This window comes from Pan paniscus, chromosome 10, assembly GCF_029289425.2.
Source record: "Pan paniscus chromosome 10, NHGRI_mPanPan1-v2.0_pri, whole genome shotgun sequence".
Lineage (NCBI taxonomy): Eukaryota > Metazoa > Chordata > Mammalia > Primates > Hominidae > Pan > Pan paniscus.
In genome coordinates, this window is record NC_073259.2 from 12,848,606 (window position 1) to 12,915,164 (window position 66,559).

General features: G+C 39.2%; 1 protein-coding gene across 1 annotated transcript; it reads left to right on the plus strand.

The window, feature by feature from the left end:
* Positions 1–34,457: 34,457 nt before the first annotated feature.
* Positions 34,458–60,720, plus strand: ACSM4 (acyl-CoA synthetase medium chain family member 4). Its single transcript, XM_003811804.3, has 13 exons — positions 34,458–36,507; positions 38,508–38,718; positions 42,501–42,708; positions 49,090–49,233; positions 49,978–50,134; positions 52,662–52,741; positions 54,354–54,477; positions 55,170–55,250; positions 55,395–55,496; positions 56,214–56,341; positions 56,440–56,539; positions 58,937–59,056; positions 60,248–60,720. The coding sequence occupies exons 1-13, from the start codon at positions 36,307–36,309 to the stop codon at positions 60,383–60,385; spliced, it is 1,794 nt and encodes a 597-aa protein (XP_003811852.3). The 5' UTR covers positions 34,458–36,306; the 3' UTR covers positions 60,386–60,720.
* The last annotated feature ends 5,839 nt before the right edge of the window (positions 60,721–66,559 follow it).

Below are 66,559 nucleotides of genomic sequence, written 5' to 3' on the forward strand. Positions count from 1 at the left end.
AAGAGAGTTGGGGCCAAAATTCAACATTCTTAAACAGAAGAATTTTCAACCCAGAATTTCATATCCAGCCAAACTAAGCATCATAAATGAAGGAGAAAAAAAATCCTTTACAGACAAGCAAATGCTGAGAGATTTTGTCACCACCAGGCCTGCCTTACAAGAACTCCTGAAGGAAGCACTAAACATGGAAAGAAACAGCCAGTACTAGCAACTGCAACAACATGCCAAATTGTAAAGACCATTGACACTATGAAGAAACTGCATCAACTAACGTGCATAATAACCAGCTAGCATCATAATGACAGGATCAAATTCACACATAACAATATTAACCTTAAATGTAAATGGGCTAAATGCCCCAATTAAAAGACACAGACTGGCAAATTGGATAGAGAGTCAAGACTCATCAGTGTGCTGTATTCAGGAGACCCATCTCATGTGCAAAGACACGCATAGGCTCAAAATAAAGGGATAGAGGAATATTTACCAAGCAAATGGAAAGCAAAACAAACAAATAGCAAAAAACAGGGTTTGTGATCCTAATCTCTGATAAAACAGACTTTAAGCCAACAAAAATCAAAAAGACAAAGAAGGGCATAACATAATGCTAAAGGGATCAATGCAACAAGAAGAGCTAACTATCCTAAATATAAATGCACCCAATACAGGAGCACCCAGATTCATAAAGCAAGTTCTTAAGACCAAAAAAGAGACCTAGATGCCAACATAATAATAGTGGGAGACTTTAACACCCCACTGTCAATATTAGACAGACCAACGAGACAGAAAATTAACAAGGATATTCAGGACTTGAACTCAGCTCTGGACCAAGTGGACCTAATAGACATCTACAGAACTCTCCACCCCAAATGAACAGAATATACATTCTTCTCAGCACCAAATAGCACTTATTCTAATATCAACCACATAATTGGAAGTCTAACATCCCTCAGCAAACACAAAACAACAGAAATAATAACAAACTGTCTCTCACACCACAGTGCAATCAAATTAGAAATTAGGATTAAGAAACTCACTCAAAACCACACAACTACAAGGAAACTGAACAACCTGCTCCTGAATGACTACTGGGTAAATAACAAAATTAAGGCAGAAATAAACTAGTTCTTTGAAACCAAAGAGAACAAAGACACAACGTACCAGAATCTCTGGGACACAGCTAAAGCAGTGTTTACAGGTAAATTAATAGCACAAAATCCCCACAAGAGAAAGCAGGAAAGATCCAAAAATGATTCCCTAACATCACAATTAAAAGAAGTACAGAAGCAAAAGCAAATAAATTCAAAAGCTAGCAGAAGGCAAGAAATAACTAAGATCAGAGAAGAACTGAAGGAGATAAAGACACGAAAATCCCTTTAAAAAAATCAATGAATCCAGGGGCTGGTTTTCTGAAAAGATCAACCCAATAGATAGACCACTAGCCAGACTAATATAGAAGAAAAGAGAGGAGAATCAAATAGATGCAATAAAAAATGATAAAGGCAGTATCGCCACTGATATCACAGAAATACAAACTGCCATCAGAGAATAGTATAAACACCTCTGTGCAAATAAACTAGAAAATCTATAAGAAATGGGTAAATTCCTGGACATACATCCTCCCAGGTGTAAACCAGGAAGAATTGGAATCCCTGAATAGAGCAATAACAAGTTTTAAAATTGAGACAGAAATTAATAGCCTACCAACCAAAAAAAAGCCCAGGACCAGACAGATTCACAGTCAAATTCTATCAGAGGTATAAATAGGAGCTTGTACCATTCCTTCTGAAACTATTCCAAAAAATAGAAAAAGAGGGAATCCTCCCTAACTCATTTTATGAGGCCAGCATTATCCTGATACCAAAACCTGGCAGAGACACAACAAAAAAGGAAAATTTCAGGCCAATATCCCTGATGAATAAAATAATACAATAATAACAAAATATATAATAATACAATAAAATACTGGCAAATCAAATCCAGCAGCGTATCAAAAAGCTTATCCACCATGATCATGTTGACTTTGTCCCTGGAATGCAAGGCTGTTTCAACATATGCAAATCAATAAACGTAATCCATCATGTAAACAGAACCAATGACAAAAACCACATGATTGTCTCAATAGATGCAGAAAATGCCTTCAATAAAATTCATGCTAAAAACCTAATAAACTAGGTATTGATGGAACATATTTCAAAATAAGAGTTATTTATGACAAACTCACAGCCAATATCATACTGAATGGGCAAAAGCTGGAAGCATTCCCTTTGAGAATGGCACAAGACAAAGATGCCCTCTCTCACCACTGCTGACATAGTATTGGAAAAAATACAACCCCATCAAAAAGTGGGCGAAGTATATGAACAAACACTCCTCAAAAGAAGACATTTTTGCAGCCAACAAACATATGAAAAAAAGCTCATCATCACTGGTCATTAGAGAAATGCAAATCAAAACCACAATGAGATACCATCTCATGCCAGTTAGAATGGTGTTCATTAAAAAGTCAGGAAACAGCACCTGCTGGAAGGATGTGGAGAACTAAAAATGCTTTTACACTGTTGGTGGGAGGGTAAATTAGTTCAACCATTGTGGAAGACAGTGTGGCAATTCCTCAAGGATCTAGAACCAGAAATACCATTTGACCCAGCAATCCCATTACTGGGTATATACCCAAAGGAGCATAAATCATTCTACTATAGACACATGCACACGTATGTTTATTATGGCACTGTTCAGAATAGCAAAGACTTGGAACCAACCCAAATGCCCATCAATGATAGACTGGGTAAAGAAAATGTGGCACATATACACCATAAAATACTATGCAGCCATAAAAAATGATGAGTTCATGTCCTTTGCAGGGACATGGATGAAGCTGGAAACCATCATTCTCAGCAAACTAACACAAGAACAGAAAACCAAACACCACATGTTCTCACTCATAAGTGGGAGTCAAACAATGAGAACACATGGACACAGGGAGGTGAATATCACACACCAGGGCCTGTTGGAAGGTAGAGGGCCAGGGGAGAGATAGTATTAGGAGAAATACCTAATATAGCTGATGGTTTGATGGGTGCAGCAAACCACCATGGCATGTGTAGACCTTTGTAACAAACCTGCGTATTCTGCACATGTATCCCAGAACTTAAAGTATAATACAAAAAATTTTTTAAAAAACCAAAAAATAAAAATAAATAAATAAATAAAATTAAAAAAAAGATAAGGAGAATAACCCTTTTTCAAGCACCCTGTGGTTTCATGCCACCTCTACTTGCAAGCATTTGTGTAGAATGGAAAAGTTTGAAGACATGCCAGCTTTTCTTGTATTCCAGCTGGTTCCATATTATGGCCTGTTGTGCACATTTTAAACTGATGGGCAAATTACATCAAGCAAAAATTCAGAGCCCAAAGGTTAACCTGCAACCATTTAGTTCCTAAATTCTGTATTTCTCTATTTGGTTTTCTGCCTGCTTTAAATTTGCTGTTATTTTTCTACTGAGATAAATACTACTGTTTGGATACATGCATGTTTTTTGTGTGCTGTGCTTTATTTTTGTAAACCATAAGATTGTATTAATATGTCATGGCTAAAGTTCTAATGTAAAAGCTATAGGATCTTTGTATGAGTGTGTATACAGGTGTTTATGCCTATGGACACATATTTTGTTATATATTTTGGTTAAAAGGTACCAAATTGGCTTACAGTTAAGGCATACTCATAAATTAATAATAAGCCCAAATGCTTTTCAAGTTTACTTTAAGTAAAATCTTTGATAAATAAGCTGGCTTTAAAATTATTGGTAAAGTAATATTAGAGATTTCTTAAGAATTTTCAGCATTTTGTTTGCATTTATTGATCAAGTGATTTCACACTTATCCTGCCAAAAACTATAAGGTGTCAAAATGTGGCACAAGGGCTATAAAACTATAAACTCAGCCCCAAAGAGAATGATCTTTGGTAGTTTAATTTTTGATAAATAAGACATTTAATATTGTTAGTTTAATAAAAACAGCTAAATCCTGAGTTATTGGTAATATCCAAAGAGTTAACATTGTTTCTTAAACACCTGAAATTCATAGGCTATAAAAGTGGCTAACAGAAAAAATAATTTTAAATGATGACTATCACAGTTTTTATGAATACTAGGTAAATTATTAAAAATTAAATAATTGGGCAAATGTAATAAATGCTTGTAAACAAACTTGTCATATAATTTAGAATCTAAAGTTATATCAAATTTAATAATAGATATTCATTAAATGTCTAATTTCCAATTTAAAAAATTATACTGCAGAAAAACATTTTTTCTAAAAAATGTATTCTTATTAAAGGGTAAATTTTTGTGTTTAATTCAAAGTCTATTTAAAGATTATATATAAAGCAAGGTAAATAAACCAGGAAATAAGAGACATAAAGAGGTGCTTTTTGGTAAATAACAGATAAAAGAAAAATGACTTTATATGAGAGAGGATCTTATATGGTAAATTTCTGTCCTAAAATAAAATGATTGTTCAAAAAAGAGATGTATATTAAGGACAAAAGAGAAAGTCTAAGTGTGTTGTGAATGGTCTGTGTAAGTTGTAAGAAGCTTAGCAAAAGAGTATTTTAAAAGTTATATGATCAAATTGGCTATCCTTAAAAGGAAATTATAATAGTCTTTTTAGAAATTGGTCTTTGATATTAAAAATACACTAAGACAAAACTAAATAACTGGTTAGGACAAAATTTTATTAAAATTGACTTACTCTTAATGCAAGAAATTTATTTTTAAATTATATAATCTTTGTTTTTTCAATTCTTAGATTGATATCTCAGAAGTTCAATTTCTGCTGTACCCTGCTGCTTCAGCTCTTTTCCGTTTGAGAAGGCCTGGGATGGTAACTCTCTCTTTCAATGTTTATTGGCTCCTATAAATTTTTTTATTAATGGTCTAAATTAAGGGAGAGAACTTTTAAAAACAGGGAAATAAAAAAGCATTTTGCACCTGCCTTTGTCTGTATGTCTATATGTTTACGTGTGTCATGTGGAAACAATATGTCACGACTATATGAAGAGCTGTAATCAATTGGCTTAAAGAAAAGTGCTTACCAGGCTAATAAAAGCCAGCTCTCTGATGCCTTTTAGCTCACATGACTTTAGTAATACTTGGTAAGACTAATTTGGTAAATGTAATCAAAATTCTCTCCAATAGTTAAAAATCTTAAAGTCATGTTGTTAAATTAATTGGGAATTTGGGTTACTAAGCGTATTAGTTCATTTTCATGCTGCCTATAAAGACATACTTGAGACTGGGCAATTTACAAAAGAAAGAGGTTTAATTAGACTCACTTTTCCACATGGCTGGGGAGGCCTCACAATCATGGCAGAAGGCAAGGAGGAGCAAGTCACATCTTATGTGGATGGCAGCAGGCAAAGGGAGAGCTTGCGCAGAGAAACTCTGGTGTTTTCTGTTTTTGTTTTAGTTTTTGAGTCATAGTCTCACTCTGTTGCCAAGGCTGGAGTGCAGTGGCACCATCTGGGCTCACTGCAAACTCTGCCTCCTGGCTTCAAGTGATTCTCCTGCCTCAGCCTCCTCAGTAGCTGGGATTACAGATGCCCACCACCATGCCCCACTAATTTTTGTAGTTTTAGTAGAGACTGGGTTTCACCATGTTGGCCAGGCTGGTCTCGAACTCCTGACCGAAGGTCATCCATCTGCCTAAGCCTCCCAAAGTGCTGAGATTACAGGCATGAGCCACTGTGCCCGGCCAAAACTCCCATTTTTAAAACCATCAGATCTCATGAGACTCATTCCCTATCAGAAGAACAGTACAGGAAAGACCTGCCCCCATAATTCAATCGCCTCCTACTGGATTCCTCCATGATGTGTGGGAATTGTGGGAGTTATAATTCAAGATGAGATTTGGGTGGGGACATAGCCAAACCATATCACTAAGAGTTAAAATAGTAGGAGAGTCAAAGGTGGTTTTGGTGAAGTTTATAAAAACACAAGCATGTGGTTTTTGCCAAAAAAAAAATGTGAATTTTTCTAGTTTACACACTATTTAAGAGTTGCTTTATAATACATAAAAACTAATAAAACTGAATGTAGAAAGAGAAAATAAAAAGGTGGGGAATGAGAAACCTTGACTCTTGGGCAGCCACATGGTCACCCATCTTAAGAAGCTGTAGCTGGGCTGCATTCAATTACTAAAGGTAAAAATTATCAGTGGAATTTAGAGTTGGATCATACTCATTCTCACAGGGAGTTCACTGAATGCATAAGAAAATGCAAACTAATAAGGAAAAGATAAAGTATTCAATACATTAGTTATTGTTATATGTAATAGCTAAAATGAAAGTAAAAAGGAATGCTAGGTTGGGCATTAAGGCTGGGCCAAGCTCAAATATGGGTCTGTCTCAGCTCAGGCCACTAGCCTCAAAGGTACCACAAAAGGAAAAATTAAACCAGCAAAAACAAAAGTTACCTCTGAGTCCTGTGGTTACCAACAAGATAGTTGTGTAGGAGAAGGGCAAAACCAAGTAACTATTAAAACCAGAGGGTATAATGTAAAGGAAATGTTCCATTTTGTAGATTCCATCAGCTTCTTGAGAAACCTTTACTATAACGGATCATAACTACTTTAAGGACAGAATCTTTCATTTGAAATGCTGCAGAATGAAAAGGCATGTTTGGGTTGATGCAGGACCCACAGCTCACTATTAAACAATCACTGATGAGTATATGTGATTCAGATGCACAGGAGGTTATTCCTGAGAGAATAGCCAGCCTAGTGGACTGGATAAATGCCACTGTAAGGTCTGTTTACCCTGAAAAGGTGTATTAGTCCATTATTGCATTGCTATGAAGAACCACCTGAGACTAGGTTATTTATAAAAAAAAAAGAGGTTTAATTGGTTCTGCAGGTTGTATAGGAAGCACAGCTGTGGAGGCCTCAGGAAACTTACAATCATGGTAGATGTCAGAGAGGAAAACGGGCACGTCTTACATGACCAGAGTAGGAGAAGGAGTGAGAAGGAGGAAGTGCAACACACTTTTAAACAACCAGGTATTTTGAGAACTCACTATCATGAGAAAAACAAGTGGCAAGTCCGTCCCCATGATCCAATCACCTCCCACCAGGCCCCTCTTCCAAACTGAGGATTATAATTCGACAAACCATATCAGAAGGAGACTTCCCAGCTCTCCCTATAAATTGCCAAGTGAAGCACCCCAGATGAAGCAGCTGATATGCTTCATATGCAAGCCATGTGGGACTGGCTTTAGGAAGACCAAGATACTCTCCCATTGACAATGCTTATGACCCAGATTATAGTAAATGCTGTGGTTAAGAGGGCCCTTCTACATGGGCACCCCAGGTGACATGACTCCCACAGAATCAAAGAATTGTTTGAGAACACTCATCAAATTTTCTGTCCTCATAGGTCTTATAGATGCTAGTAAAACTTTAGAGTAATTAACAAAATAAAACAAAAATGGGAAAGGCAAAAGAAAGTGAAAGGACTCATCCCAGAAGGGTGGTGTAAATCTTTAGATGGTTATTAAGAAATGAAATAAATAAAATGAAAATGGATGGAATTAAAACAAAGGTCTTTACAACACTGTCAAATGTTGAGTGGACCAAGGGAATGTCTGCTGGTCCCCAGCTTTAAAGGGTCACAAACCAGTGTTCTGCATTTGCCTCAGACTGGAGAAATTTAAGAAAAATCAAAAGGCAAAGGTTATAATGAGAAAGCTGACATTGCCTTGGGTAACGCTGAGGCAAATTAAGATAAAGATTTACAAAAGGGTCTGAGTAACTTCGCTCAACTCCCTGCTGGAAACCTAAATCCTTTTTCACCGGGAAAGGTAAAATGGTCTAGGGGTAAAGGAGACAAGTTCCTGCGACCAGAACATAAAAATGTAAAGGTTGATAGGATTATGAAATTTGAGATGTTTAAACAGACTTTATGTAAGGTAGCTGTGATTTCTTTATGCAAATGTCTTATGAAAACGGGTATTGTATGTAACTGGGGGATGTTTCCCCTACGTAGTACTATAAAACTGAAGGCATGTAAATCGACCCTTTAAGAAATATTAATTGGACACACTAAATGGGAACTATTAATAGTAAGATTGCCTGAGTCCACAGAATATAGGGTAGAAGCTGGAGCACTAGTCAGGACTAGCACCTTATAATAAGCAGAAAACCTCCACTTGATAGCTCTTTGTGGAGCATTTATTAGGGCTTATAGCAAAAAACGTATGAGCACATAGGACTTTGGACTGGAGAATTTCCACTTGAGGGGCATTTACTGCCTTGCTATGGAATGTTAACTAAAGCTACTCGTATGCTAATGGAAATAATGATGCCCAAAACAGTTCTATGATAAAATAAAAGTGGTTTATATAGAATCCTGCTATGTGGTGATGCAAGGAGGAGGTACTTATGAGCAGGGAGCCTCTTTTTTTTTTTTTTTCCCTAGGACTAACTCTATTTGAGGAGCTGCCAGATCCTCCAGTGCCTGATAGACAGCTCTTATCTGACAAGAGCGGCTTGGCTTGAGAATGGCAGTTCCAAAGTGAACAAACAACATCTTCTTTGGAAGGCTACTGTTCTGGTTAAAGAAGAGTCAAGGAAATCTTTTACTTCTGAGTTCTTTATTGTTTAGCACCATTGGAGAAAGTATGTTTTTGTCAGCAAATTTACCTTTCTCTCTGAGTTCTCCAAAATTTAAAAACTATTTGTGATTTCATGAAAATATAGTTATCTGCATAAATTTAGTAAGAATCTTTTTTTAAAACAGGAAGATTGGAGACATTGGTTATTTTACCAAGGCTTGGACTAATATAACATATTTTTAGGTAAAGTTCCAACAAAGCCAACTTGAAAATAGCCTATATGGCCAATATATTATTGCTGCACTTTATGTGAATAATCAGGCCAAGTATAATAAGCATAAAACTTATTTTAAACACAAGTTGGTCTTACTTGTTTCTTTAGTAGAAAGAAGGGCTAGAGAGAGAGAGAAATTGTTTCAAAGGAAAACTGTAACACCTGTTACTAGTTTCTAGCCTTGACTTTGCTTTTGAGTGCAGGTTGAATCATGAATTATTCCTTAGCTACAATAATCCCCTAAAGACAAAAGCTTATAATTTTTCTTCATGTTTTTAGTTAGCATTCTTATGGAATAGATTTCTTTGTTCTGACACACATATTCTCTTTTAATTTTCAAATTATTAATATTATTTATCTCTTGTTTTATTACTTCTTCTGAGAAAACCAGAATTGTGGTATTCTGAAGACTAGAGATTATCTGACAAAGCCTGCGAATCTCCGTCATTTGGAATTCCACTGGGCCCGATGTGTTTTTCACTGCCAATTCCCTGCTGCTAAAGCTTTACAAGCATCCTCCCTCAAAGCCCAGTGACTATCACAGAAGAGGTGGGCATGTGAGATTGTAAGGAACAGTGTTGAGGGACAGAATTAGTTCAGACCCTCCGAATCAAGGATGGGTACACAGATGTCTAAACAGCTGGTAAAACAAGGGACTTTGCCTTCAGTACTATTATGTAGCAGCTTCTCACGCATCCCAACCATAAAAAATTTACTGCTTCCTATAGAATTAAAAGAAAATTATTACTCAGAGGATATAAAGATACCTTGTGACAAAGCCTCCTGGGTATAATACTCCCAGTTATGAGATTTATGTAGATAGATGTATTTTAAAAAAATTGTCAGCCACCTTAAAACAAATTACTAAAAGACCACAAAAAGCATTATGACAAAATCTCCAAATTTCTTAGCTTAAAAGGATTTAACCATGCTTATGTTTTATATAGCTAATCGCTATAAGTCTGTTACTAAAACCAAAATTGCAGTAGCTCAGAACATAGAAGTTAAAGATAAGTTAATTTTGAACCTCACCCTTGGCTTTTTGTTTGTTGGTTTTTATATTACATAAAAAATGTTTAAAGGTTAATGAATGCCTGCTCATATCCACTGGCATCTAGCTTACAACATTTAAATTGGCCGTAAGTCTTTTGGCTCTAAGGCTCTTGGCTGTAGGGGTTCTACCGAGGGACAGGATGGATCCAGGGCAGGCAGCCATGCCACCCAGCAATGCTTTGGGACAAAATAAAAGTTTGGTGGCCATTGATGTTGCTTCTGGCAACATCCGTTCTACATTCGGGAAGAATGTAAAACAAAAATAAAATTCTAAGTCCCTCAATCATCTGAATGGGCCCCTCCTTTTGGTCAAGGGCTTTCCAAAGTTAACCTGAAAGACTAGTTCAGGCCATGAAGAGAAGGGGGAGCTGGACATACCTCATTGTACCCTACTCCCTTTTGGAATTACTGATAGAACAGACTCAAGTCTGATAAGAAACATTTGCAATCTATTCTCTCTGAAGCCTGCTACCTGGAGGCTTCATTTGCATGATAAAACATTGCTTTCCACAACCTTTATCTTAACCCAGACATTACTTTCTATTGCATCTAAGTCTTTAAACAGTAACATAACTCTTTCACCCAATTGCCAATTGGAAAATGTTTGAATCTACTTGTGACCTGGAAGCCCCCTGCTTTCAATCATCCTGCCTTTCTGGACCTAATCAATGTACATCTTACATGTATTGACTGATGTCTTATGTCTCCCTAAAATGTATAAAACCACACCGTGGCCCTACTACCTTGGGCATATGTTCTCAGGACCTCCTGAGGGCTGTGTCATGGGCCATTGGTCATTCATATTTGGCACAGAATAAATCTCTTCAAATATTTTACAGAGTTTGATTCTTTTAATCAGCAGTACAAAGATATTTTTCTGTGTCTAAACCATACCCTTTCTTGTCTTAAACCCCCAAGAATAGTCTCTGTTGTAATAACATTTTAGTCAAAAATAAATAAATAAACACAATACAAAAGCAAGCAGTACAAGATGTCAGAAGAACTTCACGTTCTTGGAGTTCTGTAAGAAAAAACAGAGGTTTCTCTCCAAAAAAAGAGTCTGGTGCCTTCTCTGTTTTGCTTAAGATATACTGAGCTGTTAGACATTATTTTAGGTCCGTCAGGCAGCAGAGGGTTGCGAGAGAAAGGAGAGAAAGGCAGAAACAAATGGAGAAAATAAAATTCAGCTGACTGAGAAGAAAAAGAAACTTTTGCTCAAAAAACAAATTCTAGGAGAAAAAGCATAAAAGATACACACCACACACACACACACACACACACACACACACACACCCGTTGGATATCTGCTTTTAAGTAAGCTGACTTTTAACCATAGAGCTCTTAAAAAATTCCTTTTAAATCTGATTACCATATTTTAGCTGGGACGAACTGCCAGTATTTCAAAAGTAACACAAATATCAAACCAGAAAGGATTTCATTTAGGAACCAAAACCAGGCTGCTCTGGTGAAAAAAGGGCAGAATCTTAGCTACTGAACCACAGCATGGGGTCACCACTATTGCTCTCTCAGTTTGGCGGGGCTAGCAAAAGGTGGCCTTGTTTTGTAAATAAAGACCTTCAGGTAGTCAAAAATTTTCTTTTCTTTTTTTTTTTTTTTTCCCTTTTGCTGGCTGTGTTTTCTTCTTTTGTCTCCTTTTGTTGTTGTTCAGCTGTGGGAATTTAGCCAATTCAGAGGCATTGTTCCTCATAATTTGGAACTTTCCTTCAAATTCGACCAAAGGAAATCTACCAGTTGGTCAAACCCAATGGGAAAAAGACCAAAACAACAAAAACCACCACCATGAAAAACAACAAACCCAGAAACAAACAAAAAAACACTTAAGCAAACAAACAAACAACTGGCCAATTTATACAATTACTGAGCGCTCTAATGGTAAGGAGAAATTCAGACCGGCTGGGTGTTAATGTTAACTTTTAGTAATTCAGGAGAATTTCCAAGACAAAATCCCAATTCGGCTACTTACCTAGGAATGGGGCCCAGGCTGAAGATTGCCCTCCGCCATCTTAGACGCAGGAAAAAACCTTAAACTTGCCTTCCCTGTTGGAAGTGAGTTGAAACTCCTGAAAAGAATCACCTGTTTTCCATCATTACGGAAGAAGGAAAACTCACCTGCCTTGTTGGAAGTGAGTAAAACCCCAGAAAAGGAGTTGTACAGCAAAAGAAACCTTAGATATCAACCAAATTTTGGGAGATCAGCGATTTTCTGCAGTGGGGAGCTCCCTAGACCTGAGCAGATTGTCCTATTAATTTGAGCAATAAAGATCGTTCAAGCTGGTACCAAGCACCAATAGGACATTTGTCGGTCAGGATCACCTCCACTTAGATTCCCTTCCACTGGTCGCCAATTTGTAAACCAAAAAATATCTGAGAAAGGTCTCAATCAATTTAGAAGTTTAGTTTGCCAAGGTTAAGGCTGATGCCCAGGAGAAAAAAAGCACAGAATCACAGAAACAGTTTGTGTTCTGTACGTTTCTCCAAAGATAATTTTGAGGGCTTCAATATTTGAAGGGGAAAAACAGTCACATTACTAAATCCACATGTTGCAATAGAAAAGGTGCAGGTATGGGAATAGTCAATTACGTATTCATCTCATGTTTAGTAAACTGGCACTTTACATAAGATAAAGTCAACACAGATTAGCAACTAGGGGAGATATTTCACCTTTTATCTGTATCTCTCTGTTTAGGAATAAAAGGAAAGGCAGCTTCCTGCATGATTCAGCTTTCAGCTTATTTTTTTTTCCTTTTGGCACAGTGAACTGGGGTCCTAAGTTTTTATATTGCTTTCACTTCTGTTCCCCCTTTTTCTTTTTAAGATCTTTCAGAGAAAGAATTTTAGAGAAAAATGAGTCTCTGGTCTTAGGTTTTGTCTGATCTCTTGTGACCAGGATGGTTTATTCCCAGATAAATAGGTCCCACATTGTTAGAAACTATTATTTTAGCAGGTTGTGAAGCCTCACGTTCTATGAAGAAAAAAATAGGATGAGAAAGAGAGAAAGAAAACAACAAATAAACAAAAAAGGAAGAACAATCCTGGAAAACCGACATAGGCCATATTATTCTGAAGTCCATATATCAGTAGATAGAGATGAAAATAATTTTTGTATACAAATAGGTTGCCATTATTTTCTCCTAAAGTTTAAGTTGCCTAGCTTCAGTTCACAGGGTGTAAACCAAAAATAAAACTCTAAGTCCCCTCAATAAATTGAATGGACCCTTCTTCTTAGCCAAGAGCATTACCAAGTTAATCTTAAAAACTAGTTCAGGCCATAATGGGAAGTGGGGTGACACATGTCTCATACTCTCCACCCTTTGGAATTCAGGCACAACTGACCAGCACTGCTATTAAAACAGAGATCTTAAGACTGACAAAACAGACTTTTTGTAGAAATAAGACACAAAATTCCAGCCTGACTCTAATATAGCATTACATGACAGATATCAGGTCTATAAGTTTTAAAAGGCTCATCCAGAAAACACATGTAAGAGCTAACCACTCTGCATTTTGAATCCTCTGAGAGGTGACAAATCCAAGTGTTTTACCCTAAAATATATTTATTTGATATATTTTTAAATGGCCCTGCAAAGCTGTCTCTTGTGGGGAAAAAAATCTACATTCTGTAGATAATCCTCATTCCTTTCAAGGTTTTTTTTTTTTTTTTTTCCTGATCCAGGAGAGAATTAACTAAGAGTCTACCACCTTTTTAAGTCTGATAAGAAACATTTACAATCTATTCTCTCTGAAGTCCGCTACCTGGAGGCTTCATCTGCATAATAAAACGTTGGTTTCCACAACCCCTTATCTTTTTATTGAGACAGCGTCTTGCTCTGTCACCCAGTCTGAAGTGCAGTGGTGCAATCTGGGCTCACTGCAACCTCTGCCTCCCGGGTTCAAGTGATTCTCATGCCTCAGCCTCCTGCCTGGCTGGGATTACAGGCTTGTGCCACCATGCCTGGCTAATTTTTGTATTTTTAGTAGACATGGGTTTTGCCATGTTGGCCAGGCTGGTCTCCAACTCCTGGCCTCAAGTGATCTGCCCACCTCAGCCTCCCAAAGTCCTGGGATTACAGGCATGAGCCACGGTGCCTGGTCTCACAACCTTTTATCTTAACGCAGACATTTCTTTCTATTGATTCTAAATCTTTACACAATAACTTAAATCTTTCAACTGCCAATCAGAAAATCTTTGAATCTACCTATGACCTGGAAACCCCTGCTTGCAGTTGTTCTGCCTTTCTGGACAAAACCGATGTACATCTTACATGTATTGATTGATGTCTTATGTCTTCCTGAAATGTATAAAACCATGTGTGGCCTGACCACCTTGGACACATGTTCTCAGGCTCTTCTGAGGGCTGTATCATGGGCAATTGGTCATTCATATTTGGCTCAGAATAAATCTCTTCATATGTTTTACAGAGTATGACTCTATTTGTCAATAACTTGGCACCCAGACATGTCGCCCTCTGAGAAGACTCAGAACATGAAGGAGTTGCCTGAACTCAGAGCTAGGTTGATGGTTCTTGATTTATTCTAAGGTGGGTTTTTTTTCTCCTAGGATGTTATTTAGGATCCTAATGCTAGTTCAGAGGTGCATTATAAAGAGTCCTCTCCATTTTCCTTTCCTAAAGACAAGAAGAACAACCCCCTTTCAAGTACCCCATTTGGTTTCTAGTATGGGAGTGCATTCTAAAGTGTCTTCTCCATTGTTTTTTCCCCAATATGAAGCTCAACTGGTTTGTCTGCATATTTGCATGAGAAACTGAATTGCCCTTTTCATAGATAAAATGGGAGACTAAGCTCCTTAGCTCTGAAGAGAAAGGGCATTTTGTTTCTCCCAGCTGAAAGGTGCCCCTGGGTGACCAGAGGCCAAGTGAGAGTGCCTGCGGGGTTTACCCTCTGTGACATGCAGTGGCCCTAGAGGGAACCCCCCCAACAAAATTAGTTTTAAAGGGCTCATCCAGGAAACATATATAAGAGCTGACCACTGCGCATTCTGAGCCCTCTGAGAGGTGAAAAATCAACAGAGAGAGAAACTGAAACATGTAAGAGGGTGGAAATGATTCAGTGGTGAAGGACTGTAGAGTCCTGCCCACAATCAGCACACATCAGTCCACCACACTAAACCCTAGGCTACATCTTAGTTCCTCCTTTTAATATAAAAAAAGAAAAAAAGAAAGAAAATAGAAAGGCAGGAAACAAATTATTTAAGAATTATTAAGAACAAAGGATAAGGAGAATGGGGCATGGCAAAATGGTTGCATAGAAACAGCTCCAGTCTGCAGCTCCCAGCGAGATGAACACAGAAGGCGGGTGATTTCTGCATTTCCAGCTGAGGTACCTGGCTCATCTCACTGGGACTGGTTAGATAGTGGGCGCAGCCCACAGAGGGCAAGCAGAAGCAGGGTGGGGTGTTACCTCACCCAGGAAGCACAAGGGGTCAAGGAACTCCCTCCCCTAGCCAAGGGAAGCCATGAGGGACTGTGCCATGAGGAATGGTGCATTCTGGCCCAAATACTATGCTTTTCCCACGGTCTTCACTACCTGCAGACCAAGAGATTCCCTCCGGTGCCTATGCCACCAGGGTCCTAGGTTTCAAGCACAAAACTGGGCGGCCATTTGGGCAGACACCGAGCTAACTATAGGAATTCCTTTTCAGACCCCAGTGCACCTGGAAAGCCAATGAGACAGAACCGTTCACCCCCCTGGAAAGGGGGCTGAGGCCAGGGAGGCAAGTGGTCTAGCTCAGTGGATCCCACCACCATGGAGCCCAGCAAGCTAAGATCCACTGGCTTGAAATTCTCGTTGCCAGCACAGCAGTCTGAAGTCAACCTGGGATGCTCCAGCTTGATGGGGAAAAAGGCTTCCGCCATTACTGAGGCTTGAGTAGGCGGTTTTCCCCTCACAGCATAAACAAAGCCACGGGGAAGTTCGAACTGAGCAGAGGCCACTGCATCTTGGCAAAACCACTGTAGCCAGACTGCTTCTCTAGATTCCTCCTCTCTGGGTAGGGCATCTCTGACAGAAAGGCAGCAGCCCCAGTCAGGGGCTTACAGATAAAAGTCCCATCTACTTGGGACAGAGCACCTGGTGGAAGGGGCGTCTGTGGGCGCAGCTTCAGCAGACTTAAACATTCCTGCCTGCAGCTCTGAAGAGAGCAGCAGATCTCCCAGCACAGCATTTGAGCAATGCTAAGGGACAGACTGCCTCCTCAAGTGGGTCCCTGACCCCTGTGCCTCCTGGCTGGGAGACACTTCCCAGCAGGGGTTGACAGATGTCTCATACAGGAGAGATCCGGCTGGTATCTGTCAGGTTCCCCTCTGGGAAGAAGCTTCCAGAGGAAGGAACAGGCAGCAAACTTTGCTGTTCTGCAGCCTTTCGTGGTGATACCCAAGCAAACAGGGTCTGGAGTGGACCTCCAGCAAATTTCAGCAGACCTGCAGCAGAGGGGCCTGATTGTTAGAAGGAAAACTAACAGAAAGGAATAACATTGACATCAACAAAAAGGACATCCACACCAAAACCCCATCCGAAGGTCAGCAAAATCAAAGACCAAAGGTAGATAAATCCATGAAGATGAAGAGAAATCAGCACAAAAAGGCTGAAAATTGCAAAAACCAGAAAGCCTCTTCTCCTCCAAAGGATCACAACTCCTAGCCAGCAAGGAAACAAAACTGGACAGAGAATGAGTTTGATGAATTGACAGAAGTAGGTTTCAGAAGGTAAGTAATAACACATGCCTCTGAGCTAAAGGAGCATGTTCTAACCCAATGCAAGGAAGCTAAGAACCTTGATAAAGATTGTAGGAACTGCTAACTAGAATAACCAATTTAGAGAAGACCATAAATGACCTGACAGAGCTGAAAAATATAGCACGAGAACTTAGTGAAGCATACACAAGTTTCAATAGATGAATTCATCAAGCAGATGAAAGGATATCAGAGATTGAAGATCAACTTAATGAAATAAAGTGTGAAGAGAAGATTAGAGAAAAAAGAATGAAAAGGAATGAAATAAGCCTCCAAGGAATACAGGACTATGTGAAAAGACCAAACCGATGTTTGATTGGTATACATGTAAGTGACAGGGAGAATGCAACCATGTTAGAAAGCACCCTTCAGGATATTATCCAGAAGAACTTCCCCAACCTAGCAAGGCAGGCCAACATTCAAATTCAGGAAATATGAGAACACCACAAAGATATGCCTTGAGAAGAGCAACACCAAGACACATAATCATCAGATTCACCAAGGTTGAAATGAAGGAAAAAACTGTTAAGGGCAGCCAGAGAGAAAGGTTGGGTTTCCCACAAAAGGAAGCCCATCAGACTAACAGTGGATCTCTCTGCAGAAACTCTACAAGCCAGAAGAGAGTTGGGGCCAAAATTCAACATTCTTAAACAGAAGAATTTTCAACCCAGAATTTCATATCCAGCCAAACTAAGCATCATAAATGAAGGAGAAAAAAAATCCTTTACAGACAAGGAAACGCTGAGAGATTTTGTCACCACCAGGCCTGCCTTACAAGAACTCCTGAAGGAAGCACTAAACATGGAAAGAAACAGCCAGTACTAGCAACTGCAACAACATGCCAAATTGTAAAGACCATTGACACTATGAAGAAACTGCATCAACTAACGTGCATAATAACCAGCTAGCATCATAATGACAGGATCAAATTCACACATAGCAATATTAACCTTAAATGTAAATGGGCTAAATGCCCCAATTAAAAGACACAGACTGGCAAATTGGATAGAGAGTCAAGACTCATCAGTGTGCTGTATTCAGGAGACCCACCTCATGTGCAAAGACACGCATAGGCTCAAAATAAAGGGATAGAGGAATATTTACCAAGCAAATGGAAAGCAAAACAAACAAACAGCAAAAAACAGGGTTTGTGATCCTAATCTCTGATAAAACAGACTTTAAGCCAACAAAAATCAAAAAGACAAAGAAGGGCATAACATAATGCTAAAGGGATCAATGCAACAAGAAGAGCTAACTATCCTAAATATAAATGCACCCAATACAGGAGCACCCAGATTCATAAAGCAAGTTCTTAAGACCAAAAAAGAGACCTAGATGCCAACATAATAATAGTGGGAGACTTTAACACCCCACTGTCAATATTAGACAGACCAACGAGACAGAAAATTAACAAGGACATTCAGGACTTGAACTCAGCTCTGGGCCAAGTGGACCTAATAGACATCTACAGAACTCTCCACCCCAAATGAACAGAATATACATTCTTCTCAGCACCAAATAGCACTTATTCTAAAATCAACCACATAATTGGAAGTCAAACATCCCTCAGCAAATACAAAACAACAGAAATAATAACAAACTGTCTCAGACCACAGTGCAATCAAATTAGAAATTAGGATTAAGAAACTCACTCAAAACCACACAACTACAAGGAAACTGAACAACCTGCTCCTGAATGACTACTGGGTAAATAACAAAATTAAGGCAGAAATAAACTAGTTCTTTGAAACCAAAGAGAACAAAGACACAACGTACCAGAATCTCTGGGACACAGCTAAAGCAGTGTTTACAGGTAAATTAATAGCACAAAATCCCTACAAGAGAAAGCAGGAAAGATCCAAAATGATGCCCTAACATCACAATTAAAAGAAGTACAGAAGCAAAAGCAAATAAATTCAAAAGCTAGCAGAAGGCAAGAAATAACTAAGATCAGAGAAGAACTGAAGGAGATAAAGACACGAAAATCCCTTTAAAAAATCAATGAATCCAGGGGCTGGTTTTTTGAAAAGATCAACCAAATAGATAGACCACTAGCCAGACTAATATAGAAGAAAAGAGAGGAGAATCAAATAGATGCAATAAAAATGATAAAGGCAGTATCACCACTGATATCACAGAAATACAAACTGCCATCAGAGAACAGTATAAACACCTCTGTGCAAATAAACTAGAAAATCTATAAGAAATGGGTAAATTCCTGGACATACACCCTCCCAAGTGTAAACCAGGAAGAAGTGGAATCCCTGAATAGAGCAATAACAAGTTTTAAAATTGAGACAGAAATTAATAGCATACCAACCAAAAAAAAGCCCAGGACCAGACAGATTCACAGTCAAATTCTATCAGAGGTACAAATAGGAGCTTGTACCATTCCTTCTGAAACTATTCCAAAAAATAGAAAAAGAGGGAATCCTCCCTAACTCATTTTATGAGGCCAGCATTATCCTGATACCAAAACCTGGCAGAGACACAACAAAAAAGGAAAATTTCAGGCCAATATCCCTGATGAATAAAATAATACAATAATAACAAAATATATAATAATACAATAAAATACTGGCAAATCAAATCCAGCAGCGTATCAAAAAGCTTATCCACCATGATCATGTTGACTTTGTCCCTGGAATGCAAGGCTGTTTCAACATATGCAAATCAATAAACGTAATCCATCATGTAAACAGAACCAATGACAAAAACCACATGATTGTCTCAATAGATGCAGAAAATGCCTTCAATAAAATTCATGCTAAAAACCTAATAAACTAGGTATTGATGGAACATATTTCAAAATAAGAGTTATTTATGACAAACTCACAGCCAATATCATACTGAATGGGCAAAAGCTGGAAGCATTCCCTTTGAGAATGGCACAAGACAAAGATGCCCTCTCTCACCACTGCTGACATAGTATTGGCAGAAAAACAACCCCATCAAAAAGTGGGCGAAGTATATGAACAAACACTCCTCAAAAGAAGACATTTTTGCAGCCAACAAACATATGAAAAAAAGCTCATCATCACTGGTCATTAGAGAAATGCAAATCAAAACCACAATGAGATACCATCTCATGCCAGTTAGAATGGTGTTCATTAAAAAGTCAGGAAACAGCAGCTGTGGAAGGATGTGGAGAACTAAAAATGCTTTTACACTGTTGGTGGGAGGGTAAATTAGTTCAACCATTGTGGAAGACAGTGTGGCAATTCCTCAAGGATCTAGAACCAGAAATACCATTTGACCCAGCAATCCCATTACTGGGTATATACCCAAAGGAGCATAAATCATTCTACTATAGACACATGCACACGTATGTTTATTATGGCACTGTTCAGAATAGCAAAGACTTGGAACCAACCCAAATGCCCATCAATGATAGACTGGGTAAAGAAAATGTGGCACATATACACCATAAAATACTATGCAGCCATAAAAAATGATGAGTTCATGTCCTTTGCAGGGACATGGATGAAGCTGGAAACCATCATTCTCAGCAAACTAACACAAGAACAGAAAACCAAACACCACATGTTCTCACTCATAAGTGGGAGTCAAACAATGAGAACGCATGGACACAGGGAGGTGAATATCACACACCGAGGCCTGTTGGAAGGTAGAGGGCAAGGGAAGAGATAGTATTAGGAGAAATATCTAATATAGCTGATGGTTTGATGGGTGCAGCAAACCACCATGGCATGTGTAGACCTTTGTAACAAACCTGCGTATTCTGCACATGTATCCCAGAACTTAAAGTATAATACAAAAAATTTTTTAAAAAACCAAAAAATAAAAATAAATAAATAAATAAAATTAAAAAAAAGATAAGGAGAATAACCCTTTTTCAAGCACCCTGTGGTTTCATGCCTCCTCTACTTGCAAGCATTTGTGTAAAATGGAAAAGTTTGAAGACATGCCAGCTTTTCTTGTATTCCAGCTGGTTCCATATTATGGCCTGTTGTGCACATTTTAAACTGATGGGCAAATTACATCAAGCAAAAATTCAGAGCCCAAAGGTTAACCTGCAACCATTTAGTTCCTAAATTCTGTATTTCTCTATTTGGTTTTCTGCCTGCTTTAAATTTGCTGTTATTTTTCTACTGAGATAAATACTACTGTTTGGATACATGCATGTTTTTTGTGTGCTGTGTTTTATTTTTGTAAACCAGTAAGATTGTATTAATATGCCATGGCTAAAGGTCTAATGTAAAAGCTATAGGATCTTTGTATGAGTGTGTATACAAGTGTTTATGCCTATGGACACATATTTTGTTATATATTTTGGTTAAAAGGTACCAAATTGGCTTACAGTTAAGGCATACTCATAAATTAATAATAAGCCCAAATGCTTTTCAAGTTTACTTTAAGTAAAATCTTTGATAAATAAGCTGGCTTTAAAATTATTGGTAAAGTAATATTAGAGATTTCTTAAGAATTTTCAGCATTTTGTTTGCATTTATTGATCAAGTGATTTCACACTTATCCTGCCAAAAACTATAAGGTGTCAAAATGTGGCACAAGGGCTATAAAACTATAAACTCAGCCCCAAAGAGAATGATCTTTGGTAGTTTAATTTTTGATAAATAAGACATTTAATATTGTTAGTTTAATAAAAACAGCTAAATCCTGAGTTATTGGTAATATCCAAAGAGTTAACATTGTTTCTTAAACACCTGAAATTCATAGGCTATAAAAGTGGCTAACAGAAAAAATAATTTTAAATGATGACTATCACAGTTTTTATGAATACTAGGTAAATTATTAAAAATTAAATAATTGGGCAAATGTAATAAATGCTTGTAAACAAACTTGTCATATAATTTAGAATCTAAAGTTATATCAAATTTAATAATAGATATTCATTAAATGTCTAATTTCTAATTTAAAAAATTATACTGCAGAAAAACATTTTTTCTAAAAAATGTATTCTTATTAAAGGGTAAATTTTTGTGTTTAATTCAAAGTCTATTTAAAGATTATATATAAAGCAAGGTAAATAAACCAGGAAATAAGAGACATAAAGAGGTGCTTTTTGGTAAATACCAGATAAAAGAAAAATGACTTTATATGAGAGAGGATCTTATATGGTAAATTTCTGTCCTAAAATAAAATGATTGTTCAAAAAAGAGATGTATATTAAGGACAAAAGAGAAAGTCTAAGCGTGTTGTGAATGGTCTGTGTAAGTTGTAAGAAGGTTAGCAAAAGAGTGTTTTAAAAGTTATATGATTAAATTGGCTATCCTTAAAAGGAAATTATAATAGTCTTTTTAGAAATTGGTCTTTGATATTAAAAATACACTAATACAAAACTAAATAACTGGTTAGGACAAAATTTTATTAAAATTGACTTACTCTTAATGCAAGAAATTTATTTTTAAATTATATAATCTTTGTTTTTTCAATTCTTAGATTGATATCTCAGAAGTTCAATTTCTGCTGTACCCTGCTGCTTCAGCTCTTTTCCATTTGAGAAGGCCTGGGATGGTAACTCTCTCTTTCAATGTTTATTGGCTCCTATAAATTTTTTTTATTAATAGTCTAAATTAAGGGAGAGAACTTTTAAAAATAGGTAAATAAAAAAGCATTTTGCATCTGCCTTTGTCTGTATGTCTATATGTTTATGTGTGTCATGTGGAAAGAATATGCCACGACTATATGAAAGAGCTGTAATCAATTGGCTTAAAGAAAAGTGCTTACCAGGCTAATAAAAGCTAGCTCTCTGATGCCTTTTAGCTCACATGACTTTAGTAATACTTGGTAAGACTAATTTGGTAAATGTAATCAAAATTCTCTCCAATAGTTAAAAATCTTAAAGTCATGTTGTTAAATTAATTGGGAATTTGGGTTACTAAGCGTATTAGTTCATTTTCATGCTGCCTATAAAGACATACTTGAGACTGGGCAATTTACAAAAGAAAGAGGTTTAATTAGACTCACATTTCCACGTGGCTGGGGAGGCCTCGCAATCATGGCAGAAGGCAAGGAGGAGCAAGTCACATCTTATGTGGATGGCAGCAGGCAAAGGGTGAGCTTGTGCAGAGAAACTCTGGTGTTTTCTGTTTTTGTTTTAGTTTTTGAGTCATAGTCTCACTCTGTTGCCAAGGCTGGAGTGCAGTGGCACCATCTGGGCTCACTGCAAACTCTGCCTCCTGGCTTCAAGTGATTCTCCTGCCTCAGCCTCCTCAGTAGCTGGGATTACAGATGCCCACCACCATGCCCCACTAATTTTTGTAGTTTTAGTAGAGACTGGGTTTCACCATGTTGGCCAGGCTGGTCTCGAACTCCTGACCTCAGGTCATCCATCTGCCTAAGCCTCCCAAAGTGCTGAGATTACAGGCATGAGCCACTGTGCCCGGCCAAAACTCCCATTTTTAAAACCATCAGATCTCATGAGACTCATTCCCTATCAGAAGAACAGTGCAGGAAAGACCTGCCCCCATAATTCAATCGCCTCCTACTGGATTCCTCCATGATGTGTGGGAATTGTGGGAGTTATAATTCAAGATGAGATTTGGGTGGGGACATAGCCAAACCATATCACTAAGAGTTAAAATAGTAGGAGAGTCAAAGGTGGTTTTGGTGAAGTTTATAAAAACACAAGCATGTGGTTTTTGCCAAAAAAAAAATGTGAATTTTTCTAGTTTACACACTATTTAAGAGTTGCTTATAATACATAAAAATTGATAAAACTGAATGTATAAAGAGAAAATAAAAAGGTGGGGAATGAGAAACCTTGACTCTTGGGCAGCCACATGGTCACCCATCTTAAGAAGCTGTAGCTGGGCTGCATTCAATTACTAAAGGTAAAAATTATCAGTGGAATTTAGAGTTGGATCATACTCATTCTCACAGGGAGTTCACTGAATGCATAAGAAAATGCAAACTAATAAGGAAAAGATAAAATATTCAATACATTAGTTATTGTTATATGTAGTAGCTAAAATGAAAGTAAAAAGGAATGCTAGGTTGGGCATTAAGGCTGGGCCAAGCTCAAATATGGGTCTGTCTCAGCTCAGGCCACTAGCCTCAAAGGTACCACAAAAGGAAAAATTAAACCAGCAAAAACAAAAGTTACCTCTGAGTCCTGTGGTTATCAACAAGATAGTTGTGTAGGGGAAGGGCAAAACCAAGTAACTATTAAAACCAGAGGGTATAATGTAAAGGAAATGTTCCATTTTGTAGATTCCATCAGCTTCTTGAGAAACCTTTACTATAAACAGATCATAACTACTTTAAGGACAGAATCTTTCATTTGAAATGCTGCAGAATGAAAAGGCATGTTTGGGTTGATGCAGGACCCACAGCTCACTATTAAACAATCACTGATGAGTATATGTGATTCAGATGCACAGGAGGTTATTCCTGAGAGAATAGCCAGCCTAGTGGACTGGATAAATGCCACTGTAAGGTCTGTTTACCCTGAAGAGGTGTATTAGTCCATTATTGCATTGCTATGAAGAACCACCTGAGACTTGGTTATTTATAAAAAAAGAGGTTTAATTGGTTCTGCAGGTTGTATAGGAAGCACAGCTGTGGAGGCCTCAGGAAACTTACAATCATGGTGGATGTCAGAGAGGAAAACGGGCACGACTTACATGACCAGAGTAGGAGAAGGAGTGAGAAGGAGGAAGTGAAACACACTTTTAAACAACCAGGTATTTTGAGAACTCACTATCATGAGAAAAACAAGTGGCAAGTCCGTCCCCATGATCCAATCACCTCCCACCAGGCCCCTCTTCCAAACTGAGGATTATAATTCGACAAACCATATCAGAAGGAGACTTCCCAACTCTCCCTATAAATTGCCAAGTGAAGCGCCCCAGATGAAGCAGCTGATATGCTTCATATGCAAGCCATGTGGGACTGGCTTTAGGAAGACCAAGATACTCTCCCATTGACAATGCTTATGACCCAGATTATAGTAAATGCTGTGGTTAAGGGGCCCTTCTACATGGGCACCCCAGGTGACATGACTCCCACAGAATCAAAGAATTGTTTGAGAACACTCATCAAATTTTCTGTCCTCATAGGTCTTACAGATGCTAGTAAAACATTAGAGTAATTAACAAAATAAAACAAAAATGGGAAAGGCAAAAGAAAGTGAAAGGACTCATCCCAGAAGGGTGGTGTAAATCTTTAGATGGTTATTAAGAAATGAAATAAATAAAATGAAAATGGATGGAATTAAAACAAAGGTCTTTACAACACTGTCAAATGTTGAGTGGACCAAGGGAATGTCTGCTGGTCCCCAGCTTTAAAGGGTCACAAACCAGTGTTCTGCATTTGCCTCAGACTGGAGAAATTTAAGAAAAATCAAAAGGCAAAGGTTATAATGAGAAAGCTGACATTGCCTTGGGTAACGCTGAGGCAAATTAAGATAAAGATTTACAAAAGGGTCTGAGTAACTTCGCTCAACTCCCTGCTGGAAACCTAAATCCTTTTTCACCGGGAAAGGTAAAATGGTCTAGGGGTAAAGAAGACAAGTTCCTGCGACCAGAACATAAAAATGTAAAGGTGGATAGGATTATGAAATTTGAGATGTTTAAACAGACTTTATGTAAGGTAGCTGTGATTTCTTTATGCAAATGTCTTATGAAAACGGGTATTGTATGTAACTGGGGGATGTTTCCCCTACGTAGTACTATAAAACTGAAGGCATGTAAATCGACCCTTTAAGAAATATTAATTGGACACACTAAATGGGAACTATTAATAGTAAGATTGCCTGAGTCCACAGAATATAGGGTAGAAGCTGGAGCACTAGTCAGGACTAGCACTTTATAATAAGCATAAAACCTCCACTTGATAGCTCTTTGTGGAGCATTTATTAGGGCTTATAGCAAAAAACGTATGAGCACATAGGACTTTGGACAGGAGAATTTCCACTTGAGGGGCATTTACTGCCTTGCTATGGAATGTTAACTAAAGCTACTCGTATGCTAATGGAAATAATGATGCCCAAAACAGTTCTATGATAAAATAAAAGTGGTTTATATAGAATCCTGCTATGTGGTGATGCAAGGAGGAGGTACTTATGAGCAGGGAGCCTCTTTTTTTTTTTTTTTTTTTTTTTTCCCCTAGGACTAACTCTATTTGAGGAGCTGCCAGATCCTCCAGTGCCTGATAGACAGCTCTCATGTGACAAGAGCGGCTTGGCTTGAGAATGGCAGTTCCAAAGTGAACAAACAACATCTTCTTTGGAAGGCTACTGTTCTGGTTAAAGAAGAGTCAAGGAAATCTTTTACTTCTGAGTTCTTTATTGTTTAGCACCATTGGAGAAAGTATGTTTTTGTCAGCAAATTTACCTTTGTCTCTGAGTTCTCCAAAATTTAAAAACTATTTGTGATTTCATGAAAATATAATTATCTGCATAAATTTAGTAAGAATCTTTTTTTAAAACAGGAAGATTGGAGACATTGGTTATTTTACCAAGGCTTGGACTAAAATAACACATTTTTAGGTAAAGTTCCAACAAAGCCAATTTGAAAATAGCCTATATGGCCAATATATTACTGCTGCACTTTATGTGAATAATCAGGCCAAGTATAATAAGCATAAAACTTATTTTAAACACAAGTTGGTCTTACTGTAATTTTCTTTAGTAGAAAGAAGGGCTAGAGAGAGAGAGAAATTGTTTCAAAGGAAAACTGTAACACCTGTTACTAGTTTCTAGCCTTGACTTTGCTTTTGAGTGCAGGTTGAATCATGAATTATTCCTTAGCTACAATAATCCCCTAAAGACAAAAGGTTATAATTTTTCTTCATGTTTTTAGTTAGCATTCTAATGGAATAGATTTCGTTGTCTGTTCTGACACACATATTCTCTTTTAATTTTCAAATTATTAATATTATTTATCTCTTGTTTTATTACTTCTTCTGAGAAAACCAGAATTGTGGTATTCTGAAGACTAGAGATTATTTGACAAAGCCTGTGAATCTCCGTCATTTGGAATTCCACTGGGCCCGATGTGTTTTTCACTGCCAGTTCCCTGCTGCTAAAGCTATACAAGCATCCTCCCTCAAAGCCCAGTGACTATCACAAAAGAGGTGGGCATGTGAGATTGTAAGGAACAGTGTTGAGGGACAGAATTAGTTCAGACCCTCCGAATCAAGGATGGGTACACAGATGTCTAAACAGCTGGTAAAACAAGGGACTTTGCCTTCAGTACTATTATGTAGCAGCTTCTCACCCATCCCAACCATAAAAAATTTACTGCTTCCTATAGAATTAAAAGAAAATTATTACTCAGAGGATATAAAGATACCTTGTGACAAAGCCTCCTGGGTATAATACTCCCAGTTATGAGATTTATGTAGATAGATGTATTTTAAAAAAATTGTCAGCCACCTTAAAACAAATTACTAAAAGACCACAAAAAGCATTATGACAAAATCTCCAAATTTCTTAGCTTAAAAGGATTTAACCATGCTTATGTTTTATATAGCTAATCGCTATAAGTCTGTTACTAAAACCAAAATTACAGTAGCTCAGCACATAGAAGTTAAAGATAAGTTAATTTTGAACCTCACCTTTGGCTTTTTGTTTGTTGGTTTTTATATTACATAAAAAATGTTTAAAGGTTAATGAATGCCTGCTCATATCCACTGGCATCTAGCTTACAACATTTAAATTGGCCGTAAGTCTTTTGGCTCTAAGGCTCTTGGCTGTAGGGGTTCTACCGAGGGACAGGATGGATCCAGGGCAGGCAGCCATGCCACCCAGCAATGCTTTGGGACAAAATAAAAGTTTGGTGGCCATTGATGTTGCTTCTGGCAACATCCGTTCTACCTTCTGGAAGAATGTAAAACAAAAATAAAATTCTAAGTCCCTCAATCATCTGAATGGGCCCCTCCTTTTGGTCAAGGGCTTTCCAAAGTTAACCAGAAAGACTAGTTCAGGCCATGAAGAGAAGGGGGAGCTGGACATACCTCATTATACCCTACTCCCTTTTGGAATTACTGATAGAACAGACTCAAGTCTGATAAGAAACATTTGCAATCTATTCTCTCTGAAGCCTGCTACCTGGAGGCTTCATTTGCATGATAAAACATTGGTTTCCACAACCTTTATCTTAACCCAGACATTACTTTCTATTGCATCTAAGTCTTTAAACAGTAACATAACTCTTTCACCCAATTGCCAATTGGAAAATGTTTGAATCTACTTGTGACCTGGAAGCCCCCTGCTTTCAGTCATCCTGCCTTTCTGGACCTAATCAATGTACATCTTACATGTATTGACTGATGTCTTATGTCTCCCTAAAATGTATAAAACCACACCGTGGCCCTACTACCTTGGGCATATGTTCTCAGGACCTCCTGAGGGCTGTGTCATGGGCCATTGGTCATTCATATTTGGCACAGAATAAATCTCTTCAAATATTTTACAGAGTTTGATTCTTTTAATCAGCATTACAAAGATATTCTTCTGTGTCTAAACCATACCCTTTCTTGTCTTAAACCCCCAAGAGTAGTCTCTGTTGTAATAACATTTTAGTCAAAAATAAATAAATAAACACAATACAAAAGCAAGCAGTACAAGATGTCAGAAGAACTTCACGTTCTTGGAGTTCTGTAAGAAAAAACAGAGGTTTCTCTCCAAAAAAAGGGTCTGGTGCCTTCTCTGTTTTGTTTAAGAAATACTGAGCTGTTAGACATTATTTTAGGTCCGTCAGGCAGCAGAGGGTTGCGAGAGAAAGGAGAGAAAGGCAGAAGCAAATGGAGAAAATAAAATTCAGCTGACTGAGAAGAAAAAGAAACTTTTGCTCAAAAAACAAATTCTAGGAGAAAAAGCATAAAAGATACACACCACACATACACACACACACACACACACACACACACACACACACACACACACACACACACCCCTCCCCCGTTGGATATTTGCTTTTAATTAAGCTGACTTTTAACCATAGAGCTCTTAAAAAATCCCTTTAAATCTGATTACCATATTTTAGCTGGGACGAACTGCCAGTATTTCAAAAGTAACACAAATATCAAACCAGAAAGGATTTCATTTAGGAACCAAAACCAGGCTGCCGTGGTGAAAAAAGGGCAGAATCTTAGCTACTGAACCACAGCATGGGGTGACCACTATTGCTCTCTCAGTTTGGCGGGGCTAGCAAAAGGTGGCCTTGTTTTGTAAATAAAGACCCTCAGGTAGTCAAAAATTTTCTTTTCTTTTTTTTTTTTTTTTTTCCCCTTTTGCTGGCTGTGTTTTCTTGTTTCGTCTCTTTTTGTTGTTGTTCAGCTGTGGGAATTTAGCCAATTCAGAGGCATTGTTCCCCATAATTTGGAACTTTCCTTCAAATTCGACCAAAGGAAATCTACCAGTTGGTCAAACCCAATGGGAAAAAGACCAAAACAACAAAAACCACCACCATGAAAAACAACAAACCCAGAAACAAACAAAAAAACACTTAAGCAAACAAACAAACAACTGGCCAATTTATACAATTACTGAGCGCTCTAATGGTAAGGAGAAATTCAGACCGGGTGGGTGTTAATCTTAACTTTTAGTAATTCAGGAGAATTTCCAAGACAAAATCCCAATTCGGCTACTTACCTAGGAATGGGGCCCAGGCTGAAGATTGCCCTCCGCCATCTTAGACGCAGGAAAAAACCTTAAACTTGCCTTCCCTGTTGGAAGTGAGCTGAAACTCCTGAAAAGAATCACCTGCTTTCCATCATTACGGAAGCAGGAAAACTCACCTGCCTTGTTGGAAGTGAGTAAAACCCCAGAAAAGGAGTTGTACAGCAAAAGAAACCTTAGATATCAACCAAATTTTGGGAGATCAGCGATTTTCTGTAGTGGGGAGCTCCCTAGACCTGAGCAGATTGTCCTATTAGTTTGAGCAATAAAGATCGTTCAAGCTGGTACCAAGCACCAATAGGACATTTGTCGGTCAGGATCACCTCCACTTAGATTCCCTTCCACTGGTCGCCAATTTGTAAACCAAAAAATATCTGAGACAGGTCTCAATCAATTTAGAAGTTTATTTTGCCAAGGTTAAGGGCAATGCCTAGGAGAAAAAAAGCACAGAATCACAGAAACAGTCTGTGGTCTGTGCCTTTCTCCAAAGATAATTTTGAGGGCTTCAATATTTAAAGGGGAAAAGCAGGCTGGAGGGGGAAAGGAGAGGGTATGGTCACATTACAGAATCCACATGTTGCAAGAGAAAAGGAGCAGGTAGGTGAATAGTCAATTATATATTCATCTCATGCTCAGTAAATCGGCACTTTACCTAAGTAGCTACCTATGCAGATAGGTAACATTTTATCAGTAGGAGCAAAAAGAAAGTCAGCTTCTTGTATGAGTCAGCCTTCAGCTTAATTTTTTTCCTTTTGGCATAATGAATTGAGGTCCCAAGTTTTTGTTTTCCTTCCACATATCTGGAGTCAAAAGACCTGGGTTCCAGTTCTGCCAGCAACCTGCTGTGTATCCCATCAAATCACCTCTCCTCTTGGGGCCTTCTTATTAGTAAAACGAAAAGATTGGTCTGTGTACTTTCAAAGACTCATCCAGCATCAATAATCTAACAGTCTGCAGGTTTCATACCTGGGAAGAGGGAATACCTACTTTTAAACAGGCCATTACTTTAAAAGCTGTTGAGCTTCTACTGTGTGCATGGCAGACATCCAACAGTGGTCAGGATTTGTACAGTCTCTGAGGGTATTAGTTTTCTATTGCTGCTGTAATAAATTACCACAAACTTAATCGCTTAAAACCACATGAGTTTATCATCTTACAGTTCTGAAGGTCAGGATCCTGCCATCGGTTTCACTAAGCTAAAATCAAGGTGCCAGCAAGCTTGTATTTATTCTGAAGCCCCAAGAAGAGAATGTATTTCCTTGCCTTTTCAAACGTCTAGAAGTCATCTGCATACCTTGGCTGGTGGCCTTTCCTTGCACCTTCAAACCAGCAGCAGAGTCATCATGTCACCTTCACTGACTAACCTTCCTGCCTTTCTCTTATAAAGACCCTTGTGATTCTATTAGACCCACTCAGATGTTCTAGGATAATCACCCTATTTCAAGGTCCTTAAGGTAATCAAATCTGTAATGTCCTTTTTCCTACTTAAAGAAACGTAGTCACAGGTTCTGAAGTTTAGTATGTAGATATCTCTAGCAGGGAGAGCGTCTGTTCAGTCTGGCACCCTGGGCTTAGCCTTCATTTGTTAAAAGAGCAGGAAGCTCTCTTCATATATAAGCCCATAAGAGATACTGTCCTTTGGGTGTCATACGGGCTACCAATGAACTCTTAAAGTGAAAAATGCCACTGTCTGACCACTGCCACCATCACTGTCACCAACAAGCAACATTTGGGCATAAACTTTGTGAAACCCAATTCCTGTTACCAGCAACTAACATCCACAAGGGCACAGACAGGCAATGTTTATGTTCAAACCCTTCAGCAACATTGTCTTAAGATAATTTCCAAATGAGATAGCATCAGAACAGATATCCAGGAGCAGCCAGGCTCACAGTAGATGCTCAATAAAAGCCAGGAGTTTGGAGGTTTTCTCATAATCTTCATTAATCAGTGAGTTGAGGGTTCTGATATGCTTTTTGGCTATACTACTTTGGTAGGTTTGCCAGGCCAGATCCAGTTATGTCACAATAATCAAGCATGCCAATGTCTTGGGCTGCTCGACAACAATGTTGAGAGGCTCTGATAAAGACCACTGCACCAGGGTAGATCTCTTTATCTTCAGCTCTATGAATGAAAATAATCTGCTAATGCACTGGGGCTTAGCCATTGTTTGGCACTGACCTATGAGAGGAGGTTGCCCCTGCACTGCCTTTCTCTCCTCCCAGCTGTGTCTTATAAGCTGCTGTCACCTTAACCACAGGTTGTCCAGAGAAACAAAAACTCTCCTCCCAGAGGATTATGATCCTTCCACCTGCACACCAGAGACTTAGGGCTACCATGGCATAGATGCCTCCAAAAGAAAAGAAGAAAGGAACTGACTTTCTGGCAGATCCAGAACTGAGTCTCTGTGAAGGAGTTAACGGCCTTTCTGGATCAATAATACCATTCTCTGGTAAGGAAACACTGCATCTGGTAACATGGAGGTGACTCTAGTAAATGAGAAGTTGGGAAAGTACCACAGTAGTAAGAGAAAAGGCACGTTGGCCGGGGGCACTGGCTCACGCCTGTAATCCCAGCACTTTGGGAGGCTGAGGTGGGAGGACTGCTTGAGCTCAGGAGCTTGAGACCAGCCTGGGCAACATAGTGAGACAAAAAATTAACAAATTAGCCAGGCATGATGGCACATGCCTGTGGTCGCAGCTATTCAGGAGGTGGAGGCGAGAGGACCACTTGAACCTGGGAGGTCCAGGCTCCAGTGAGCTACGATCATCACTGCACTCCAGCCTGGGTGACAGAGTGAGATGCTGTTCCCCCACCAAAAAAAAAAAAAAAAAAAAAGAGAGAGAGAGAGAGAGAAAGAGGCGCATTATCTTGCTGTAATTGGATAACTGCAGACCCAACCCTAGCAAACTGTCCTCTGATAGGAAAATAAAATATTCTCTTACTTTATTAAGGTTGATAGAAATGTAGCAAAAACCTGGTAGCATCTCCTTGTATAGCTTTGGAGACAACGAAGGTGGGCTGGAATTTCTGCTGCTTGCTAGATGGATGGCTTTTTGATAAGTTGCTTACCTCTCTGTACCTCAGTGACCTTATGCATGAAACAATAAATTGTATATACAGAAAATAAAATGCCTGCTTCCTAGCACTGTTGACATATATTATATGGAAGTATTTAACATGACCACACACCAATTGGTCAATCATTGTTTTTCACTGTTAAGGTTTCCCTTAACACTCTAGAAATCACTAAAATTTTTTAAATCATCTGGTTTGACCCTTAATTTTACAGATATTTTCTGGAGACATTTTGTTACATTAATTTATATACAAATTTCAACAAAGATAATGTTTTGATTTACAATAGTCAATGATTGTCAGATTTGACCCTGGAATCATGAGCTTTCCACAAAACCCTACATCAGGAAATGGTTCTGTTCAATGCAAAATGGCAGCTTTTCAGAGTTTTGTGATCTCCTTAAAGATCTATTCATACCAAATCCAATCTGGAAATCAGAAGCAGATCAAAGAGATAAAAAAGAAGTAATGTTTGCAAAAAGATTTTAAAGTTTAATTGAAAAATTCTACTTTATAATATCTTAATTTATATTTTGTTGGCAAAAAGATTTTAAAGTTTAATTGAAAAATTCTACTTTATAATATCTGAATTTATATTTTATTACTAACTAATCATTAGGTTTGCATATGCAATATCTTTCACTCTGTTTATATATACAACACAGGAAATGCTGAAATGTATATTCAGATCTGATCTGTTTACATTTAGTTTTAGATTTGTTGGTATGTTAATTGGGTGTTTTATTATGATTTAGAAAATTTGTCCATGGAAGCAAGGAATAAAAGAGCAATTCATAAAAAATCATTTTTCAATTCAGAGGGGATGGAGAGGAGATTTGCATTAAAAACTATCCACTATATTCTCTGCACTATTTTCCTTAGGAAGCAAGAATGTTCCAGGTTCCCCCATCTTGGAAGTTTTTCCACTTCATCATTAAACTGAGACCAAGAAAGGACAAGATAATGGAAGTGAAAGCTAAACTGCTTCAGACTGATGGAGGCTCAGGTCAGCCCCAAGAGCTTGGAGCACAGTGACAGGACATTATAAGAGGCAGAAACAAGATAACTTAGCAGCTCCAATCCAATAGCTTTTCTTTGCTGTTGTTGTTGTTTGAGACGGAGTCTCACTCTGTCACCCTGGCTGGGGTGCACTGGTGCAATCTTGGTTCACTGCAACCTCTGCCTCCCACGTTCAAGCGAGTCTCCTGCCTCAGCTTTCTGAGTAGCTGGGATTACAGGAACGCAGCACCACGCCCAGCTAATTTTTGTACTTTTAGTAGAAATGGGGTTTCACCATGTTGGCCAGGCTGGTCTCGAACTCCTGACCTCAAGTGATCTGGCCACCTCGGCCTCCCAAAATGCTGGGATTATAGGTGTGAGCCACTACATCTGGCCTTCCAAACCAACAGCTTTTCTAGGTTTCTTTATATATCAAGAGCTGAAGTCTTCTGTCACAAATGCTTCTGAGGTTTTATTTTTAATATGCAGCATTTATTCATTCCTAGCCACGAACCATGCACTGTGCTAACGTACTCACTAAAACCTTGCAACTACCTAGTGAAGAAGGTATTATTACTCTCATTGCACAGATGCAAATGACACTTGGAGATGTTAAGCAACTTGACAAAGGTCATCCAGAGAAGCAAGTTTGGATGCAAGTGTGGTGCAAGTGGTATGTGTGTGTGTGTGCATGTGTGTGTGCACGTCTGTGTTTTAGGAGAGGGATGAGAGTCTCACTTTTGGCAGAATGCTAAACCATGAATGTGGTCCACTCTGCTTCTCTTTTCTCCCTTTTCTTTACTCTTGATAATTGCCCAGTTAAGGCGCTATCCCTCTTCTTTTTTTACCTTGGCATAACAGAGAGTTTAACACCAACGGTATTGCCAGAAATAGCTATTTTTGAAATACAGCAAATTGTGTTTGCACCAAATGGACCTGCCACTTATCCAGAAGTCACTCTGAGCAGCACAGAGGACTTGGCAACAACAATGAAGGATGGCACACCCTGCACCCTCCTTTCTATTGTTTATTTGTTATCACCATGCTGCAGACTCAGGTACTCTTTACATTTGCAGATTCTTCCACTCCATTCAAAACAACTACACAAGCCTGAAGGGCAAAAAAGGGTGAAGGCATTCACCATCAACAAGAAACCTTTATTGAAGAAGGCAGCACAAGGGAGAATAAATAGCAGAGAAGCTGAGTAGGTTAAGTTCTGAAGTCAGACCAGAGAGGTTCAAACCTTGCCTCTGGTTGCGTCATTGAGCTCATGGTGGCAGAGGCAAGACATGGTTTGTCTCGAGCTGAATGACCTTGGATAAGTTCCTTAAGTGTACTTAAGCCTCAGTGTCTTCATCTGTAAGATAGAGATAATAATAGCACCAACCTCACAAGCTTGTCATGAATATTGAATGACATCAGAAATGCAAAGTGCCTGCCTACATCAAGAACCTAAAAACTGCCTTTTATTATTGCAGATCTTCTGTGAGTCATGCTTAGTGCTAAGAACACATTACATAGCCTCAACCCATACCAGCTGGGTAGGGAGACAGGGCACATATATGAAAAACTATCATTGATAATACAAGGTAGACAACTGTCACATGAATAGCATAAATGCATGTTACGGAAAACCCAGGGAAGAAATAAACACAAAATTATTTAAAAAATTAATTAGATTACAGATGGTAGTCCAGAAAGAGCAGGCAATTTTACCAATATTAAAAGCAGTTTTTGAAAAAGAAATAAAATCCAAGTCTTCTGGTTCATATGGTAGGATGTTTTAAAATAAAACTATGCCACAATAATATTAAGGAAAATAATCTTAACAACAGCAGTGGTTGCCTGGGTGCAGTGGCTCATACCTACAATCCCAGCACTTTGGGAGGCCAAGGCAGGAAGATTACTTGAGGCTAGGAGTTGGAGGCAAGCCAGCCTGGGTGACATAGTGAGGCCATATCTCTACAAAAAAAAAAAAATTAGCTAGGCATGGTGGTGTGGCCCCTGTAGTCCTGGATGCTCAGGATGCTTAGTCAGGGGGATTGCTTAAGCCCAGGAGTTTGAGGCTTCAGTAAGCTGTGATTGCGCCAACCTGGGTGAAAGAGCAAGACCTTGTTTCTTAATAAGAAACAACAAACAAACAGAAAAACAAAAAAACAACAGTAGTAATTAACACTTTTAAGTCACCTTTTACGAGCTAGGCATTTTATACACATTATCTTATTAAATCCTCACAATAACTGTAGGAGGGAGGTACTATATTTTCCCCTATTTTACAGACGAGAAAATTGAGGTGCAGGAAGATAAGTAACTTGCCCAAAGTCCTACAGCCGGAAAGTGGCTGAGCCAGGACTTAAACCCAGGTTTCCAAGCAATCACAATGGGAAGTTGAAGGGGAGAGGAGAACAGGGTAAGCAGGAGCCAGGGAAATGACAGGCCAACTCTTAGTGGGGCATTCATGGCAAGTTAACGGGCCTCCTTTACTGGAAGAGGAAATTCAAGTAGAGGAGTTAGCAGACACAGAACAGTGTATAAAGCTGGCGAAAGGAGGCTCTGAATGCCAGTCCAGACAGCGAAGTTTCTATTTGTCTGTTGTTTGGTTGGGGAGAAGACAGGAACAGAAGACAGGAGTCTGACAATTCTGTAGTTAAGGGGTTTTTTTAGACTTATCTGGTCACAGACAGAATGAAGAGGAAGGGTCCAGTGGCAGGGAGACCAGTCAGTGGCTAAGGCAGCAGCTCTGAGGAAGGATGAGGTGTTTTTCAGGTGTTCCCCAACTTGCCAGGGACACACAGCCACAAATCCACCTCCCAGTCTCACCACAGAGCATCAAGAAACTGATACTCTCCATCCATCTCTCCCTACAGGCTGTAGTACTTCTGTGTCCATAGCAGTAGACAAAGTCCTTTGGGAACCATGAAGATTTTTTTCCACTACCAGACATTTAGATTCATCTGGCTCACCAAGCCACCTGGCCGGCGCTTACACAAAGATCACCAGCTTTGGACGCCTCTGACTCTTGCTGACTTTGAAGCCATAAATCGCTGTAACAGGCCATTGCCTAAAAACTTTAACTTTGCTGCAGATGTGCTGGACCAGTGGTCCCAAAAGGAGAAGGTATACGACGATGGGCTTCCAGTAGATGCTTGGTGTCCCCTTATCTCTCAGTCTTCCATTTCCTTGTTCTGTGGTCTACCACTTAATTCCAATGCACTCTCTCACCCTCTTGGTTTCCTTTGTTTGTTTTCCAATTGCCCTCCCCTCTCCCCAGGGAAGATCTTAGATCCTCAGCCACAAATGGCTGGGCGGCTCTGGAGCCTTCTCTATCTCCCATCCCCATGGTCATTCCTCACAGAGTTCTGCCTCTTTTCCTTCTCTTTTCTCCAAGCCCCACGCAACAGTGCTTTGTTTTCAAGTTGGTCACAGGCTTATCAAAAAAGTAGCAAATTGAGTTTTGATTTTATGAATACAGTTATCATTGGAGTAATGAGGAGAGAATTGGAGGTTGACAAGAATAAAGCAAGCAGCCCTTATGCAATGTTTACAGTGCAGCCTCAGGATGAGGTCTCTGTGTACTGATCCTCACCTCATGCCAGGCACTGAGCTAAACACTTAACCAAGCAGTGCTTATCAAAATGCACTGCAGGACCATGGATGGGAACATGATGTTAGGTACTAGACAGACAAGGTATTAAATAACATTGAATCAATTCTTCCTGTTAAATACAGGGGGAAAGCCTTCCTTGAAAGCCATTGTGTCTTTAGCACCTATCATTTGCTAAACACTCTCTTGAATAAAGACCACAGGTAGAAGCTAATCATCTCTAGATAAAATTTAATGGCATAGTTTTGTTTTCAGCATATTTATTTTTCAATAACCTATTTTTTGGCAAGTGGTAATAATTGTCCAATAATGGTGCTGATTAGATGTATATTCCTTCTTAAGTAAATGTATACACATAAAAAGTAAAAAGTGAGTCAATGTAGCGAAGTATACAAAATAAAGAAGAATAGTGCAGGTGCAGGCAGAGCTGACAGAAACGATGATACTTAAATGACTAAAGATTGAGAAATACTGACCTATATTATTTCGCCAAATCCCCATAACAACCTGGGAGGTTTGCAGATGAGGAACTTGACCTCATAGAAGCTAAACTACTTATCCAAGGCCACACAGGTCCAATAGAACATAAACCCAGTCCCTGATCTTTACAGAGGTTACATCCATAGGGAAGAGACACATCTGTCATATAATAAATTGGAGTCATCTGGAGTATGAGCACAACGATGAAGGAACACAGAGAAGTTAGTGGAGAAACAAAGAGAAGTCTAAGAAAAGCTCACAGACGAACTGACATGTCAACAGGGCTTTTAAGTATTTGCCAGCCAGAGAAGATAAAAGAAGCATTCCAGATAGGGGAAAGAAGGGAGAGTAATTTTTTTCCAGGTAATACATAAGGCAAAGAGGTTTTGCAGTACAGATGACTCACTTTATAGAATGATGGGGAAGAAGTTACCTCTAGAAGTCAATAAATTGATGCCTCCCTCGACCCTGCTCCTTGTGACTTGTGAAAACCACACCTCAGCCTTAGGGTACAAAGAGATGTCTGCTTCCCAGTCAAACTTAGCAGATCCATTCAGGTTATTTGCATGGGAAAGAATCTAATTTAAGCAAGAAAGAAATTTATTCAAGGAATATGGGAGAGCTCACAAAATTGGGCTGGAAACTGGAGAGTCCATCTCAATGAGGACAGGAATCAGGACAGCTCTCTGAGGATGCGTAAGCACGAATAACCCATAGACAAGTTTTGTACCAACCATTTTCTATCTTTTGATTTCTCTCAGAAAACCAAAAAATCCAGAGAGAGAAGGTCTGATTGGCCCAACGCTGGTCAAATGCCCACCTACTGCTCAGGGAAGGGTAAAAGCAACCTGAGGGATTCTCTTTTCAAGGCTGTGTTCAATAGGAGAGGGGCAGTTCCCTCAAAGACGAACTCAGGGCGCTGTTAGCAGAATGCACCAGAACCAGTGCCAAAGGGAGAAAACAGCAGATGCCGCATGTAAGAGTAATCAGTCACGTAAACCTAACCCTCTCTTTTCCATGTGTCCCTGGTCAGACAGGGGAGAGACCAGCTAACCCAGCCCTGTGGTGGGTGAATGGCAAAGGGGATGAGGTAAAATGGAGCTTCAGAGAACTGGGCTCCTTGTCCCGAAAAGCTGCCAACATGCTCACCAAGCCCTGTGGCCTGCAGAGAGGAGACCGTGTGGCCGTGATTCTGCCCCGAATCCCTGAGTGGTGGCTGGTCAACGTAGCTTGCATACGAACAGGTCAGTGCCAATATTAGCATTCTAAATCACACAAACACAGAGAGACTGAAACTCAATGGTTTTCTGAATTGTTAGCTCTGATTAAAAGTATGCATACAGAAGACAAAAAAAAAAAGAAGAGTTAAGGCAATCATGATATAATAATAACAATAACACTAAGAGGGAGGTATTAGTGTGATACCATTTTGCAGAAGAGGAAACCAAGGCTCAGGTTAAGAAGCTTGCCGGGCGTGGTGGCTCATGCCTGTAAGCCCAGTACTTTGGGAGGATGAAGCAGGTGGATCACGAAGTCAGGAGTTCCAGACCAGTCTGGCCAACATACTGAAACCCCGTCTCTACTAAAAACACAAAAAATTACCCAGTTGTGGTGGTGTGTGCCTGTAATCCCAGCTACTCGGGAGGCTGAGGCAGGAGAATCGCGTGAACCCAGGAGGTGGAGGTTTCAGTGAGCTGAGATCTTGCCATTGCACTCCAGCCTGGGCAACAGTGCAGGACTCTGTCTCAAAAACAAACAAACAAACAAAAGCTTGCCAAAAATCACAATTAGAAAGCTATTCTATTCAGTCACAGCTAGAAAGCTATGCAATTGGGATTTAAAAACAAAGCTCTATAAAAGCAAATTTGGGTACCAACATCTCTTTGCAGTGCTAGATTATCTAGGACATGTTCATCCAGATGATCCAGATAACTTCTCTGAATATATCTGGATTCTCCCTAACAAAAAAAATACAACAAGAAGAAAAAGTATTTATACATCAGGACTTGTAAGAATATGATTGGCACGTCCCAGTTGAAAAATCTCTACCTTTTTTTCAGACTAACTAGTATATTCAATGACACACTTTCTCCCCAAGTAGTAATTTATAATTTACCCCAAATAAAAATTCCAACAGGATTTTTTTCCACTCTAGGACAGGAGTTAGCAAGCCATGGCCTGTTGGTTGGGCATCTATTTACATAAGTAATTTTAATGGAATACAGCCATGCTCATTTATTTATATACTGTCTATGGCTCCCTTTGTTTCACAACAGCAGAAATCCTCATTGAGATGGAGATACTATGGCCTGCAAAGCCTAAAATATTTGCTATCTGGGCCTTTATTGAAAAGTTTTCCAATTCCTGCTCTAAAACATGGCATAAATGTTTATAAGTCAATTAAGAATAAATAATATCAAAGGATAGAATATGGTAAAAATCACAAAGATGTTTGTTGCAATGTTATTAATAGTAATAGAAATTTGGAAACAACTAAATAGAAATGACTGAATTATAATAGGTGAGACTAAGCTTAGTTGAGGTGTGTGTGTATAAGTGATTAAAATTATGGTAATTCAACTTGAAATACCACTAAAACGATAATTACAAGGATTTCATAATGCTGTTGAAGATGATCTTTCTGCCAATATTGAATAAAAACAGCATTATATAAAATTCGTTTATATAAAATTCTTTTTGCATTCACTAAAAACAACTTGCAAATGTTAAACCAGTTGTGGATTGAGAGTAGATTAAAGGTGATTTGTTATAAAAAATATGTAATATTGCTTAACATGTTATGAAATGTATAAAATAATAGTGAAAACTAAACAGACAAGCTGAATGGCTAACATAAAACACTAAATTAAATGTAAAGCAAGGAGGTGAGATTATATTTTCTAACTCAGAATTATTAAATCTTCAACGAGAATATTGAAATTGTTTGTACTATACCACATAGCAAAATATTTTGGTTTTTTGCTGTAAAGTGTATGCAGTAAAGCCTGAAATACATGCTATCTGAAATCTACTAGAAGAAAACTTCTCCCAACCCTGAATTTAGAGGTCTACCCATTGAGTACATTCAGATCACCAATCTACCAAGGGAGCTAATTATTTGTAAGTCATTAAGAACAAGTGGTTTGTAAAATAAATAATCTTAAATTTTTATATTGAGCGAATACTCTAAGGTGTTTTCTTAATCAACTTCCTTATCCTTATGCATTTATTCACTTTCTCAAGAAGGGATGATATTTAAAAGCTTTTAAAATATATTCATAAAATAAAATCTCCTTCCTAGCAATTCAACTCCACATTTTTGTATTTAGCAAACCAAGAAATGAGTAGTTTGGCTTATAGCACAGGTCTTGGAAGTGTGGGAAATGTATCTTTGAATCTTTTCTATCCTTTGCCACTGATTGACTTTGTGACCCTTGGGCAAGTTATTATTTATATACTGGGATTAATTTTAAGTGAGATACCAGGCACGTAATAAGTGCTCAATAAACAGTAGTGATTATCTGTATCACTTTATATACACTTCACTTCTTGTTCCCAATAATTCACTTTAGAAAGTACAAACTTCTCTCTTTCATCTAATTCGGCCATGTATGTTCTTCCCAGAATGCACTGGTACTTTAAAATCAGACATCTCCAGCCAGTGTTTAGGATGAAATGAGGAGGTGAGATAAACTAAGCATTGCCAAAGTAGTCTAGGCAAACCTTGATGATGCCAGACCACTGGAATCCATAGAGAAGAGGGCTGGCTCTGCCACTCACCAGCTCTGACCAAATCTCACATTCCATCAATGGGCACAACCACATGGACCTACCAGGGTTGCTTAAAACAGTAGTCTCTAGGCATTTTTGACTGTATAATCTATCAATAAAAATATTTAGGATACACATCTTCCCATCTGGGTATAGCTACTTATGTGCTTCTACTGCACTAATACAGTATGCATATTATGAAGCATACAAAAATGAGATAAAAGCATTAAAAGAATTGTAGTTTCTCAATAATTTCTAATTCTTTAAAATTTTTAATATTATTTTAAAAATTAAACAGGGATGGAATCTCACTATGTTGCCCAGGCTGGTCTCAAACTCCTGGGCTCAAGTGACCCTCCTGCCTTGGCCACCGAATGCACTGGGATTACAGGTGTGAGCCACCATGCCCAGCCAGTAATTTTTCAAATTTCTATTTTTGTTTCTTAGTCCCAATGGATTGTTGAAAAACTCACTTTGGAGGCCACTGGTTTTTTTCTTTTGTTTGTTTGTTTGAGACAGAGTCTCACTCTGTCACCAAGGCTAGAATACAGTGGTATGATCTTGGCTCACTGCAGCTTCCATCTCCAGGGTTCAAGTGATTCTCCTGCCTAGGCCTCCTGAGTAGCTGGGACTATAGGCGTGCGCCACCACACCTGGCTAATTTTTGTATTTTTAGTACAGACGGGGTTTCGCCATGTTGCTCGGGGTGGTCTCGAACTCCTGGGCTTGATTAAGTAATCTACCGGCCTCGCCTCCCAAAGTGCTGGGATTACAGGCCCGAGCCACCGCGCCTGGCAGGAGACCATTGGTTTAGAGAATTGAATGAGACAGTGCTCATGAAATGTGTTATAAGCTGTAAAGTGCTATTTAAGTGGTACACAATAATGATTCAAACGTGACATTAAAATGTTACATAGTAATGGCCCACCATTATAATGTCTGCTATATTCCAGACACTTACTGTTGTTATTCCCATTTTACAGATAAGGAAAGAAAGGCACAGAGAGATCAAGGTCACAAAGCTTGTAAATTGCAAGGGCAGGATTAGACCCATGGTCTGTCAAACTCTGAAGCTAGTGCTCCAAGGGATCTCTCAGGGATCAGGGTCCTGTGCAATATCCTTGGGCATCAAGGCAGAGGTAGCTGAGGTAGCTGAAGAATGGATTGTGATGCTTCTCCTCACCGAGGCACAAAGCCCAAGTCTTCCACAATGGACAGCAGTTCTGTTCAGTGCAGGGCCCTCTGTCCTTCCCAGGGATCATCTTCATGCCGGGAACAATCCAGCTGACAGCAAAAGACATCCTCTACCGGCTGCGAGCATCCAAGGCCAAGTGCATTGTGGCCAGTGAGGAGGTGGCCCCAGCGGTGGAGTCCATTGTATTGGAGTGTCCTGACCTTAAGACAAAACTCCTGGTGTCTCCACAAAGCCGGAATGGGTGGCTCAGCTTCCAGGAGTTATTTCAGTGAGTATTTTTCCCAGCCAATCTACACTGCTGGCAACAACACAAATTATAGCTACATCTTGGAATCTCTTTGCCTCCAAGGACTCAGGAACACTGTCAGTTGATCTGGGCTCTTACTCAGAAAAGAATTACCTAATAGCTGGGTGTGGTGGCTCACACCTGTAATCCCAGCAGTTTGGGAGGCTGAGGTGGGTGGATCACTTGAGGTCAGGAGTTTGAGACCAGCCTGGCCAACACAGTGAAACCCCGTCTCTACTAAAAATACAAAAATTAGCTGGGCGTGGTGATGCCTGCCTGTAATTCTAACTACTCAGGAGGCTGAGGCAGAAGAATTGCTTGAACTTGGGAGGTAGAAGTTGCAGTGAGCCGAGTTTATACCACTGCACTCCAGTCTAGGTGGCAGAGTGAAACTTTGTCTCAAAAAAAAAAAATAAATAAATAAAATAAATAAAAGAAAAGAAAAAGAAAAGTATTACCTAATAAATGAATTTAAGGGCAGAAGAAAGGCATGTAGCTCTGCCTCCCCCCTCCTGCTCTCTACTGTGGTCTATGATGAGTATCCTGTGTGGTTTGGCCCTTGCTTAAACCTGGACCACATCTCCCACCACTCTCCCTTTTCTTCCTCAAACATGCCCTACCTCTGCTCCTGTTATTTCTTCTGCCTGGAGTGCTCTTCTTATTCCTTTTCATGAGTGGCTCCTTCTTGTCATATTTTGACTCAGTATTTTATCCGAAGAAGTTTTCCTTGACCACGCTACCTGGAATAGAACTACAAGCCACTCTATTACAACGTCCTCCTGTTTTCTTCATATCACTCGTCACCACCTGAATTATCATGCCCATTCATCCATTCCCTTATGTAGAGTCTTTTTTCTCCTCTAGAGTACTGTTTGGCAAATTCAGGCCCACAGGCCAAATCTGGCCTGCCACCTTTTTTGTTGTTATTTTTTGTTTTGTTTTGTTTTGTTTTGTTTTGTTTTCTGAGACAGGGTCTCACTTTGTCACCCAGGCTAGAGTACAGTGGTGTGATCTCAGCTCACTGCAACCTCCACCTCCGGGTTAAAGTGATCCTCCCACCTGAGCCTCCTGAGTAGCTGGGATTACAGGCACCTGCCACCACCCCTGGCTCATTTTTGTATTTTTAGTAGAAAGGGAGTTACACCATGTTGGTTAGACTGGTCTCGAACTCCTGACCTCAAAGTGATCCGCCAGCCTCAGCCTCCCAAAGTGCTGGGATTACAGGCATGAGCCACTATGCTCAGCTCTGTTTTTGTAAATAAAGTTTTATTGGAATGCATCCATGCTCATTTTTTACATGTTGTCTATGTAACAACAGCAGAGTGGAGTAGTTACAACAGAAACTGTATGGCCCACAAAGCCTAAGCTACTTGCTATCTGCCCCTTTACAGAAAAAGTTTGGCAACCCCTGCCCTAAACCATAAGTTCTAAGAAAGCAGAGACTTTGTTTGGTTGATCTTCCTGTCTCCAGTTCCTAACACATAAATGGTGCTTAATATTTATAAATGAATGAACAAAAGAGATCACAACTGCAGTTTTCCTCATATGTAAAATGGGAATAATTATACTGTACTTATCTCAAGTGTTGTTTTGAGGGTAAATTAAATGAATATGTGAGAAAGTGTTTTTCAAGCTGTGAAAAAATGAGTGAAATGTTAATTAATGGCATTATCTTTCAAAGAGGTGTTGAATAGCTTATGTTTAAAAAAAAAAATTCTTCCAGAGAAGTTTATAGAAAAAGAAGACATGTAAACCCTGCTGAATAATAGGGTAGTTTTACTTGTGAGAATGAAATTTTATCCTACTAATTAATATAAACCAAATACTACTGGCCAATCCCAAGGGCCACACCAGTGAATACTGCTTGTGTCTTTTATAAGCTGTGTAACCTTGGATAAGTGAAGTAACATTGCTGAAACTCTTTATCTTATCCATAAGATGGAGATGATGATAGTATCTACCTCATGGGGTTGCAGAAGTATCAAATGTGATAAAACATGTACAATTCTTAGCTTAATGCCTGGCACAGAGTAATTACTCCATAAATATCATAGTAATTATAACTGCTATCATTATTATTTTCAAGTTAACAAAGTCATTCAATAGTGTAGTGATTCCTAAGTTAATGGTATTTATATTATTTGAATATGCATCTCCACTAGTAACATACTTTTTAACATACCCCCAATACATGCATTTATTTGTAAATTATATACATGTACTTTTGTGCATTATACAAATACCAAAAATAAAAATTTTAGAGGATAAGTAAAACGATACAATTGTGCCACTGCACTCTAGCCTGAGTGACAGAGACCCTGTCTAAAAAACAAAAAACATGTAATTTGCAATTCTTCTTTTTTCTTCTCTACCCCAGTTGCCTTGCACACTCACTGAGCAGCAAGCACTTCCACTTCAGAGACTCCTGTCCTAAACAACTTTGCAATAATCTATTGAGTCCCCAAGAAACAGTAAAGATGCCACAAAATTTACAACAGATAAAGGACTTTAAATTCATATGGATTTCAAATTGAAATTTGCACACTTTGGGAGTGGTTTTCAAGATGGAAAAAATCCTTATTTAAACAAATGACTTTGGAGTGTCATAACTCCAAAAAGGCCATGGACTGTTTCTCTAAAAACTAGGGAAGGGATAGCTGTCTCATTGCCAACAGTTGGCTAGTTTTTCGGAAGACTACACACAGCAATAATGTGGGCTAATTTTACATTGTTAGAGTTGATCTTTTATTCAATAAGTTCATTTTAAGGCTTCTTGCCCTCCTTCTGCCTCCCAAGTATAGAAGTCCATTAACACTTTCCAGAATATTCATAATAGGATAATGGAAAAGGTCAAAATTATAAGCCAGACTGATATTTCTCTTTTTCTGTCCTAGTACAAAGGACCCTGTCCTGTGGGGTCCAGGACTCTGGATTCTGATCATGAGGGGTTCAAGATGGTGTTCCAAGCACGGGAACAGTATGACCAAAGATAAGGAAGGAAAAAAAATACCCTAAGGTGTGCAGGGAATGGACTACAGGCAGTTTGGTTTAGCTAGAGAATAAAATTATGGAGTCAGAGTGAAGCCTGGAAGAGCAAACAGAGGCCAGGGTATGGGAGATCTCACATGCCATGCTAAATCTTAAAATTGACCCTGTAAGCAAGGGAAGCCATTGATGGGTTTTAAGAAGGGAAGTGCCAAGGTCAGATTTGGATTTTAAATAGATTTATCTGGCAAATATGTAGAGGATTAGTTTGAGAAGAAAAAACTGGAATCAGAGAGGCCATTTTTGAGCCTCATCTAGGGCAGAGATAATAAAAAACTAAATCTGAGCTCTGATGAATAGGACGGAGGAAAGAAAACAAACTAAACAACTAGCAGGACTTGGAGAGTATTGGATGTGGAAGATGAAGGAAGAAGGAGTCAAGGCTGAGCTGCTTTTTACTTAGGTGATTGGTAGGTGGGTACCATCAGTTGGAGAAAGAGCCAGTAGATGAGGTTAACATAATAAGTTTAGAGTTGGACATACAAGATTGAAGGGTCTGTGAACATTCAAATGTCTAGCAGGTAGTAGGTACATGAGTCTCAGGGACAAGAGGCAAAGATACAAAGCAAGAAGTTATTAGTATATAATTAGCTCTGAAATCTGGAAAGGCATAACTCGGAACTCAGGTATTCAAGGAAAGGAAGTCAGATAATGGAATCACTGCTTGAAAATCTCCCTGTCACTCACAGATTGTGATGCTTTTTCTTTTAGATAGACAGATAGATGGACAGATGAAAGATTGATAAGTAGGTAGGTAGGTAGATAGGTAGATAGGTGGATGGATGAATAGATAGATGAAAGATAGGTAGGTAGATAGATGATAGATAGATAGATAGACAGATAGATAGATGCCTTCTATCAAAAGGTTTCCATACTGGATTGAGAAATGTTTAAACATAAGAGGTCTCCCCACAGGTATTAGATTCTGTGAAGAAATACCCCTCTGTAGCCCAACACATATCAACTTCACTGTATACATACATTGAAAAGAAAATCAATATAGTTGAATGAATGATCTTTTTCTATTTTAAGGGGAGGAAGCAAGTTACCAAGAAAACCATGTTAATATTTTATGAAACTATTTTTAAATAATCCTCACTGTTGGCTGGAGATGGTGGCTCATGCCTGTAATCCCAGTATTTTGGGATCCCAAGGCAGGCAGATCACATAAGATCAGGAGTTCAAGACCAGTCTGGCTGACATGGTGAAACCTCATCTCTACTAAAAATACAAAAATTAGCTGGGCATGGGGGCACACGCCTGTAGTCTCAGCTACTAGGGAGGCTGAGGTGGGAGGATTGCTTGAACCTGGGAGGTGGAGGTTGCAGTGAGCCGAGATTATGCCACTGCACTCCAGCTTGCATGGCAGAGTAAAACTCCGTCTCAAAAAAAAAAAAAATCCTCACTGTTTTTACCATTTCACTGACAATGTCACTCATTCACCATCAAGATTAATTAAAACAGCATCCTTAACCCTGTTCCCTTCAACCAGAGAAATTAAAAATATGATACACCAGCCAGGTGTGGTGGCTTATGCCTGTAATCCCAGCACTTTGAGAGGCTGAGGCGGGTGGATCACCTGAGATCAGGAGGTCGAGACCAGCCTCGCCAACATGGTAGCGCCCCATCTGTACTAAAAATATAAAAATTAGCCGGGTGTGGTGGTGCATTGTCTGTAGTCTCAGCTACTTGGGAGGCTGAGGCAGGAGAATGGCTTGAATCTGGGAGGTAGAGGTTGTAGGGAGGCGTGATCATGACACTGCACTCCAGCCTGGGTGACAGAGTGAGACTCCATTGCAAAAAATAAATAAATAAATAAAAATAAAAATATGATACACCAGTCTCAAAAATTCTCAGATACTGTACCGGTTATTCATCATTGAGTAACAAACCATCCCAGCACTTAGTGGTGTAAACAGTAGTTATTTTATTTGCTCATGAGTCCATGGGTCAGAAATTCGCACAGGGCTCAGCAGAGGCAGCAGTCTCTGCTCCACATCAGCCTGACTGGGGCTCAAGTATCCAAGGTGGGTTCACCTTTAAGTCAGGCTGGCTGCCAGCTGAAGCACCTCAGTTTTCCTGCACATAGCCTCTCCCTCCAGTAGGACAGTCTAAACATCTTTATATGGTGGCTAAGTTACCCCGCAGGGAAAATGAAAACTATGAAGCTTCTTGAGGCCTAGGCTGAGAAGTCCCAGAACTTGTGCCACAGTGTATTAATGAAAACAAGTCATGAGATCACCCCAGATTCAAAGAGAGAGGACATAAGCTCTGCCCTATAATAAGGGAATGGCATACAAGGATGATTTGTTACTCAGTGATGGATAACTAATACAATATCTAAGAATTTTTGTACAGGGATGGAAGGAATCATGGAGCTATCTTTGCAGACAATCTTACACAGAGATTGTCATCAGTTCAGTGAATTCAGTGGGTCAATGAAATTAACATGGACCCAGATTCATTCATCTTCCTATCACGCCACCCTCAGTATACATCCAAGATGGCCAGGGTAGCCCCAGACATCCTGTACTTGCACAACAATACTTAAAGTCCATAAAACAGGATGGGCAGGGGAAGAAGGCTGCATCTCTTCCTCATGACTCTTTTTAGAACAAGAAAATATATTCCATTAAAGCCTTACATCTCGTTGTCCATAACTGCGTCATGTGCCCAATCTTAAACCAAAGGAATGATTGTGACTGGCTTAGATTAATCAAGATTTGCCCTAGCAGCTATACAGGGACAGTCTGAAGCACTTGATTGCCTGATACTTGAACAAAATCAGTTCTATGAGTGCAAGGAAGAAGGAGACAGCTATTTGGTAAGCAACTAGCTGTGTCTGCTGCAGATATTGAAGATACTGCACAAAAATTACTTAAAAGTTTGAATCAAATGCCAAAAGATCTTCCTTTAAATAATAAAAACTCCTGAAACATTAATAGCAATGTATGAAGATTCAATGCTGATTTTTAAAAACTCACAGACTTTTTCTTAAAACACACTTGGAAAAAAAATGTTACAATACATAAAATGCATGTCTTTTGTTATTAATATTGAAAGTTATCTTGGCTATTTCTTTACCCTATAGGGAGATGAAGCTTAAAAAAGAAGAACTGGGCTGTTAAATCTTAGCACTGACCTTCAAAGTCCCGCTAAGATTTCTTGAGGAATTCCTCTCAGGAAAGCTTTGGATTAGGTTCAGTTCTGTTAACTATCTTCTGGTAGCAAGAGGGCATAAGTAGTTGAGCAGAGGAAATATCAGAGTCAAACTGGTCTGCCATCTTCCACCACCATCTTGGGGTCCATATTTTGCAGATTCGCCTCTGAAGAGCACAGCTGTGTGGAAACAGGAAGTCAAGAACCAATGACCATTTATTTCACCAGCGGGACCACAGGCTTTCCTAAAATGGCCCAGCACTCTCAGAGCAGCCTCGGCATTGGGTTCACCCTCTGCGGAAGGTAGGAAAGAAAATTCAGTTTGTTTTTGGTGAACTCCCCCAAAGCTGCGAATATGCGTATCCAACTAACTGATACTTCTCCTTGAATTGCTATAAGATATTGGCAATTATAATAGCTACAAAACAGAACTCTTGCTGGCCCTGCCCAACCTAGCTCAGTAAATGGCAGCATCTAACCAGCTGATTAAGCAAAAGCTTAAGAATCAACCTTAATTAATCTCTTAACAGCATGTCTGGCTCCCTTTTCTCATTGCCAGGAAGGCCTACCCAGAAAGGCCTTCCTAAAAGAGAGGCTATCCTACCATTGTCACATTATCCTATTTTATTTTCTCATGGCATTTATACTACTTGAAATAATTACATTTATTAATGTACTTAACTCACTTTATTGTATATTTATTCACTATCTGTCACCCTAAAATAAGAGCAGAGATTTGGTCTACCTTGCTCACTGCTGTAGAACAACGCCTAGCACATTTCGGCTTAACAAGTATTTGTTGCATCAATGGACAAACTCAAAAAACCATGCCACACCCAGCCTCCCACTGTACTCTCAGACCACCTGGGATTCTGAAAATGCCCTTAAGAAGAGTAGAAGTTGAATCTATCACCTTGCCTGGGGCTTCTTTTGACCCTTCTCTGTAGCCCTTAAGATATTGGGGCAAAGTCACCCCTGAAAGATACGAGTTTGTAATTTTTGTTTGTTTATTTTTGGTCTGTTTTGTTGCTTTTTCATATCATTTAGGTATTGGCTGGACTTGAAGTCCTCAGATATCATATGGAATATGTCTGACACGGGCTGGGTCAAGGCCGCCATTGGCAGTGTGTTTTCTTCCTGGCTGTGTGGAGCCTGTGTTTTTGTGCATCGAATGGCACAGTTTGACACTGACACCTTCCTAGACGTAAGTCATGTCCTCCAGCTAGATAGATCTTTAGAGTTCTTCCTTGTTTCCCATAAAATCACAAAGAAATTATTCCTTAGAATACAAGGCTTCTTGGGCTTTTGGAAATCATTTCTTTATACAAAGCAAAGTCTCAAGGGCCTCAGCTTTTGAAACGTATTTGACAGAATGGAGGGGGAACAACTGCAACACTCTGAGGCAGGAAATCCAGACTTCTGCTTCAAATAGCTCAGGATTTGCTAGTGTTGCTAAATCTGTAGCTACTTAAGAAACTGGTTCTAAATAACAGATTAGGAGTCTGAAGTCTAAACAAATACTTCATTTCTGATTCAATGAAATAAAGGTAATAGCTGATAAAGCAGAGCTCTTGTGTGGAGTGGACATTAAAGGTGGGGGTGCCTTTCTCCCAGAGCAGCCCCTCTTATTCTCCCCCAGCCTATACTTCTCACTTCGTTAATTCTCAGAACCCGATACTCTTCTGGAAATCGGGCATGCATGCCCTGCCTTCTCAACCAGGGACAGCTAGATTGAGATATCAGATAACTCCAATTTCTTTAGACTTCAGAAAAATGTGATTCAGGCCAATTATTTTTCAACCATGGCAAATTTATTAAGTTTAACAAAATACATATTATTACATACAAACCATACCTGTGTGTGAACAAAAGCTCTTTACCTGTTATTTTGCTAAATGGTCTGACAAGATGGTTTAAGGCAGCAGTCTGCAACCTTTTTGGTACCAGGGACTGGATTCGTGGAAGACAATTTTCCCATGGACTAGGGGGAGTGGGGAGATAATTTCAGGATGATTCAAGTACATTACATTTATTGTGTACTTTATTTCTATTATTATTAAATTATAATGTATAACGAAATAATTATACAAGTCACCATAATGTAGAATCAGTGGAAGCCCTGAGATTGTTTTCCTGCAACTAGACAGTCCCATCTAGGGGTGATGGGAGATAGTGACAGATCATTAGGCATTAGATTCTCTTAAGGAGCACACAACCTAGATCCCTCACATGCACAGTTCACAATAGGGTTCAGGCTCCTATGAGAATCTAATGCCACCATTGACCTGACAGGAGGCAGAGCTCAGGTGGTAATGCGGGCAATGGGGAGTGGCTATAAATACAGATAAAGCAGGCATAATCCCAGCACTTTGGGAGGCTGAAGCAGGTGGATCACGAGGTCAGGAGTTCAAGACCAGCCTGGCCAAGATGGTGAAACCTCGTCTCTACTAAAAATACAAATAATTAGCCAGGCATGGTCGTGGGTGCCTGTAATCCCAGCTACTTGGGAGGCTGAGGCAGAGAATTGCTTGAATCTGGGAGGCAGAGGTTACAGTGAGCCGAGATCACACTACTGCACTCCAGCCTGGGTGACAGAGCAAGACTCCATCTCAAAAAAAAAAAAAAAGAAAAAAATACAGATGAAGCTTCCCTCACTTGCCCCGCCACTCACCTCCTGCTGTGTGGCCCAGTTCCTAATAGGCCACAAACAGAAACCAGTCTGTCCTTTGGGTTGGGTTGTCCCTGGTTAAAAGGTCTTACTTAACATAAATGTACACTAACCTAAGAACTGAGATCTCTACATCAGGTTTACAAAGTGCCCTAAAGTTGGTAAGTTAACTTTGCAGTTTCAAAACCTACATTTGTAAAATAAGAATACTTTTATTTTACAAAAATCATGTGTGTATTTTAAGTGCTATAAAAACCTTTATAGATTTATGCTATTTTTAGGTGTATACATTACACTTTCTAAAAATAATTAGACTCTACGGAGCAGATACACATGGTAGAAATGCTTACTTACCGATCAAACATCATACTTTATCTGTGACAATCCAGGCAGCCCAGACATACATTTTGAGAGCCTTCTCCCAAATACTTAAGTTTAATACAAATTGTCAATACATTAAGGGACATAGTGGAACTTCTCCAGAAGGAGGAGCTCTAAAACATTAGTATTTCTCTAGATTTAAGATGCCTAGGCCATATCTTATTTAAGAAACCAGAGACATAATGAACTCAGCAAATTTTTTAAAATTAAGAAAAGGCCAAAAAAATGCTTATTTCTACATTTATTCAACTTACTGAAAAAGACTAATGTATTTTATAGGAATGGAGCTGGAAAGGTCCCAGTAGGTTAGCTTATACATCCATAGTCAATATATTGGCAGGAGGTTACAAGATTACACTATAAAAGGTAAGTTGTAGCCCTGAGGAAGAATAAACCAGTTCATACTTTGGGTTGTTCTCAAATTAAGCAATTCACTTGTTGAATTAGATTGTGTATGTCTGTTACTGTAATATTAATATATATACATTCTTTTCAGTAATTGGAAATTCCCAACAGATATACAGTCACTAGTGACAAGTAATAAATATTGTTTTCTTATTCCTAGTAGTGACCACGGGATGGGCACATATTAATGGAAGAAAATAACAGGGTGTAGATCTCAGCTCTAGTCATGGCCTTTGAATGACCACTTCTGACATCTGTGTCTTTCTTCATCATCCAGACACTTACTACTTATCCCATCATGACCCTGTGCAGTCCTCCCACCGTGTACCGGATGCTCGTGCAAAAAGACCTTAAGAGGTACTTGGGCAGAAATCTCCATTTGAACCACAAACAATAGCTACCATCCAGGATCACAGATCTCTCTTTTTCAGCACAGGATAGCTCAGGCTTTCTCAGTCTTACCACCACTGACATTTTGAACCGAATAATTCTATCGTCGGAGGACGGTCGTGTGCATTACAGAATGTTGAGCAGCATCTCAAGACTCTATTCGATGCCAGTAGCACCTCCTCCTCCCCATTTGTGAAAATCAAAAATGTCCCTAGACACTGCCGAATGTCTTCGGGGGGGCAAAACTGTCCCCTAGTCTAAGAACCACTGGAATATCCTCTAGGACAACTGGACATTTTTCCAGGGACAACCAGACCTCTGTAGTCCCAGAACTCCCGCTCAAAGAAAATTGTCCTCTAGTTCTACTCTTTTAGAAACACTGTCATTTAGAACTCAAAAAAGAAAGAAAGAAAAGCACATTTATACTGCTTTGAAGAAAAGCTAACAAAATTTATGACTTGAAGGTCATATTCAATTTAGCCAAACCATATGAACATCCAGTAGAGTTGCAATGTATATTTGTTTAATTCAAACTCAACACATGAGGAGAGAAAGGAAGAGAGGAGCAAATTAAGTAGCATAGGCTTGTCCATCCTCTTTTGCCACCAAAGTGTGGTTGCCCAAGAGGGAAAGTGCTGTGCGAGACAGAATAAAGCAAACATGGATCTTCTTTTTTCCTAGTCAGTGTCAACTCCTTTGCTCCTATGTCACGGCCTTTGAAACATGAGCATCTTGTTCACATTTCAAGAGTAATTCAGGGACTATTCAATGATTATTTTGAATACACATGATTTGTATTCTACCCACACCCTCTGGCCCATTTGGGGCCTCAGTGTATGAGAAGCAGGCTGTTCCAGGCTTTCTCACCTGTGTCCAGTAAGGCTAGTGGTTAAAAGCTAAGCTCCAAAGTCAAACAGGCAGGGCCCTGCTACTTACTAATCATGTGGCCTTGGACACTCAAGATAACCTTGCTAAGCATCAACTCCATCTAGAAGAGAGGATTAAGAGCCCCCTCATAAGGTTGTGGTGAGAATTTAATGTAAGTGACATGCTTGGTGAGATCACCCTGACAAGTGGGAGGTGCCTGGTACAGAGATTCATGAGTATCAGCTCAGTCCTTTATTACACGGAAGGCTTTGGGCAAGTTCTTTAACCTCTCTGAACCTCAATGTCCTCATGTGTAAATAGGGGTTGAGAAGATTCTAAGAATGCTTGTAAAGCCCTTACAACATAGCGACTGATCAATCAATATTAGCTGTTATATCATGTGGCTCATCAAAAGCACTTAGTATCATTAATAGCATCTTCTCCTGCCTTTTTACATCTTTAATAGCTAAGTTCTCCTCCACCTGCTAAAATGAAAGCTGTCAGGAATTTTCGTTATAATCACTAATGTGCCCCCATATGCCTAGAACAATGTCTGGCAATATAGCAGGTGTTCAACAAGTATTTGTTGAATGAACTTTGCTAAGACTTGCCTCTCCTAGCTGCTATGCTTGCTGCTTGAATGTCCTAATTGTCTTGCAGTGAAAGCACTCAGGTTCCTCTTGAAAAGACCCATGCAACTGTGTCTCTCCAGATATAAATTCAAGAGTCTGCGGCACTGCTTGACCGGAGGGGAGCCACTCAACCCAGAAGTGCTGGAGCAGTGGAGGGCGCAAACTGGGCTGGACCTATATGAGGGCTATGGACAGACGGAAGTGGTATATCTAAAGGGCATTTATGTTTAGTATATGTGGGGGCCTTTCTGCCCCAGGTTTTTCAACTGAGCCCCTGAAGTGCCCCCATCCCACTGTAAATTTTTATAGAGTTTCCCGGGATACCTCACCTTGCCAGTAGTTACCAAAACTTGCAGATTGCTCAGTTAGGTTTTGATGAAGGAGAATGATGATTATTCCATCATTCCTGCATCCCCCTTATGCAGGATAAATCTCAGAGGCGTTAGCGGGTGGGTGAGGTTCAGAACTGAGCAGCTCATCTTTCCACTGTGCTGGGAATAATCCTCTGAGAGCGTCCATGGGAAATTGAGTCCAAGGTGCATTTAACGGAGTCCAAGGAGTGGTTTTCAAAGTGTGGCCCTCAAACCAAGCAACATCAACATCATCTAGGTAGATTTGGTAGAAATACCAAATTCTTAGACCCCATTCCACACCTAATGAATCAGAAACTCTGGGATAAGGCCCATCAATCTGTGTTTCAACAATGCTCCAGAATCTCAAATTTGATTCTATTGCACACCGAAGTTTGAGAACTACTAGTTTCAAATAATATATTTCAGAAGGTGCGCCTGCATACCAGGAAAATCAGTCAAAATCAAATCTTAATTTTCATTGCCATGATATAGTTTCAGAATATAAACTTTTGTATACTTATACAAAGCTTGTCCTCTCAATAGGGAATGATTTGTGCCAATCAGAAAGGCCAAGAAATTAAACCAGGTTCAATGGGGAAAGGAATGCTGCCCTATGATGTCCAGGTAGGTTGAGAAAATATCTTACTGGTTCAGTAAAGGAGAGAGAACGTTTTCCTTTTCTGCTATTCATTGTACAACTATTCATAAGCTGCTTTCATTTTTGTGAAAAGAAAATTTTAAGAGCATCAATTGTTTCTTTCATTCCAGATTATAGATGAAAATGGCAATGTTCTACCACCTGGCAAAGAAGGGGAAATTGCCCTCAGACTCAAACCTACACGGCCCTTCTGTTTCTTCTCTAAATATGTGGTATGAGGATAGAAAGTGCTGGTCATGCTTAATACAGACTTGGGTTCAAATTTCATTTCCACCGTGTCTTGCTATGTAATCTTGGGCAAGCAACAAAATCTTTCACAACTGTAAAATGGGGAGACTATCATCTGTCACCCAAGAGTACTGTAAAGATGAAATTCCAAATGTAAGAAACCAGTTGCAGTGGTTATCCTCAGAAAGGAAAACTGGACAGGCTGGAATGAGGGTGCAGTTGGGGGGTGCTAGAGGTAGAAGAGGGCCTTTTTATTATACTCTTTATGACCTTTTGTATTTTATATTACGAACTATCTTTTAAAAAAATTTAATTTCCAGCCAGGCACAGTGGCTCATGGCTATAATTTCAGCACTTTAGGAGGCCGAGGTGGGAGGGTGGCTTGAGCCCAAGAGTTCAAGACCAGCCTGGGCAACATAGTGAGACCCCATCTCTACAAAAACATAATACGGTTAGTCAGGTGTTGTGGCACATGTCTGTGGTCCCAGCTACTCAGGAGGCTGAGGTGAGAGGATCACTAGAGCCCAGGAGGTCGAGGCTGCAGGCTCCAGTCTAGGCAACAGAGAGAGACTCTGTCTTAAAAAAAAAAAAAAAAAATTCCCTATATAAGTAGGATGTGTAATGTACTAGTCACTTAATGAGTGCCATACCCATCTCTGTTCTGACCAGACTAATCCCCAAATGTCATCCTTGGTTCCCAGGACAATCCACAGAAAACTGCTGCCACGATAAGAGGAGATTTTTATGTCACTGGAGACAGAGGAGTGATGGACAGTGATGGGTATTTCTGGTTTGTCGGCAGAGCTGATGATGTCATTATATCCTCTGGGTTTGTACATTTGCCACTCTGAAGAGGTAACAATTCGACAGGGAGGGAGATCTCTAACTTGGAGGATGTGGTGGTCAAAAACTTCTTTTCCTCTTCAGGTACCGTATTGGGCCATTTGAAGTGGAGAGTGCACTCATTGAGCATCCGGCAGTTGTTGAATCGGCTGTTGTCAGTAGTCCAGATCAAATCCGCGGAGAGGTAGATGAATGTCATTTATTAAAGAAGCAACATCATATTTTCAAGTTCTGTCCATTTGACCACTGTAACGGCTGAACCAAGAGGGGTCAATCTATTAATTCTCATTATGAAGCATGCATTTGGCCAAAATATAAATCAGGCAACCAACTTTACAATAAGTTGTGTCCCAAAGGGGTGGTATTAGAATTCTTTTGATGGCAAGTGACAGAAACACAATTCAAACTGCCTTAAGTTAAAAAAAAAAAAAAAAGCATTTGGCTCATATAAGTGGCAAGTACTTAAGTACAGCCACATCCAAAGGTTCATGTGAGGTTGGCAAGATTTAGCCTCTCTTCACTTTTGGCTCTGCTATTCTTTGTTATGGCTCCGCTATTCTTTGTTATGGCTCCATTTGATCAGATTCTTCCTACTTGATAGCAACCAACTCCAGGTGTATACACCTTAGCAACCCTCCACCCCTTCAGGGAAGGATACAGCTCTGTTTTCAGTTGTTTCAAGTAACTCTCAAGACTTCATTTGCCTACCTTAGATCACATCTCTAACCAATGTGGTTCAGAGACTGGTACATGCTGATCGGTCAGACTTGGATCATACGTCTATCCTTGGAAGTAGGTGTTGGTGTCAGTCCACCAGAGAGAAGTTAGGGTAATACTCCATAGGAAAATTAGTTACTAAAAAGGAGGAACAGACACTGCATAGGCAAAAGCCACAGATTTCACTGAATGGAAAACTGTCATGGAATTCAGAATATCTTTTCTCACAGAAACAAGACAAATAGAAAATGGTGGGCTGGGCACGGTGGCTCACGCCTGTAATCCCGGCACTTTGGGAGGCCGAGGTGGGTGGATCACTTGAGGTCAGGAGTTCGAGACCAGCCTGCCCAACATGGTGAAACCCTGTCTCTACTAAAAATACAAAAATTAGCCTGGCATGGTGGCGGGCACCTGTAATCTCAGCTACTTAGGAGGCTGAGGCAGGAGAACTGCTTGAACCTGGGAGGCAATGGTTGGAGTGAACCAAGATCGCACCACTGTACTCCAGCCTGGACAACAAGACAGACTCTGTCTCAAAGAAAAAGCAAGAAAGAAACAAAACTGTGGCCAGGTTCCCAAACAAGTCTCATGAGCCTATTTAGGATCTAAGGAAAGGGAACTCTGGCAATGACAATAATAGCCTTAATTCTAGGAGGAAGCTCTATTTTCATAATTGCTTTTCCTTATGGAAGTTTCTACAGACACAACAAGTGACAAAATTTCAAAACAATTTGTCAGCATCGTTCCACATCTGTACCTCCCTCTCACACACCAGTGAGCCTCTGTAGTGACACTATGGATCCCATACTCTTACCTCCTGTACTCACTCTACTCTCCATCTATTCCATTCTCAAAAATAGTTTCTTCCTGCCACCATGTTCTTATTCTCTCAATATAAATGATTTCAGCTGAACAGAAGTAACCAACAATTAGAATCAATGTATGAACAATAAATAATATAAATTATGCTTACTAACCTCAGTAATTGTCTAATTGGTGGGTTTTAAACAGCATTTCAAAGAGAAGCAAACAATATGAGGCAAAAAAGACCTCACATAGATCAATCCTTCCTGAGAGGTTTTTGGCTTTTGGCTTTGTTTTGTTTTTTTGAGATGGAGACTTGCTCTGTCACCCAGGCTGGAGTGCCGTGGTGCAGTTATAGCTCACTGTAACCTCTCAAACTGCTGGGCTCAGTCGATCCTCCTGCCTCAGGCTCTCAAGTTGCTAGTACTACAGGTGTGCACAACTGCACCCTGGTTAAGTTTCTTTTTAAGTCTTTGTAGAGATGGGGTCTCACCATGTTGACCAGGCTGGTTTCAAACTCCGGGGCTGAAGTTATCCTTCTACCTTGGCCTCCCAAAGTCTTGGGGTTATAGGTGTAAGCCACCATGCTCAGCCCCTTCCTGAGATTTGATCTCCCAGGATACACAGTCCTTCCTCCGTTGAGACCCTCCAAACTGCTTTGAAACCACATATTCTCTAGGAACTCCATTTGTTCCCCTGCTACATGCTTCTAATGGTATAGGTTTAATGGAGTAAGTGGTCATCCATAAACCAAGGACTGTCTGTGTAATAAATAGGATCAGTCTGATTGAAATGTTAAATATATATGTATCTATAAATAGAACTTAGCTTTCTTGAACTGCTGCACTCTTCACATTCATAAACCACTTACCTGAAAATATTCTGAAAAACCTCACTTTGTAATTGTATCCAAGCTTTGTTCAGAGGTAACCTCTGGCATTTGCAGTCATCACACAAACTGTTATTAATAAATAGTAAGCACCTGTGTTCAGCATTTGTTGCAAATCCTTGATGTGTCTGAAAAACAAATGAGCAAGATAAATTAACTTTTCTGTTGCAGGTGGTGAAAGCTTTTGTTGTCTTAGCTGCACCCTTTAAGTCCTACAACCCAGAGAAATTAACTCTTGAACTTCAGGATCATGTGAAAAAATCAACTGCACCTTACAAATATCCAAGAAAGGCAAGTACTTTGCCCAAAAGTTAAGTTTGGATGTTACCAAACTAGGGTCTAAGCTAGAATTAGATTTTACTGGATTTTGATTTTATAGTAGCCCATTATATAGGTAGAAGACACTTTTCAATTTGTTTAACCCTAAGAATTTTGCTTTAAAATGTTTTATATTAGAACGGTATAAGTGAATTATAAACCAGAACCTTTAATCAACTCTGCAATACTGAATCACTACTAAGAGTCTTTCTAGGACTAACTAGTCCCATTCTGTATGAGAAAAACACAGTGGCAAAGAATTGCCAAGTGCCTTGTTTTTAGGGACAGTGCTTGATTCACCTATTTCAGTACTCTTATCCCTAATACCCCTATAAATTCAAAGTACATGCCTTGAAGTATCAAGTGACCTCATTTAATGTTCAGAAGAAGATGATATCCAAAGAAACTATGAAATCTTTCCTGAAACCTTCTTCAAAGAAGGATTTAAGAACAATACTACGTAAATACATGAAGATGGCCCTGTAGTTTCCTTCTAACCATGGAACTGGGTGATAATTACTGATCCTCTGCATGAGATTTCTATTTAGCACTGTTTCAGTCAAAAAGTAGTTAAACCTAAAAACTACTCACATTTTCTCCATTAAATTCACTAAATCATTGACTAAAGTCACTAAATCAGTGACTGTTGACTTTCAGAAAGGCTATCTGCGGGCATTTTAAAATACAGTAGTCTTATTTTGAGAGAAGAGAACAAAAAGAGGATTTTTGTGGTCAAGTCAGGGCAGAAGGGAAAACTGTATATACTCCAAATTATCCCTAAAAATCTTCCTCAAAACCTCCAGCATCCAGCTCTGAAAAGACAAGAACTGTTCTTTTTGTATTTAGCTGTAATCTCCATTTCTCGGGAACAGTAGAAGCCTAGGACTAGTTTGAACTAGGGGAAAGCAATGGGGTAAAGGGATTATTACTTTCTTCTGGCAAAGCATTTCAGTGAATTTGCACTAAAAACCCATAAGATGGAGCTACACTGTCACCCTTCCTACATAAACAGACGTTTCTGGTGTCCATGAAATTCAATGAGCTTAGGCTAAGATAATCTCGACTTTAAAATTCAGTCTGAGTTCCATGCAAGCTCCTTCCTATCACACGGACAATCGGAAGGATGGAATCAAGTGTCTCATCACGTTTTTTTCTGTCAATTAGGTGGAATTTGTTCAAGAACTCCCAAAGACAATCACTGGGAAAATCAAACGCAACGTTTTAAGAGACCAAGAATGGAGAGGAAGACAGTTTGATAACAAAGCTGAAGGGTTAAGCAGTAATATGGTTGCTTTCTTTTAGTATTTGTTCCGATAATTCAGCGACTACTCTCTTAAAATGTTTAAGATCTTTCCTGCTTGAAAACTCAACTGTTGATTTTTTGGTTTTTACTTAGCTAAAAAGTTTAAAAGTAAATAAAAGCCTCAAAAATGTATGGGTGAAAATTGTTATAATGACCAAACTGACAAAGGTAATGATGATGATTTGTAGTGTTTAAAATAGCAGGAATCAAATGATTGCTTAGAACAAGAAAGTGCACATTGAATCTGTATTTCATTTACCTTGTGCCTGATTGATTCAAAATAAACGTATATCCTAAGAGAAATGTTCAAGACAATTTCTTCTGCTTAACATCTTTATGAGACCAAACTTCAAGACATTAAAGTAAGGAGTATAAATAATTCAAAAATTAGCGAGTTTAATGAAATTAAGTACTGTATTATTGTGCCTCATTTTGAAGCAAATTAACTGTAAAATATCTGAATGTATATATCTGTATATATGTATATATATCTGTATATATACACATGTGTATATATGTATATATACTGTATATCTAGATACATATATACATATGTGTATATACACATATGTATATATAGATATATCTGTAGTAACTCTGCAATACTGAGGTATCTGTATATATACATATGTATATATCTGTATATATATCTGAATGTATATATACACATATGTATCTATATATACACATATATACATCTATATACATATACATATATATACATCTGAATGTGTATATGTATATATATATACATAAAGCAAGAGATTTACTAAGAGGCCAAAAGAAAGAAAAAGTACAGAATACCAATCTTTAGGGAACAAATTTACTTTTATTTTTTATTTTCTTTTTCTTTTTTTTTTTTCAGCTATTAGTGGTTTATTTGCTTCAGTACCATATTTAATTTTTTTTCTTTTATTATTATACTTTAAGTTTTAGGGTACATGTGCACATTGTGCAGGTTAGTTTTATTTTTCTAAAAATATCAGGAACTATGAAAAAGAAGCTTGATATTTGGCCATACCAAAAGCAAAATACAAGTAAAAATAACATTTGAAAACCATTTTTAACCTTAGAGAAACATATATTAAAATACAAAGCTTAACATTCTTTCCTCTATAAAGCTAAGCAAATTTTCTAAACCACAAGACTGCAGTTGTTTTTTTTTTGTTTGTTTGTGTTTTTTTTAACTGACATAATTTTTTAAAAGAAAAAACTAAAGGGGGAGAAAAAAGCACTCGATTCTTACCCTGGAATCTCATCACTTATCAAGTAACATGCTCAAATGTCAGTAAAAATAAATAGTTGATAAACCTGAAAACAAATTTTTTAATGAGTTCAGGTTATAACCCAACACAGGATTTTATAGCTGGGAAAGAAGAGTTTGTATAACAACCGAGGCTTACCAAATACAAATAAATATAAAAGCCTAAGAAAAACAAACTATCAAATCAAAATCTTTCTGCAGCAGCTTTCACAAAGTGAAAACAACTCAGTTCCACGGAGCTGTATGTTCTGTAGGCATATAGCTAATTTTATTCCGAGTCCTTTGGTCTTATACTATCAAAAGAATCTTTGTCTTGGAGCAAGTCTACTGAAGAAGGCACCAAAATCCTATCCTCCCTATTCACCTAAATGATTTTAATAATCCTCTTATCAGTCCTTTCAAGGTAACTTCAACATCAGTAAGAGTTAACATTCTAAATATCTAAAGCTATGGAAGGAAGGTCCTGCCTATTCTCTTTGCCCCTCTCAAATCCTTCTAGTCTGGTTTACCAAGCAAAAACACTAGCTAGGAGGCTAAAAATATATTCCTATGTTTACCAGCCATTAAATAAACATAGCCACCTGTGTGGGAAGCCTAACATTTTTACTACTTTTTAAAACTTAATAATAAGTCCATTTCTGTAAGCTAACTTTACAGCCCCTCAATATTCTTAATCTAGACAGTTTACTTCACAGACTTTGTTGGTGTCTGTCTCTTCTAGCCTTTTTCAATTGTTTTACCCAGGAACAGTCCTTGAAAAAGCTTTCAAATTCAGGGAACCCCTGCAGGGAACCCTCATGGTAAGTGAGTGTTAGGATTAAGTTGAAGAATACTCCTATTTCACAGAAACCTAGAACTGTCTAACTAGGGCTGAGTTCACTCTCTTCCTTCAGAGATGAAATTTCAGGCTTAGCAAATTTAGAGAAAGGGTTCCTCATCCAGTCATACACTAGCACTGGCAAAAGGAGAGAAAATGCTATTTAATTTGGTTTTGTGGTTCCTCCAGGTGGGTTATATAGCAAGATTTGAGAGTTGTACCCTTCATGCTGAAGTCCAAGTGGCTGCAAAAACATTTCAAGAGTTCCTCCGGCAAGGTGGCAGGTCAGTTTCCTTTTAGAACTAAGACTCGAGTCTACAGCTCCCAGTGTGAGTGACGCAGAAGACGGATGATTTCTGCATTTCCAACTGAGGTACTGGGTTCATCTCACTGGGGAGTGCTGGACAGTGGGTGCAGGACAGTGGGTACAGTGCACCATGCACGAGCTGAAGCAGGGCGAGGCATCGCCTCACCCAGGAAGCAAAAGGGGTCAGGGAAGTCTCTTTCCTAGTGAAAGAAAGGGGTGACAGATGGCACCTAGAAAATCGGGTCACTCCCACCATAATACTGCGCTTTTCCAATGGGCTTAACAAACGGCACACCAGGAGATTATATCCTGCACCTGGCTCAGAGGGTCCTACGCCCATGGAGCCTCGCTCATCGCTAGCACAGCAGTCTGAGATCAAACCGCAAGGTGGCAGCGAGGCTGGAGGAGGGGCGCCTGCCATTGTCCAGGCTTGAGTAGGTAAACAAAGCGGCCAGGAAGCTCAAACTGGGTGGAGCCCACCACAGCTCCAGGAAGCCTGCCTGCCTCTGTAGGCTCCACCTCTGCGGGCAGGGCACAGACAAACAAAAGGCAGCAATAACCTCTGCAGACTTAAATCCCTGTCTGACAGCTTTGAAGAGAGCAGTGGTTCTCCCAGCATGCAGCTTGAGATCTGAGAACAGGCAGACTGCCTCTCAAGTGGGTCCCTGACCCCTGAGTAGCCTAACTGGGAGGCATCCCCCAGTAGCGGCGGACTGACACCTCACACGTCCGGGTACTCCCCTGAGACCAAACTTCCAGAGGAACGATCAGGCAGCAGCATTTGCGGTTCACCAATATCCACTGTTCTGCAGCCACCGCTGCTGATACCTAGGCAAACAGGGTCTGGAATGGACCTCCAGCAAATTCCAACAGACCTGCAGCTGAGGGTCCTGACTGTTAGAAGGAAAACTAATGAACAGAAAGGACATCCACACCAAAAACCCATCTGTACGTCACCATCGTTAAAGACCAAAGGTACATAAAACCACAAAGGTGGGGGAAAAACAGAGCAGAAAAACCGGAAAATCTAAAAATCAGAGCGCCTCTCCTCCTCCAAAGGAACACAGCTCCTCACCAGCAACGGAACAAAGCTGGACGGAGAATGACTTTGACAAGTTGAGAGAAGAACGCTTCAGAAGATCAAACTACTCTGAGCTAAAGGAAGAAGTTCGAACCAATGGCAAAGAAGTTAAAAACCTTGAAAAAAAATTAGATGAATGGATAACTAGAATAACCAATGCAGAGAAGTCCTTAAAGGACCTGATGGAGCTGAAAACCACGGCATGAGAACTATGTGACGAATGCACAAGCCTCAGTAGCCAATACAATCAACTGGAAGAAAGGGTATCAGCAATGGAAGACGAAATGAATGAAATGAAGCGAGAAGAGAAGTTTAGAGAAAAAAGAATAAAAAGAAATGAACAAAGCCTCCAAGAAATATGGGACTATGTGAAAAGACCAAATCTACATCTGATTGGTGTACCTGAAAGTGACAGGGAGAATGGAACCAAGTTGGAAAACACTCTGCAGGATATTATCCAGGAGAATTTCCCCAATCTAGCAAGGCAGGCCAACATTCAAATTCCGAAAATACAGAGAACGCCACAAAGATACTCCTTGAGAAGAGCAACTCCAAGACACATAATTGTCAGATTCACCAAAGTTGAAATGAGGAAAAAAATGTTAAGGGCAGCCAGAGAGAAAGGTCGGGTTACCCACAAAGGGAAGCCCATCAGACTAACAGCTGATCTCTCAGCAGAAACTCTACAACCCAGAAGAGAGTGGGGGCCAATATTCAACATTCTTAAAGAAAAGAATTTTCAACCCAGAATTTCATATCCAGCCAAACTAAGCTTCATAAGTGAAGGAGAAATAAAATACTTTACAGACAAGCAAATGCTGAGAGATTTTGTCACCACCAGGCCTGCCCTAAAAGAGCTCCTGAAGGAAGCACTAAACATGGAAAGGAACAACCAGTATCAGCCACTGCAAAAACATGCCAAATTGTAAAGACCACTGATGCTAGGAAGAAACTGCAACAACTAATGAGCAAAATAACCAGCTAACATCATAATGACAGGATCAAATTCACACATAGCAATACTAACCTTAAATGTAAATGGGCTAAATGCTCCAATTAAAAGACACAGACTGGCAAACTGGATAAAGAGTCAGGACCCATCAGTGTGCTGTATTCAGGAAACCCATCTCACCTGAAACCCATCTCACCAGGAAACACATCTCACCTGTTAACAGAAAGTTAACAAAGATACCCAGGAATTGAACTCAGCTCTGCACCAAGCAGACCTAATAGACATCTACAGAACTCTCCACCCCAAATCAACAGAATATACATTCTTTTCAGCACCACACCACACCTGTTCCAAAATTGACCACATAGTTGGAAGTAAAGCACTCCTCAGCAAATGTAAAAGAACAGAAATTATAACAAACTGTCTGAGTTTGTTATAACTAGTGCAATCAAACTAGAACTCAGGATTAAGAAACTCACTCAAAACCACTCAACTACATGGAAACTGAACAACCTGCTCCTGAATGACTACTGGGTACATAATGAAATGAAGGCAGAAATAAACATGTTCTTTGAAACCAATGAGAACAAAGACACAACATACCAGAATCTCTGCGACACATTTAAAGCAGTGTGTAGAGGGAAATTTATAGCACTAAATGCCCACAAGAGAAAGCAGGAAAGATCTAAAATTGGCACCCTAACATCACAATTAAAAGAACTAGAAAAGCAAGAGCAAACACATTCAAAAGCTAGCTGAACGCAAGAAATAACTAAGATCAGAGCAGAACTGAAGAAGATAGAGACTCAAAAAACCCTTAAAAAATCAGTGAATCCAGGAGCTGGTTTTTTGAAAAGATCAACAAAATTGATAGACCACTAGCAAGACTAATAAAGAAGAAAACAGAGAAGAATCAAATAGACGCCATAAAAAATGACAAAGGGGATATCACCACCAATCCCACAGAAATACAAACTACCATCAGAGAATACTATAAACACCTCTACACAAATAAACTAGAAAATCTAGAAGAAATGGATAAATTCCTGGACACATACACCCTCCCAAGACTAAACCAGGAAGAAGTTGAATCTCTGAATAGACCAATAACAGGCTCTGAAATTGAGGCAATAATTAATAGCTTACCAACCAAAAGAAGTCCAGGACCAGATGGATTCACAGCCGAATTCTACCAGAGGTACAAGGAGGAGCTGGTACCACTTCTTCTGAAACTATTCCAATCAATAGAAAAAGAGGGAATCCTCCCTAACTCATTTTATGAGGCCAGCATCATCCTGATACCAAAGCCTGGCAGAGACACAACCAAAAAAGAGAATTTTAGACCAGTATCCTTGATGAACATTGATGCAAAAATCCTCAGTAAAATACTGGCAAACTGAATCCAGTAACACATCAAAAAGCTTAACCACCATGATCAAGTCGACTTCATCCCTGGGATGCAAGGCTGGTTCAACATACGAAAATCAATAAACATAATCCAGCATATAAACAGAACCAAAGACAAAAACCACATGATTATCTCAATAGATGCAGAAAAGGCCCTTGACAAAATTCAACAACACTTCATGCTAAAAACTCTCAGTAAATTAGGTACTGATGGGACGTATCTCAAAATAATAAGAGCTATCTATGACAAACCCACAGTCAATATCATACTGAATGGGCAAAAACCGGAAGCATTCCCTTTGAAAACTGGCACAAGACAGGGATGCCCTCTCTCACCACTCCTAT

Excerpts from the sequence above, each read along its gene's own strand:
- ACSM4 (XM_003811804.3), top strand. The coding sequence starts at position 36,307 with ATGAAGATTTTTTTCCACTACCAGACATTTAGATTCATCTGGCTCACC. Across the intron at positions 49,234-49,977 it reads GGGTTCACCCTCTGCGGAAG|GTATTGGCTGGACTTGAAGT; the intron begins GTAGGAAAGAAA and ends CATATCATTTAG. Across the intron at positions 50,135-52,661 it reads ACACTGACACCTTCCTAGAC|ACACTTACTACTTATCCCAT; the intron begins GTAAGTCATGTC and ends TTCATCATCCAG.